The 60,948-nt window shown below is 39.2% G+C and overlaps 4 protein-coding genes across 4 annotated transcripts; 3 read left to right on the forward strand and 1 right to left on the reverse strand.

Moving 5' to 3' along the window:
* Positions 1-15,413: 15,413 nt before the first annotated feature.
* On the forward strand, positions 15,414-23,399 carry LOC124254476. Its single transcript, XM_046688285.1, has 9 exons — positions 15,414-15,571; positions 16,676-17,157; positions 18,880-18,998; positions 19,362-19,434; positions 19,730-19,846; positions 20,097-20,294; positions 20,527-20,573; positions 21,723-21,944; positions 22,555-23,399. The coding sequence occupies exons 2-9, from the start codon at positions 16,683-16,685 to the stop codon at positions 22,609-22,611; spliced, it is 1,308 nt and encodes a 435-aa protein (XP_046544241.1). The 5' UTR covers positions 15,414-15,571; positions 16,676-16,682; the 3' UTR covers positions 22,612-23,399.
* Positions 23,400-23,751: 352 nt separating this feature from the next.
* LOC124254493 (outer mitochondrial transmembrane helix translocase-like) lies at positions 23,752-38,244 on the reverse strand. Its single transcript, XM_046688304.1, has 10 exons — positions 37,939-38,244; positions 37,246-37,290; positions 36,592-36,769; positions 35,552-35,620; positions 34,429-34,517; positions 30,433-30,475; positions 29,235-29,431; positions 28,572-28,622; positions 28,132-28,274; positions 23,752-27,658 (listed from the first exon to the last, which is right to left on the reverse strand). Exons 1-10 carry the CDS (start codon positions 38,224-38,226, stop codon positions 27,538-27,540), a joined length of 1,224 nt encoding a protein of 407 aa, XP_046544260.1. The 5' UTR covers positions 38,227-38,244; the 3' UTR covers positions 23,752-27,537.
* A 211-nt stretch (positions 38,245-38,455) lies between these two features.
* On the forward strand, positions 38,456-55,225 carry LOC124254477 (DNA-directed primase/polymerase protein-like). Its single transcript, XM_046688286.1, has 14 exons — positions 38,456-38,561; positions 41,787-41,870; positions 42,231-42,309; positions 43,574-43,677; positions 44,846-44,892; positions 45,980-46,071; positions 46,953-47,026; positions 47,630-47,703; positions 49,280-49,301; positions 49,501-49,680; positions 52,356-52,453; positions 52,891-53,086; positions 53,378-53,460; positions 54,409-55,225. Exons 1-14 carry the CDS (start codon positions 38,509-38,511, stop codon positions 54,615-54,617), a joined length of 1,395 nt encoding a protein of 464 aa, XP_046544242.1. The 5' UTR covers positions 38,456-38,508; the 3' UTR covers positions 54,618-55,225.
* Positions 55,226-57,618: 2,393 nt separating this feature from the next.
* On the forward strand, positions 57,619-58,233 carry LOC124254479. The gene has a single exon (XM_046688287.1). It carries the CDS (start codon positions 57,619-57,621, stop codon positions 58,231-58,233), a length of 615 nt encoding a protein of 204 aa, XP_046544243.1.
* The last annotated feature ends 2,715 nt before the right edge of the window (positions 58,234-60,948 follow it).

Consider the following 60,948-nt stretch of genomic DNA (forward strand, 5'->3'; position numbering starts at 1 on the left):
TTATCTGCCTGTGCAAGATACTTTATTAAAGGACCAAAAAGTAAGCTGAAGGAAGGAAATGAATTTTGATTTGAGTTGATACAATAATGAAATAAGAGTACTTTAGAGCAATGTGTGAGACAAATACAAAAAGAGTGAAAAACTTACTTTTGGCCATTACAAAATGTATGTTTTTCACTCTTTTGTACATTGGGTTTGGTGAAAATGTTTTACTTTGTTTGTAATGACAAATTACTATTTTCAGATGAACAATAAGGTGGTAATTTGCGGCATTTTCATTCCTGTGAATATATCAACATACCTGTGGGATATTATTCAGTACAGTAATCATGTACGATTCTATTTATAGCCTAAATTGCTATGACACATTGTATTTCGGAGAAAGTAGATCTTAAGATAAAATTAATTTTGTCGTTACCACAGTTAACCACATACAAATCCCAATGTTCGCATCCACGATTTTTTAATTAAGATGACCATGCTTTGCATTACCAAAATTTAAAGTCCCACAGCGTATATTCAAATCAATACAAAAACTGTCCATGCAGAATACATACATTTAACAAACACGATATAGGGCTTATATGGGTTGTAAATGGACTCAAAACAGAAAGTGTCATGTGAAATGTCAACAAACAGTGTTTCGAGCATTGCTACTTCCCTTGACTTAGCTGTTGCAAGAGTCTTAAGATATCAAAAAAACTGACGTTGACACTCTACCACCATGATCTTTCTTATTCCTGACAACCGGTTGTCCGACCTCAATTTTTGTGGAAGCCGCTATGGCTGAATGGGATAGATTGCTGACTTTGTGTGCTGGCGATTGGTGCCTGACTCTGAGGGTATGGATTTTGATCCCGGATAGGACACAATCTAACGAAAAATCCCACTTCACTGAGAAGGTGTAATCGCGAATATAGCATACATATTTGGTATATGCCGATGTCTTTACATGAAATGTACATATATACTAACGTTTAAACACAACGTGTGGATATTTCCAGGATTGAAGATCTTGTTGGTGCATTGAGTAGACAGAAGTCTGATCTAGAGAAAACAATAGCTGCACAAGTTGGTAAAGAGATGAGACTGTTCCGGGAACATTATGGACCTGGCAGTGCCGGGACGTCCACAACAGCCGTGTCCGACAGTCGTGTTCTAACACTGGATCATTATGGCGGTGAAGAGGAAAATGCAAAGGTGTAAGAGGATATTCTGACATTTAGATCTACGCTTGGTTGGCTGGCTGGTTGGTTGTTTACCGCCGCAGCAGTATTTCAACTATATGGATAACAACTGTAAATAATCGAATCCGGACCAAGCAATCCAGTGATCAACCGCGTAAGCGTCGATCTACACAATGAGGACACGATGACACGTGTCAACCAAATCAGCGGGCCTGACCACCCCATACCGTTAGTAACCTCTCACGTAAAGCATGGGCTACTGAAGACCCGGATCTTCATGGCAATATTGACTGTGAATTTGAAGTATATTGCTTAATACTCTTTCAAATTGACATCGAAGTTTCATTTACTTAAGAAATATTTTTCATCATTTCCGCGTCCTCATATCATACTATTTTATGACGGAAAATCTATAACAATCCTAAAGAAACGTCAGAATTATGTTTAGATTATCCTCAACATCGATTAGGAAACCATTACATTTGTGTTTTAACCATTATACTAAATTAGTTACTCAAAGTATTGGTTACGTCTTTTTAGTGCCTACAATATTGTCATTACTTTCATGTGACACTTGCAACGAAGTATACATAAAAGATGCTTTGTTTGTATAGGAATATCATAATCTATATTCATATCATATTTCACTGAGTGAGTGGATAAGGGTAATAGGAGTCAATCAGATATACTCTAGCTGTATCACATCAAATAAAACCGGTAACTGAATGTCTGATCGATACCGTAGTATGGAGGCTCTGGAAGAAGGAAGTCGCTGAGCCGCCTGATAAATATCAAGCACCTGCTTTTACCGGAAATACCGATATGTCATTAATATAGCTGGCGATTTTAAGACAACTTATCCAATTATATATAGTCATTTCCACATTGATGTAATCCAATCCAGGTAGCCAACTGGGAGCGTGGTGATGTTTAAACCAACAGTCAGAGATACTCGAGATTGTTTATATTTTAAGAAATATTCAGTTTACTATATTTTTATTCATGTGGTTCAGCAGTGTTTCATTGTGTTTAAAATGTATCCTGATCGATACTCTCGAAGGTTTCTATGTATTTAGGTCTCTCAGTTGAGAACATTGTGAATTATTCTTCCTTACCTATTTTCATGTTTTGGATTTTGACTTTCTTTTATGATAGAAAAAGCGTTGAAGCTAGATACTGTATCGAAATAGAAACTATTATGTACGAAATGTTTTATGTTGTTGGCGTATGCCTAGTATACCGTTATGTACCACCAATACCCGCTGCCTATTTGTTTGATTATCAGTCTGTGGATTTTGATGTCAGTTGAAATATCACAATAAAGACAGGCAGTGGGTACATTTGCTGCAGCTCTTTATTACAAGCAGTCAGGCATATTTGCACTTTATCTACATTTATTCAAATTTCGATGTCGGTATAGTGCTCGTATTTCCTTAGTGTTTTTGTCATTGATATTGTGTGGTGAATATATTCATCTTCATCCAGGACCTAATTGCCTGAAAGATTTAAAGATTGTCCAATGTTCGTAGTCTGAAGGACAAATTAGATATTTTAAGAATTGTAACTCGGATTCTATGATGTAATATGTCTAACAGAAACTTGGTTAGATTCCGATTCACACAACATCGATGTAAGAATCCCTGGCTTCCATCTTACATTTCGTAAAGACAAACTCGTGGCGGCGGTGTAGCAGCCTATGTGGAAGACACTATTTGTGCGTCCTTAATGAATGATTTGGAAATAGTCGGGCTTGAGACGATACAAATTAAATGTAAAGCATGAACATTGGAGCATTTTATCGCGTTCCGAATATTGGAATTTGATCGATGAATCGATAAGCAACGTAGTCAATCTTAATATGCCAACGATTGTAACTGGTGGTTTCAATATTGATATTCTTCATGGACATAATAAAAAGATGAACTGTATACAATGTGTTTACGGTCTTCGACAAATAATCACGGATGCTACTAGAATAAACCCAAGTAGCAAAACTTGATCGATTTAATATTTGTATCGCGAGTCGACGATGTTAGAGATTCTGGTGTATTAGATCCTACATACAGAGATCACTGCCCGGTGTTTCTTAATACAACAGGAACTGTACAGAACAATAAGTCATTCAAAAGGAAAATCTAATGTTATTCATCAGCAGGTGTTAATGGTGCAAATGAAAATATCAAAGGGATATACACAGATATACATTTTTATCATCCAAAACTGTGTTCCACAGGAGATATCGCTTGTGTGAGATCAAACGATTTGATCGTTTTGACAGTAGATTTTGTACAATACCCTGACAATGCTATGACGTCATGTACTTGATGACATCACAATGCTATGACATCGCTGCACTACAAGTCTAATGGCAGTACCATGTTCAGAGATGTACATTTTTCATTGAAAATTAATGAAGAGTGATTTTGGATGATAAACAGAATCTCACCCTCGTGTCTTCTGATATCAAATATATCAACACTCGTTGATAAAGTAAAAATATCCTCGGCAAGCCTCGGATATTTGAAACTTTATCAACTCGTGTTGTTATAATTGATATCAGAAGACACTTGGGTGAGATTCTCTATATCTTCGGAGAACGTTGATAATATCACTGAAAATCTTACATCCTTAATATTGAATATCATCAATGATAATATCCCAAATAAACATGTAACAATAAGAACCAAAGATCCGGCATGGATGAATAACGAAATCTGATCCTTAATAAGGAAACGTAATCGTGTACAGAAGATTGCTACAAAAAGACGAAACCGTCGCAATGATTGGTTTAAGTTCAGAACGCTTCGAAGTAGTAGCACGTGTTAGAAATGGAAAACGTGCCTATGATGCCAAAGTTGATGAAACTATAAATAATACTGATACTCGTGGTACTAAAATATGATGGCGATTAGTTAAGAGTTACATAATTACATGTTCTGTTAAATCGTCTTTTCCGTCAATTGTCTCCAATAGCATAGTTTAAGACAATGAACAAGATATTGGAGATGTATTGATGTTTTTTCTCAGAACAATCCCAAGTTGTTGATCCTAACGCTGCTCTGCCGGATATCAATCATCCTATGTCATCAAGTATTGAAGATGTTCGAGATGTTCTTTTGAGTTTAGATACATCTAAAGCCACGGGGCCTGTTGCCATTGGAAACATTTTATTGAAATGACCCAACGCTGTTGTCAGCTAAGTTGTTTAACATCTCGCTTTGTAACAAAACCTTCTCTTCATGGTGATGAAAGATGATGAACACGATTGACCAAATTATAGACCAGTTGCGCCAACAAACTGTGCCACTAAAGCTTTTGAAATATGCGTTTTTAAATCAGAGATAACAGTATTCAATGAAGCTTACAATCTGGCTTTATGTCTGGCGATTCTACAGTAAACAATTAAGTTATCTTTATAATTTCATCGCAGGTGTTGTAGGCCAAGGAAAGGAAATTAGAGCCGTATTCTGCGATGAAGCAAAGTCTTTGACTGAGTTTAGAATAGGGTCATTATTCATAAACTTCATGCTTACGGTATATGGAGTGAACTCTTGGAATGGTTTAAACGTTATCTAGATAGTAGAATGCAGAGAGTGGTAATAAATAGAGAATCTCACTCAATTGTCTTTTGATATCAAATATATCAACAAGAGTTAAAGTTACAAATATCCGGGACTTGTAAACGATATTTTTACATTAATCAACCGAGTGTTGATACATTTGATATCAGAAGACACGAGGATGAGATTGTATTTATCATTGAAAATCATTCATCAGTTATCAGTAAAAGAATGAATTTTAACTCAACACATAACGGTCATTAGGCTTCTTGAGCAGTGATCCCAGTGATGTCATGTCATTGTGACGTCAACAACATTGTGACGCCATAGCATTGTCAGCTGTGTTCTTCGTGATGTCAAAGCTTTAGGAGGTCATTAACCGACGATGTAATAGCATTATGACAATTCAGTTGTTGCGATATCTACAGATATGTAGATAATGTAGATATCTACAAAGTAGATATCGCTTGATCTCGCACAAGCGATATCCACTGTGGGAGTCAGTTTTGGATGATAAATGGCTATAGTTCTGATATTAAATCTGTGGAAGCTGGCGTGCCCCAAGGTTCAGTTTTAGGACCGCTTCTGTTCATCATTTATATTAATGACATTGTAGGTGGTATAGATAGCGACATCCGCCTTTTTGCGGACGATACATCGATATACGTTACAATAGAGGATCATATTACAGCAGACGCAATTATAAATAATGATGTGTCCAAAATTAGTTTTAATCCTAGTAAGACTGAGAGTATAACGTTCACTCGAAAACCGCAAAACTATGTCAGACCGAGCTTAATAATGAACGGTGAAACTATTAAAGCAGTTGAAAACCATAAAAGCTTTGGTATAACACTTCAAAGTGATTGATCTTGGAAAGTACATACTAGTGACATGATACAGAAACTTAGTGCAATGATCAAGTGTCTGAGAAGGTAAAATACCGTTTATCTCTAAAAACGTAATATACTTTATATAAATCCTTTATCTTACCACTCTTTTATCACTATTGTCATATATGGGATAACTGTACGATTGAACAGGCGATTTTACTGTAAAATTTGCATTTGGAAATATGCAGGGAAACCACTTACAGAACATTGAAAGATAGAAGAAATCTATTTAAACTTACTACAATCCATCAATGTATCATCGTCTGATCCCTGACTGTCTGATCGATCTTGTACCAGGTGGAGTATTTGAGCAAAGTAATTATAATCTAGGAAACAGTTCTTCCATACAAACAATTATTTGTTGATCGAAAAGATATTCTCAATCATTTTTATCGAGCGCGATAATATCGCGAAATTCCTTGAACAATAAAGCTGTTAATGATATTTCCCTGGATCAATTGAGAACTATGTTAAGCCAAACAGAAACCCATAGCTACTTTGGTTTAGATTTTGTAACTAGATTTTGTCATATTATCCATGGTCGCCTCGTGCTCGGCTGTAGTGATCTTATAATAATCGACACATATCGGAAAAATCCAGATGCTTATGTTGTAACGATAACGAAGACGCTGTTCACTATCTTTTCTCATGTCGGAAATTATCAAAACTTAAGAACAAATATGTATTTTTATATTCAAAGATACGATATTAAAACAGGACAATACGGTAATAACTCACTGAATAAATCAATTAACAGTAAAATCCAAAACTCATTGCACCCGTTTATTACTAAAAGTAAGCCCTTCCAATGTACTTCAAGTTTTATATTTTGATATGCAGCTGCAGGGATTAATAGGCGTTTTCTAGGATTAATCCTTGCGTTAAAGTATATATTATGTGATCATAGTTATGACATTGTGTATAGGTTAGATTTCCCCAGTATTCTTTTACTTTCTAGCTTTTGTGTTTTTTATTTCCTTTTCCTGCTTATGTAAATCATGTGTACTGGAGCGGGGTTAACATAAGCCTTAAGGCTTGCTCGCCATTTCAGGTTTCTGTTTTGCGAAATAAAAATATGTTTAAACCATATCCATATTAAGTAGAATGTGATGTTTCGTCTACTGGGGTTTCTGACTGTAGTGAGTGAGTGAGTGAGTGAGCATGATTTTAAGCCTCTCTTAGCAATATTCAAGCAATATCACGGCGGGGGACACCAGAAATGGGCTTCACACATTGTACCCATGTGGGGAATCGAACCCGGGTCTTCGGCGTGACGAGCGAACGCTTTATCCACTAGACTACCCCACCGCCCCGTTTCTGACTGTAACACCAGTGCATCACACAGACATCTTAGGACACACGAACTGATTCCAGGTTGTCTGTATTCCTGAATACTTGCATACACAATGATTGAGGTAGTTATATGAAGTCTGTGTATATATGTATACCATTACAAAAAAGTAGGGGATATTCCATCTTCATCATCTGTTTCCTCTTCGGCTTCATCATTTGCATTTTATCAATCTTGTGCATCCAATATCCCCTACTTTTTTTAATGGTATATAAGGCTACAACCAATCACTCTGTTTGCATACCGTCGAGTGACGAAGGCACCTGGAAAATATGACATGAACGTCCGAATTGCATGAATAATATTTAGGTAGATTGTACGCGTGCATCATAAACGTTGCACATACTTTCTAGTGTATATGATACGTGAACTTTAACTGGTCTTCAACAAAATATACGTGAACACATAAGTGGACATTAAAACACTTCCTAACGATTGATGGGAGTATTGTCTATGGCTTCCTAATGCAGTCCCTCAGCCGACACAGTCCATTGTCCGTCTTGAACACGACAGATAAAGCGTCACTAAATTCATATCAGCAATCAATAAACACCTCAATCTACAATACATGATACATGACAGATAGCAGTCATCATGTTGGTCTCTATTTCTGTATTCACTATAACATATAATGTGTTTTCCGTTCCTCGGCCGAACATTCAGCAACAGATACAGTCAAACTAGAAACTTCACAATCATATATTAGATGATATATGAAAGAAGGACATGTGAAGTATGTGGTATGGAGGTTATCATTTAAGGTCGATAGGATGAACAGAGAATCATCACAATGCCAAAAATCAGCTCCATGTGGTTACAGAATTTATCAATAAAAGGAGTAAACAAAGTGTTGAGTCACAAGAAATTATATCTGATGTTTCAAACATCATCAGCGTGAATGGCCACCGCGTGCGTTCACAACTGCCAAGCAACGCCTCCTCATGGACTGTCTAATGCGTGTAAACACAATATTGGGGAGTCAGCGCCATTGTTCCTGCAAAGCAGCACCAAGATCCTCCAAATTCTGTGTTAGTTCCTGAGAGTGCGCAGACCTCTACCAAGAGCATCCCAGATGTGCTCGATTGGATTGAGATCAGGTGACCTTGACGCCCAGTCAAGAACGTTGATTCCTGCGTTCTGAAGGTAATTCCTGGTCAAGATGGCTGTATGGGCTCTGGCATTGTCATGTTGAAAGTGCAGACCTGGACCATGTGCTGGCATGAATGGAATAGTTCGGGGGCTAACACCTGGTCGCTGTAGCATGCAGCATTAAGGTTCCCATGGTCAGCCAGAAGCCGGGAATGGGCAATCCCATAGAAAGCACCCAAAAACATGACACTTCCGGTCCGGTTCTGTCAACTTCCTGTACACAACACTGAACATAACACTCTCATTCTACCATCAGCGAATCTGAGGGTAAATCTTGATTCATCACTGAAGACTGTCTCTCTGAGTCCATTGGAAGTGCCGTTGGGCCCACAGCAAACGCTGACGTCAATGTAATGGCGTCAAAATCGCCCCACGTCGTCGACCACGAAGGTGAGCAGCTCGCAGCTGGTTTCGGGTGTGTCGACAACCGACCCCCATACAGGTCATTTCTGGTTCCTGTAACCGTCAAAAAAACGGTTACGGAGGTGACGTAACACAACCTGACGGTCATCCGCCTGTGACGTCACACGTGGTTGACCTGGCCTTGGGAGATCAGCAGTGGTGAAAGTTTGTTACAGTCGAGTCTGTAAATCATAAACAGTCCGATGGCTGTACCCCATTGTCCTTGCCACGTCGGTTAATGACGTTCCCGCTTCCAGCATGCCAACGGCACGTTCACGCTACACATTTGGCTGACAATGACAATAATATTGGCTGTTTTGATCAATAGTGCCTTAAAGTGTGTGTTTTTTCACTTTGTACAGTTGATGGGAACACGTGCGATCGAATGCACGCGCAATAATAAGATCACGTGACCAGTGGCACGTGAAAAACACGTTTTAGCACTATTGACTTCAATGTGCTGTGGTGACTTGAGTCGATACGTGGGGATTAATATTGTGATACCCCAAAACTGTCTACTATAATAATTCATATTTTTATTTACAAATATAAATTGTGCCTCTCGATCCCTATTCTGTTCATCACTTGCTTGATAACGGTGTTAGAACCTACATCGCGCGCTCCCATTGTAACAAAGAAGTTGTTTATCCACGTATTCTTATCCTTCAATTAAGCAGCAAAGTTGGTTACGTTCTTGTCCAATTAGCTGGAGGTCCACCAAATAACCTTTGTTGTACACAACACAAATTCTGTACCATATATCAATTTGACACTTATATTTGTATGTACTAACAACTTTCACAACTCAGATGTACGCGATGATGATGATAATAATAATTATAGTCCAAGGGCCTGATGATGTACGCCTCTCCGTGGTTGGCCTAGATAGGAGAATTTTATTCCCTGAACTAAACGTACATCACCCAACTTTCCTATTCCTTTGGAGTAGTTGATTGGACAAAACAAAACATCCAGAGTCTTGACCGTCTGACCAGAAGGATCATGTCTGATAACAGGGCCCACCACCCTCGTTCCTCTCTTAACCGTTTATACATGCCAATCAATTCTGGAGGTCGGGGTTTGATTAATGTGGAGCCTCTTCATGATAGAATTCTATTGTGTACTTTTGCACATATTTATTTATCGGATGATCCTCTGGTGATGCATGTGAAGACTCATGATGAAAGCAAGGAATTCCACAGCTATTTTAAGCATGCCAAGGTTGTTGGACAGAATCTGAGATTTGAGTTGATTTTGTTGATGGCGATGTACTGCTGGACGGTACAGTGATGGGAGTAAACCAGGTGAAGTCCTTCACCAAGTCTGCCCAGAGTCGGTCTTTTGTGGAGAAGCTTTCTGAGAAGCCATTGCATCGTGTGTACATGCAGTGTGTTGAACAGAATAGCAATCCCATCGACTCCTTCGCCTGGATGAAGTCGGCTGGTCTTAAATGTGAAACTGAGGTCTTCCTTTTTGCTGCTCAGGACCAGTCACTTCCCACTCGCAATCGCCTAAATGTGATTCTTAAAGCAAATATCAATATACAATGTCGACTTTGCAATGAATTCACGGAGACTGTCCAACACCTTGTCAGTGGATGCCCTTCCTTGGGCACAAACACCATATCTTAAACGACATGATGGCATCGCTCGTTGCTTTTACTACCGTCTCCGACTTGCCTGTGGCTTTGACTCCGAGGTCCATCCTTGGTACGACCCTGAACATGTCCAGGGCGTCATGGAAAATGATGCTTTCAAACTTCTGTGGAATAGGCCCATATACAGCCTCAAAAGAATTCTAGCCAACAAACCTGATCTTGTCCTATTTGATAAAGCCAATGAATTTATTTATATCATTGAATTTTCTGTCCCTTTTGACACCAATGTGATTGGCAAGATTCAGGAAAAGCATGATAAATATGCGGACCTCGCCTTTGAAACGTCTCGCTTGCATCCCAAGTACACAGTCGTCAGGCTCCCCATTGTTCTCGGTGCCCTAGGTTTGGTACCTCCCGATCTCTTGGCGCAGATCAGGAGAGTGCCCGGATTCTCCACCGGGAGTACAGCCCTTCTAACACTCTGGGTAATGCAGAAGGCTGCAGTGTTGGGGAGCCTTCATATTCTCCGGAAAGTTCTTGGTGGGTTCGACTAGGCAGCATTTCCTGGGAGAAGTCCCATTCGCTGTCTGGGCTGCGTGTAGAGGGGGCGAGGGCCCTGAGATGATGATGTGCCTTACCAGCCTGACTGTGCCAGGATCATCCGAACCCTCTCTGCTGCATTTTCATCTTTAATCTGTAAAACATTATGCATTTCTATAGCACCTGATATCCAACTGAAAGCTGTTCAGCGGTGCTTTACATGAATACAAACATGGAACAACACAAAAGTTAAAAGTTCTTGTAGAATGTTTTCAAGGATTGGCGGAAAGAGTCAACTGAGTTTGCAGATCTGACTTCAAGAGGGATACTATTCCACAGTGCTGGGGCTGCCACAGAGAAGGCATGAGTTCTAGTGAATAGGACAGTGATCTGTGACTGTTCTGAGGACCGGAGGTTTCGTGGCGGAATATAAGGAGTGAGGAGCTCCTTCAAGTAGGTCGGGGCTGTCTCACAGTGAAGAGCAGAGTAGGTGAGGGTCTGAATTTTGAAGGATACACGTTTCTGGATTGGGAGCCAGTGAAGCTGTTTCCGGATAGGTGTGATCTGCTCATGCTGTCTGGTACGGGTAATGACTCTGGCTGTTTTATTCTGGACTCTTTGTAGATCCAGATCATGACAGTAGAGAATTGCAGTAATCCAGATGCAAAGTGACATATGCATGCACAAGCGTTTTGGTGGCATCAACATCCAGGTATCGTCTGATATTTCCGATGGTACAAAGTTTGAAGTTTACGGTTCTGGCTGTCTGTAGGGTTTGAGTCTTGCTTGACATACACCTGTCCATTTGAACACCCAGATTCCTGACAAATGTGAAAGGTGCTACGGAAGATGACCAACTGAGAGCGTGTGGTTTTCATTTTCTTCTGAGTTGGTGGGAGGTGCCGATCATCATGAATTCAGTTTTGTCACTATTGAGTTTAAGGAAGTTTGATGACATCCAATTCTGAACTTTGCAAACACATTCATCTAGCTGTGAGATTCCATTCCTGATATTACGAGGTTTAATGCCAATGTACAGTTGTTGGTCATCAGCATAGCTATGGAATTGGAGTGAGTACCGGCGTATAATGCCACCTAGAGGTTTGGTGTAGATTGAGAAGATGACGGATCGAAGAACCGACCCCTGTGGAACCCCACACTTCAACGCCTTGCTGTCTGATGTGACACCATCAACTAGAACGGATCTGGACCTCTCATCAAGATATGACTCAAGCTATGTCAGAACTGTTCCTGTAATCCCAAATGTGTACCGGAGACATGATGTCAGGATGCTGTGGTCTACTGAGTCAATAGCCGCCGAGAGATCAAGTAGCACAAGAAGAACAACTTCTTGACGGTCCATAGAGCGAAGAATGTCGTTGTGAACTCGGAGCAGCGCTGTTTCCATTGAGTGCGATTTCTTGAATGCAGACTGGAAAGGTTCGACAGTTCATGGTCAGATATGTGCCTGCTTAGTTGAGCGAGGACCACTTTCTCCATTACTTTCGAGAGAAAGGGCAGGTTCGAGACCGGCCTGTAATTCTTATAGGCCTAAGGATCCAAGGAAGCCTTTTTAAGTAACGGGGTAACCAGTGCCTGCTTGAAGCATTGTGGCACTGTGCCAGAGTCCAGGGAGCAGTTGATGACTGAACAAGCTGGTGCTGCCAGTGAAGACATGCAATGACGCAATAGCCACTTTGGAACTGGGTCAAGAGAGCATGATTTACAAGGTGCCGCTCGAACTATTCTGGCCACATCCTGTTTTACTCACAGGGATGAACTCCTTAAGGATGGTGCCACTGAACTCTGTGTCGTCTGACAGGGGGTCCTGATGAGACCGTTCGTTTGAAATGTCCTCTACAATTGTCCGTGAAGAAATCAACTAAGCGATTAGCGTGCAGTTTGGAATCTGATGGACACCTTCCAGAACTGGCTTCCTTCACTTCTGTTAGCTTCTTCACGATCGGGAATAGCTGTTTGGAGTTGTGTCTGTTCTCACTGATGCTATCCATTATGTGGAAAAGTTTGGCTTTCTCGATGAGTACATTAACATTATTGCGAGCATGTAGGAAGATTTGTCTGTGGACCACAAGTTTGGTATTCCGCCAGGTCTTCTCGGCTCGCCGTCGTACATACTTTGCTTTCAGTATGTCTTTGTTAATCCAGGCTGATTTAGGCTGTATGATATTAGCAGTTCTTACAGGAGCATGTAAGTCCAGAACTTCACTCATTGCTTCGTGGTATGCTGCTGCTCTCTCATCAGCACTACCATTACATGAGGATGTTACACAAAGCATTGGTTTACTCTCCAGATTCCTTCTCACATCACTGTGGAATTTGACAACATCAATATCGCGGGTCTTTCTGTACGTAACTGATTTACGTACAGGACGTGGTTTGCACACGCTCAGAGTGCAGAACACACTTGAATGGTCGGAGATACAATGGTCAACGACGTCAACTGATGACGCCAAGGTGTCAATGGCCTTATTGGTGACTAGATCTAAAATATGTCCACTACAGTGTGTTGGGGGAGTAACATGTTGTGTAAGTCCAGCTGTGTAGAGAATTTCAAGGAACTTCTCAGCCAAAGGACAGCATTTATCATTAACATGTATGTTGAAATCCCCAAACATGAGAAGATAATGGCTTGTACTTGTCACTACCTCTACCAGATCCGCGAGATCTGAGAGTATCTTGGAGTGAGTCAGTTTGTTCCTATGTGAGACGGGTGGTCTGTACACAGGTACCAGTCTGATGTGTGTTGTTCCTATTTTGATATTCATGTCCAGGAATTCAAGACTTTGATATTTGTTTCCAGATGTATTCATGGGACAAACACTGATAGAGAGTTGGAACAGCACAATTATACCACCGCCTCGTCTTGTGTCTCTGTTGTATTGCCTAAACGAATAACCTTCAGGTGTCATTTGTCGTAAAACAACAGAATCACTAGATTTCAACCATGATTCAGTTTTTATGCACACGTCAATATCGTGTTCAAGAATATAGTGATTGATTTCACTGGCTTTGTTTCGAACTGATCGAGCATTAAGCACACAAACTTTGGGGTTGGATGTTTCCGTGACCTCATTTGTTGCTATGGGAACAACTATAAGGTTACTCCGATTCACACCTCTGTGGGTCATTGTGGTTGTTGCCCTAGATAAGTGAGATAAAATAATCACTTTGGTTGATCTCTGAACTTTTCTACCACCCCTGCAACCTCTTTTCTTGAACATTTTCCGTCTATTGTTCACCCGAGTGTCAATCAGTGAGTACTGATTACAGAAGCTGATGTTCTTTACTGTTTCCCGAGTGGTAATTACTTCGATTTAAAACCCAGTGCTTGTTTAGATGATAGAGATATAAATAAACTTAACATTTCTATTTTCCTTAAAGGTTTCATTTGCCTCCTGTACTTCTAGTTCAGATGGAAAATCCAATGAAAGGCATTGCCTACTTTACTGTTATTACAGTTTGGAAATCTCTATGTTTAGACATGCAATCGTTTTTAAGGATATCAGACCATCGAAATACCTGGAATCTTATACCTCTTTGCTAAATTCATGTTTTATTGTAAAAACACATATATAAGCTGTTGAGAACAAAACAATTAAAACCTCATGAATTTCGAAAATCAGCACAGATTGAATTGATGACATAGGTTGACGACTTGCAAAGTGCTATATCATAACAACGTATAGTATGGATTTGCAACTTTTTTATTATAAAGGGGGAGGGGGGAGGGGAGAGACTTATTTGTGTAGGTCGAGTTTGCTAAGGTGGATCTTGCCTTGGCGTGCTTTTGCGATGGGGCCACAGGTATGAGGTGATGGTTAATTTTTCAGCAACAGCTTATATCAACAATATTTCATATATCAGTGATTCACAAACATATACGTATGACATAGTTGGACTCCTTAGACGGATACTGCCCTTAGCAAATACATAGGTTCTAAAGATTATGTGTTCGGCCGGGTATTTCAATTATACCGCGGAGTTTAGAAAACCAGGACAATCAGCATTGCCATTATATGACACAATATGAGTTTTATCATGCTTTCATCCTTGTGTAATCAAATGTAACCAATTATGCACATTTAATTGAATACAGTGATGGTGAGCCTAAGTGTTACCTTTTTTAGCAGAGTGCAAACAAATCTGCCTTCATGATTAAATATGAAGAGGTTGGTCATCTTTTGGGTGACGTAAAGACCTTTATAAAAGGACTTTCCTATTTGGGAAGATTCGTAAGCAATCATGTCAGATGTGTGTAACCTCCAAATATATCATATATTCCCTCTCGTGCAAAACCTGACAATTATGTCATTAATGAATCGATTTTAATACTTGTAATTCGTTGCAAAAAAATATCTAATAAACCGTTTAATAACAATGTTTCGTTTCACAATAACTAGCTGTTACATATTCCTCAATAAATAACGTGACTATAATCGATGCAATGAGAAAATAATCTAAATTTTGAGAGAAAAAAATGAAATAACGAAAAATTTAGGTTTGAAAAAATCATTTAAACTGCACCATTAAGTTTTCGTAATTAACAAACAGCTTATCAATCAGTTGTTAAATGATTTTAGGTCCTGAGCTGACTGGTGGGCGGATCATGGCAGTAGTTGATAATATAAGTACGCTAAAATAGAAATCACGGGTAATTCCATAATTTATAAATAGTATACCTGTCGCTTGACACACGTCATTCTAACATCTGTAATGATCAGTGTAAGCTTTACACCGGGTCTGATTTCAGTTGTTTACAGTGAATAAGGTGTGGAGTAATTGTGTAAACAAGCTTGGCTTCTGTCACTGGCTGAGGTCATCGAATGTATTGTCACCGAACGTTCGGATTATTTGTAGTTTGTGGAGAAAAGGTGAGCAAAGAAATTGTGTATGTCTCATATACCAACAAAAGGACGTTAAAGGATACCGGCCCATGTTATAAGACTGTAGCTGACCTGTATGACACTTTAGTATAACCAGAAAATAATCGGACGTTCTTTTACTTCTGAGTAGTATGCTTGACATATGCTACAAATCGTTAAACAATTGATTGGTGGCTGTGAATATCGATATACTACCTACCTGCAACTGGCTACGTTTCTGTCAAGCAAGACAATCTTTATATGAAGTTAAGAACTATTGCTATTCAATAAACGGATATATCTATGGTAGGGGGTGGGGGATGGGGGTTAGGGTAGGTAAAACAATCATCACATCGTTGTTATAGTTGATGACAGAATGTAACAATTGATGTTTATTAGATTATGGTGTTAGATAATGTTAGACTTTTCCAGTTATAAGGAGTGTTCACACAGTAAGGGGGATGTTGACAGTAATTAGTATATTATTGATAAGGTTGGCACATATAATCTGTGAATGTGTTGTATAGCAATTAACGCCCATGTATATATTGATTCTGTTTCAATACAATGTCACATTCCAGGAAGTGGTAGTCGGTATCGCTTCGTGGAAAAGAAATATATGGGTCACACCATTGATTAAGGTCATCGTGACACAGGGACAGCTGTATGCGGTAAGGTGGTTAAAGGATCACCCCGTCCTCTCTCGCCATATTACGCAATCGCTCCCTTTCTTTCCGACACTCACCCTCTATGTCTGATTGTTACTCTCTCTCTCTCTTTCTCGCTCTCATTGTAACTCATCCTATTACACTCACTCTCTCACACTCTTACTCATTCTCTCTCTGTGTTACTTTTACTCACTCTCCCACACTCATTGTTACTTTCTTGCTTAGTAACTCTCTCTCTCGGAGCGGTGGGGTAGCGTAGTGGTTATGTACAGCGTTCGCTCGTCACGCCGAAGACCCGGCATCGATTTCCCACATGGGTACAATGTGTGAAGCCCATTTCTTTCTGGTATCACCCGCCGTGAAATAACTGGAATATCGCTTAAAGCGGCGTAAAACCTTACTCATCTTATGGAAACAACCTATAAATGTGCATATTTTATTGTAGACACAGGATGGAGTTTGATGCACACAGGAACACAACCGACTCAGACGAATCTGTGTATGGCAGTGCGGATGAGCTTCCGTCTGATATCGACGTGTCTGATGCTGAAGATAATGACCATCAAAGTTCAGATAACACAAGCGTGCCAAACGGAAACAGGAAGGTGCCAGCAGGAGAAAGATCTCTGGAAGACGTGAACAGGCAAATCTTTGAATTATTTGCCAAGCCATACTTGGATCGTCAAACGGATTCACAGGACGCTTTACTGGATATAATGGAAAACATAATTACATTTAGTGTACAAATGCTTGGAGAAAGAGTGAAAATATATGCCGAAAAAGCGTATCATCTGAGTAAAGATGGTTCAGTCCATGGGACGGACATAAAAAACATGCTCCGGTTTCATGAAGACTTTCTTATGCAGGGATTCAGACAAATGGATGTTCAGGTTCCTCGTCAGCTTGAAGCCCCGTCACTCTATTATGGTATGTTTACAACACCCTGTCCAACTTCCATGACACACTATCGTCAAAAAACATCAAAATACTTCACTTGAATATCAATAATACAACAGTAAATTATCATTTGTCGTGGCAACCAACCAATTTTAGAGAAAATTATTTCGAAGTATCACTGGCATTCCGTGTAAAACAGTTCTTATACCTTCATGATGACTTGCTAAATAACATGGTTCTTCAGTGGCACATGTACATCCTGTACATACGTATTGTAGCCATTGTCCCCCATTGGCATTTCGCTAGCTGGAATCATTGCACGAGACCTATCAGTCAAGTGGCTGTACGGATGAAGATTATCCTTACAAAAGATCCTATGTCTGATGTTGTAACATATTGGTTGCAACCATACTTCAGCCCCTGCTTTATGTGCTACTTAATATGAGTGAGTGAGTGAGTGAGTTTGGTTTTACGCCGCTTTTAGCAATATTACAGCATTATCACGGCGGGGGATACCAGAAATGGGCTTCACACATTGTACCCATGTGGGCAATCGAACCCGGGTCTTCTGCATGACGAACGAACGCTGTAACCTCTAGGCTACACCACCGCTCTACTTAATATGAATATCTTTAAATGCAATTGTTTGAGTGTGTAACTCACCAGTAACTAAAACATCACATTATTTGGGATATTAAATTTATTCTAAAATATTCAATCAATTCCAATTTACCAGGGCTATATTTCAATGCAAGTCTTGAAGAACAAAGTTTTGGCCATCAAGATAAGAAGTGCACTTGCTCGTGTCATATATCCAAAGGTTATTCCAATATGTTCTTTGTCTAATACTAGGTTCACACAACACACGGCTCCAGCATGTTATCCACGACTGCTACCACGTTATTCGCAGGGATCTAATGCTGGACCGTACAACACTGCTGGACCAAATGGTCCAAGATGACCTCATATCTACCACAGATGCATCGAGTATACGAAATGACAGAAGGCGGAACGAACGTTTCCTTCATTACTTGCATGGAAGGATGTCGTCTGTGGCATTTGAACAGAAATTTCTTCCAATCCTGAAAAAAGAGCATCCGAATTTAGAGGAAACTCTCAGAAGAAGTCTCTCAAGTTTTAAAGGCATTGACGTCCCTCGTAAATGTTCTGTGTGTTTCATGAAAGACACAGTTGAACTTCGTTGCATTGCAGAGGACATGCTAAGCAACAATGTCATTACAGTTTCAGAGACAGATGACATGAGGAACGATGCACTCAGCCACGAAGACAAATGGAAACGGTTGCAAGGACACGTTAAAGACTTCAGAGCTTTTGTAAACAGCTTAAAGAAGAAATATGAAAACGTTTACCAGCGGTTAATGGCCGATGAAGCCAACTCATTTCAGTGCTTGTGTCAGAGGTCAGATGTTGATTGGACACATCTTGATTCTGGAGACGTTACAGATAAAGCATCAGTTTTACAGCTGATGATGCAGCACGTGGTACAAACTGTCATTTTCTGTTTCATTCACAATATATATTTTTGAAGATATTATGAAATGCCAGCACTCCAGAACCCGGAGTAATAAGTATCGATAACCTGTCGAAACAAATTAACGTTGACGTAAAAGTAAACTGTGGTAAAAAATTGTATGAATGACATCTAATGAATCTAACAAGATGTTCGTAATGCATTAGTCAGTGATGTGGAGCAACTGATGTACATAATATCTTGTCATAATATTGTTTCAGGTGGGCTTGGTAACTCGTTGTACGATCGTGTGGCCAATCGTATTTTCCCCTTACTTGCTCAACGGTTTCAAGAATATTTCTACAATTTCAAGGAAAGCCCAGACTTCAAAAATGCTGTTGTAAGCTACATCATATTTGTGTTACTGAAAATAAAATCTGATCATCTTATCAAATACGTAATTTATGGGCATATCTGATTCATTGACAACAGCAATATATACACAAGAAAATACCTTCGTAACCATTGGCAACAGCAATATATATACATAAAGATACCTTCGTACTCGTAGGAGTACAATTGACAGGTAAACACCTGGTAGCAACAGTATCTGATAATGATTCATAGTCACATGTATATCACACGTCATGACCCTTAAGTTTGTGGAAATGGTTCTACTGCTTTCTATAAAGAATAATGCATCGTACCAGCAGAAGCGTTCCATCTGCTTTACCATATTTTTAATTTCGAAAGTGAAACACAGTATGTGTCATTCTCTTCAGAATCAAGAAATGAGTTCTCTCTCAGGCAACTCGGTCTCCAACCTTCTTTCACAAGTAAGTTGATGACAAGTCTTACGCCAATACGGTGTATATAATCTGCCTAGCGTAATAGTAATACCTAGGGGTGGTGAGGTAGCCTAGTGGTTAAAGTGTTCGCTCGTGACGCCGAAGACCCGGTTCGATTTCCCACATGGGTACAATGAGTGAAGCCCATTTCTGGTGCCCCCCACCGTGATATTGCTGGAATATTACTTAAAGCAACATAAAACTAAACTCACTCACTGTACTTATGCCCACAAGTCATTGATGCACGTTGCTCTTTCATCATTTTCTTGTTTCGCCTCTCCAGGGTTCAACATATCCCGCTTCACTGTTCCTCCACCCCCGCCAGGAACAACCTTACCGATACCAAGGGAAATGTCAACAGTTGGTTATCGTCAACCATACATGTTTGGAACGTTTATGGGTATGTAAACGATCAATGATGACAATTTTGAAAGGATAATATTAGTCACATGTCATGTGGTATGTTCATCTTTACAAGAACACCAAAAAGTAAGACATGATTCTGACACTTTGGTAACGTAGTTCCAATAGATGACTGAATCATTATATAGCTGCTGGGAGGCGAATATAACTAACGACTAAAATATTAACACATATTATGTTAGCAGCATAAGTGCCCATAATAGATGTCAGTACCATACGTGTTCAAGGTACCTCACAGCAAGGGATGCCACCTGTTGGATCACTACAGTATCCAATGGCACTTCCTGGTCCACCACCACTAATAAGGTCACAGCTGCATGCACCATCTACCTTCAGTTATTCAGTGCCACCACCACCACAACCACCAGTGCAGTATCTACCGATTCCTGGACCAAACTGGAACACCGCGGTTTCACGAACAAATGGTAACTAACCTTTCAGAACCAACATCACGATGATTCTTCTGACAAGTTTAGCAAATGATTGATAACGCCTGATTTTAACAATGTATGATTAAATAACACTATGGAGACTCTGGGATTGTAAATAATGTATGATTAAATAACACTATGGGGACTCTGGGGCGGTATGTCATGCGTTATATACCCAAAATGTCTCTAATAACGATGTGTTTCATCAAGTATTTTCCCATTGCAGATCCTGTTTTTGAACAACCTGCACAAACAGCGGAGGAAAAAGCTAAGGTAACACAGTATATATGTATTTTATTAATGATATGAATCAGAATTTGTTTTGAGTAGGTGAGTGAATCCTATTTTATGGTGCAGTTAGAAATGGTCAGGTTATGTCATAACAGCATGTAATGACTTGAGCCAGACCAGAGGTGTGAGGACCAACAGGGTGTGATGAAACATAAAACTGGAAACCACAAGCACAAAACCATCTCCACAGACACAAGAAAACTTACAAGCACAGTCAATTGTACCATTCTGTATCGGACCAAGACCCAGTACCTTATATTCTACCATATGCATATTGTAAATGTACTACAGGCCTGTGGCCTCTTTAGTACTGACTATTGATGATACCAAGTGCTTGCTACTTCAACATTGCCACCCATAATGAACACATGCAAAGACAAGTCAACTATTTAAAGAAAAACCTGGAAACGTGTACAAATCAAGAAAGGGAATTCCATCACCATATCCTCATTTACCCCCTCATACCACAAACATGAGTCCCTATGTTTCTGTGAGGTATGTGGACACCTGGTCTAATAGGTCAGTACTGTAACTATCATACATGACCATAGATCAGCCAATGTCATAGATAAGCTGAGGTCCGAACTTGACCCTTAAAATCAAGATGATATGCTTAGTACATAAGTTGAAACACCAACCATCATTCATCTTCTCATCATGATCAGACTATCCATTTCTGTCGTTTCAATAGGGGTACATGTGATTAGATGTCACGTGACCGGAAACAAACGACATGTGCATGTCATAAACGGTTATTCAATTTCATACTTATTTTTATCATGCACATATGAGAAGTATTTTTTATAACACCCTTTTAGTACATTATTTAAACCAAATGAAACTTTGACAACATTATTAAGGCAACAATACCTCAAATCAATCACACATCAATGTACTCTTAAGACAAACAGTTAGGGATCTTTAACATGTTTGAGAATATGTTTAAGATTTTCTTATTCTGGCTACACTAGAAAGAAATAACTATCTTCATGATCCAAAACCTCACTTTGTTTGGCCCAGTATCATATTTCAAGATATAAAACAGACTGTTGATACTTGGATTCTTAGCCCTTTCTGAATGAATATTTTTATATCATGGCCAATGTTCTTAACATTTTCTGCAAACAACAGCCAACATTCGAAACCATAAAAGAAGAGCCAAATGAGGACTTGAGTGTTGATCTTCAAGCTGAGTCAGCTGAAATGAGATTCCAGAATTTAGGAAACAGACTCTACCCAAAGGTGAAGGACATGACATCTGCAAACCCAGGGAAAATAACAGGAATGCTTTTAGAACTTGAAACCAAGATGATTGAAAAACTGATAACATCACCAGACGAACTCAAGCTAAAAGTGAGTCTTAACAGGAAGCTACTTTGTATTTCACCACCAAGTGTAAATGTATCAATTTCAACATGAAATTTGTTATTTGTATATAATGCGATAGTATTCTGTCAACAGTATTTTAAAGTCACTTTTGAGAATCTGTTGTGGGAATGGAGCTGAAAAAAGATTATTTATTTGCTTAGTCCATAAAACAAATCCCATGTATGATTCTTAAACCCAATTCAGAAATATACATTTGGAAATATAAGGTGAACCGTTGTTATTAATAATAGTTTTCTCCTTCTTTTAGCTGTATCAAAGAGGTATACTTCATAAAAAGAAATGAAAAAAAACCACACAAAAGATACGATATACAAGTGCTTCGGTGATATTTAAGTACCATTGGAATCAAACCATTCACAACTACTCCTGTCATTCCGACAAGGATTGCTTGTAGGTCATGGACAGCGGCGAGTAGTTACGAATGGAAACAAACATGGATTAAGTAGTTCTGATGTTCATACGCCAATATGAAATCCTTCCAGAGGGCCACGAGTCGCTATTCGGTTTGTCCCGGAATTGCACGAGTTGGTCACAAATGTACGTCACTAGTAATACCTTTGATCATTTGTTTCAGGTTGAGGAAGCTGAAGACATTTTACAGAAACATCTTGACAAGGACAAGACCCAGTGATATCAACCTATATCTTCTATACATCATATTACATCCTGTGTTTTAGAATGCACTGCAGACAGTCAAAGCATTTGAAATCTTACCATCTAGGATGAAGAAATGGCATGTGTGCTTCTTGAAAGGACTGGCGATTGACCAAAACAAATCAGGCCACTGATCTTAGAAAGACTTGAAAGTCCATGCTAACACGTAACTTTCTTCAAATGCTGAGATGGTACCATCATCATGGTATATAAAATAACTACCAAAGATCTGGATGGATCTGATGGAACACCTGGACTAGTCATTGAACAATGATACTGCAATCACTTCCACTAGAGATGGTTTGTCAGAAGGTCTCAGGTCTGCTTAGTTATGTCCAACCCTGTACCAGTGTCTCGGACAGATCACAGCAGGTCAGCATAATGGAGGAAAGGCTAAGTGACCAGGTGCTGATCAACCCAGTACGACAAACCACAAGCTACAGAGACTGCATAAAGTTGATTTGACTTCATCCTGATCAAAACATTATTCTCAACCGAACTCATTTGAAACATTCCTGGCAAAATTCAATTCCACACCATACAAACCCCACTGTGTTGAACTGTGTTGAACTCCGTCGGGACCAAGGTGAAAGTTCGACTTATCCGAGTGTTCAACACATCCGTTAGCATAGAAATGACCAAGTACCAACATAACCAAAGTGCTTACAGCATCATTGTTCTACACTAGGCTATACATATGAACAATACATCTTTGCAATAAACGTTTACTGCAGTACTGATCATTAAATTAAAATATAACATGAGCATGACTTTTGATTGTGCAAATGAAGTTATCAGTTAGAAAGAACCAATTAGTTCGAGACAAAAGGGTTAATTTGTACTTATTTGAGTTTTTGGGGACCCTAAAATGAGTTCGACACAACCGGGAATTTGACACATCTAATTCAAGACATCAGGGTAAAAATAATGATAAATATAAGGAAATCAGCAGGGACCTAGAGATGAGTTCGACACAACCGAGATGAATTCGTCTCAACTGAGTTCAAGACATTGGGGTTCAACTGTAGATATAAAGAAAATCCCGGTCAGAAAGCCACATCCACATATATGCATTGATCCTGCTGGCCAGTTTCAAAAGAAAACAAGTAACACAACAACATTTGCATGTATTTACTTCCATGTTTCTGGGTTATACAGATGAGATCTCATGCAACATAAGATATTTACTGAAATAACTTATCACACAGTTTGTATGTACACAACAAACTACAGAGTCCTGTCTGACACATCCAGTCTCCTCATACAAGTCCCAAACAAATCAGGAAATCTAACATACTAATGACATGATAATACAAATGAAATACATATATATACTTCAAAAACAAATATGTTGAAAGTTTCCGAAAATGCAATTTGTCCATTATAAGACTTATGTTATTGTGGTGTTTCTTGGAGGTGTTCTGAGATGGAGTTCATGAAAATATATTTTATCATGTCACTGACGTACAGAGTTACCTGCCCTTATATATTGAAATACAGTGAGTGAGTGAGTTTGGTTTTACGCCGATTTTAGCAATATTCCAGCAATATCACGGCGGGGGACACCAGAAATGAGCTTCACACATTGTACCCATGTGGGGAATCGAACCCAGGTCTTCCCAGGTGGGAATCGAACCCACGCTTTAACCATCAGGCTACCCCACTGCCCCTTGAAAGACAGACACAATAAGACATGATTTAGCAGACAAAACACATTAAATATCATTGATTGGCTGGTGAATGTAGAGTAAGACAATATGACAAAATCTCTTCAAGCCATCTGGATGCATTAGTTTTTAACTCACATGGAGGAAAGATGTGAGACAATGTTACAATAAAAATATAATATGTGTGTATTAATACTGCATTGACAGACATACACAAGGGTATGGTCAAAGCTCTGACATTATAACCCCAGTCATTCTCAACTCCCTGGGGAGTACCCAGTATACAACCCAACCTGCCTGTGAGGCAATGGAAGGTAACAGTCACATTACCATCTCATCCCACCAGGCACCCATTCACAGCTGGGTGAAGAGAGGAATATAATGATCAAAGTAACCAGCCTACATGAGTGAATGAGTTGGATTTTAAGCCCCTTTTAGCAATTTTCTAGCAATATCATGGCAGGGACACCAGAAATTGGTTTTACACATTGTAACCATGTGGGGAATCGAACCCAGGCATGACGAGCAAACACTTTAATCACTAGGCTATTCAGCAGCCCCCTCTGCCTACATGACCAATAATGGGAACTATTCTCCAAATATGCTGTTGATTTGGAATTGTTTTCTGTTTGAATGCTAAGGAACACCTCAGCCACAATATCACAACAGCCTGTGAATAACTCAACATTGTCCTATAAATCTGTTACAACAGGTGCAGCAACCTAGATCATACTGTGACAAACAAAAAAGCCTGACATCCTTATGTATATATAACTATACTATAACAATATTAACATCAACCATTGTTAATTATTTTCTGACAAAAACAATATATAATCATATCTAGTGGAACCTCACTAATCCAAACACTGTTCTCTGTGATATTGTCCAGATTAACAAATTTCCAGATAAATCAATCATCCATACAGAGCAACAACCCTTCTTACAATTGTAAATGTATATTTGTCTCGGATGAAGGGAATCAGAGATTAGCAGGTGCTTGACAAACAACGTTTCACTGTACACAGCAATCTGGGTCCTCAATACAGTTGTCAGGGGCGGATACAACTTTTGTGAAGGTCGTGTGTGTGAACAGTTCTTTTCACCTGTTTTCACAAGAGTTTAAATGGTCATTTAATAAACTTTCAGGACAAAGGAGGGAGTGCACACCCCTGCAACCCCCTCTGGATCTGCCTATGAGTTGTGTCTGTTGTTCTGCTTAGTTGCACATATAATAGTAACAAAACTTCACTATTACATTTGGTTATAAGTTAATGAAACAGTGAAATGGTTTATCTACAGCAAATAAGACATGAGCAGAGATCTTACAATAGTGAAGCTTTATTTTGACATGAAATAAATCTAATTACAAAATACAAACATTTCACAATTTAAAAACAATACAGAGGGGACACTATCAAACAAAACATGAATTACTGATAAATAACATCTCCATCATAGTACAGATTCCGGACCTGAGGCTAGAAAAAGCATATGTACAAAGATAAATATGCACCAAGGTTTATCATAGGATGACACAAACGCCATGATACATAACACATGTCAAGTCCTGGTACTCAGCTACTCACATCCTCACTAGAAATGACTAAAGAAGGTCATTTTACTTCAGACATTTCTACTTTTAGCAACATATCTTGGTCAGTAGGTGGGAAATTTTGTTTTCAAGATGATATTAATCTTTATTTGCTATTTGTGATGTGCCAGATGCGTGTGTCTTGTTGAGCTTTCTTAAACTATTTTCTTGTTGTCTCCTGTTACTTGGGCAACTCATTTCCATATCATGTGATGGGATTCGAACCATGGACCATCAGATCTGAGGTCAGGAGCCTTATCCATATGGCCACAGAGGTGAAACAGACATGGTAAGGATGTCATTATTGGGAAGACTTCATGCCTTGCACAATGTTAATTGGCACAAGTCATGGAATTTGATGAAACAGTGATATTCAGATATATAAGCAGGGCTCCAGATAACGTTTGGGTGTGTGGGTGTACTTACACCTCATATTTCAAAAGGAGGTGTACTGAGAATTTTGAAGGAGTACTGACATGTTTTTGAGTGAGCAAGTTGGTGATGTGGTTTTGTTATTTATAATATTAAACAACTTTTCAGCTACTAAACTTTACATATGTTAGATTACAAAGGTACTTGTGTGAGTACATGATACGCTTGAAATCTTATATTATATCGTACTTCATTTATTTTCAGGAGTACATTACGCCTGTACGCCCCTTATCTGTAGCCCTGTATAAATAAAATAACTACATTTTAGGTGTGTGGTAGATAAAATAGAATTTCTTACAAGAGGCCTAACAGGCAATACTTTGGCCATAAACTGGCACTGCGACAACACAACGTGTATTATGACTCCGCCCACCCCCCAACCTCAAGTGTCCCCACTGATAACTGTGCAGCATCAAGTGTTCAATCAATTGCTCCTACCAAGCTTGAATGTGTTGAAACCACATTGAGAACAGCCAAAGTGGCCCTCTCCATGTATGTCCAGCATCTATCTCTTCAAAGAATTATCTGATACCATCAAAGAATTATCTGATACTATCAAAGAATTATCTGATGCTATCAAAGAATTATCGGATACCATCAAAGAATTATCTGATACTATCAAAGAATTATCGAATACCATCAAAGATAAAATATCGGATACTATCAAAGAATTGTATGATAACATCAAAGAATTATCTGATACCATCAAAGAATTATCTGATACTATCAAAGAATTATCTGATACCATCAAAGAATTATCTGATACTATCAAAGAATTATCGAATACCATCAAAGATACAATATCTGATACCATCAAAGAATTATCTGATAACATCAAAGAATTATCTGATACCATCAAAGAATTATCGGCTACCCTCAAAGAATTATCGGATACCATCAAGGAATTATTGGATACCATCAAAGAATTATCAGATATTATCTATTAAACATAGCATGTCCATAATTTCATACAACACAGATTTACAATTCCATTTATTCAATTTATACTTCTGACTTGCCATATACCTCCTCTCATGGATATATGACACTCAAACATCATGAGTGATAACATGATTTTATACTGGTGGTGACAACTGTACAAACACACATATACAGCTTTCTTCTACACACTCTCACACACAGAGTAGAACCTGTGCTACAACTTGTCTCTCACACAGGCACAGTGCTACATGGTCTAGAATTACTTGGCTCAGTCTACAGGGAATATAGTCTGACTGAATGATGGCATGCTCTTCGTCTGTCTCACTTTGCGTATTGCATTGTCCAAGTCGCTGAAAGTTATCCGTCTTCTGTTGACAAGATCTTCCTCACTGGAGGAAAAAAACAGGAAACAGGAACTTAAATTGTCAAGAATCTTAACATCCACAAAATTATCATCTTATCTTGCTCACAGTTGCTTATCATTGTAAATCAACATATTTTTGTCAGCATAAGACAAAATCGAGGGGAGGATATGGTGTTCTTTGTAGTCCAGTATACTGGTTTTATAGTGCTGGTACACTGAGATACCTTACTGCTAATTAACATAGATATCACATTCAGACTCAGACTACTGGCTCCATGGCGACCAATCCTTGTTTGATTCCTTTAATAATGAGTGCAAGACAGGGCAACAACAAGCACCATTAATGGACATCCTTTTGTATAGCGCGCAGGTAGGGATCTAACGGTTGACAGTCTGCTCTCAGGGCAAACACTTTCTCCACTAAACCACAGAGAAGGTTCTGGGGAGAGTTTATTGACTAGACCATGAAGAAAGTTGAGAATCTGAAGTAAGTCTCACCCAGTGTGTACAGTGTTGTTGTTTCTCTGTATAACCAGCTCCTGGACTGTTGTGATGGCTGCAGACCGACACACCTCACGCAGATCACTCCCAGAGAATTCACTGGTCATGTCAGCCAGGCGATCATAGTCAATATCGCTGGCCTGCAGGGATTAAATTAGCACATGACTAAAATAAACTATAACTTTCACATTTTTCATCAACAGGTAACAAAAAGAAGATTCCCCTAAGAGAGATAAACAACCAACAGCATCTCTCACAAATTTCAAACAAGGGGACTGACTGGTGAGTCAAACCCTACACAGTATTTCATCAATCACAAACAATGAAGGGCTGAAGTTGTTAAAATCTTAGATCGCCGGGTGCAACACAAAGTTTAGGTCTCAAAAAGATAAAAAAGCCAGCATGAATACAGTAAAATGGACATCTTGTGTACTTACATGTTCCTTTTCTAGTATCAGCTTGAGAATCTGCTTTCTTGCACTCTTTATCTAAGGAAATAATACAAAACCATTTAAAACGCTATAAATAAAAAACGTGACTTTGAAACATGTCAAAGGACAATGATAAATATGAAGTAAGCTGATCCATGAAATGTTTAAAATTTAAATTTCTGCCTCAAACAAGACAATCTTAATAAAAGTAATTCTTTTATCTGGCAGCAAATTATTAACGGACCTGTGGTTATTCCCATGATACACTGTTTAATAACAATAACTATAAAGTTCCAAGGTTAACATTCACTAAAGTTTCCTTCTGAGAACGCACTTTTGACTTTCAGATGTTTGAGGAAAGTCAGTTTCATTGTGTGCATGATCAGATTGTTTTACATGAATTTATAAATAGTTTTTGCAAGGACTCTGCTAAAACAATTCTCAATCAGACATTTTGTCCCAACCCTGGAGACATGCAGTGGGTTCACAGGAAGTGCCAGTAATAACAAGTTGGGTACATATCAATTAAATTTGGACCCATTAATAATTTAAACCCTAGTCCCTAAAAAGGAGCACAGTGTAAAATTGTCTTGGTTACCTGTGGTGTACATAATCTATATAAAACACAAAGATGCTAGCTTATGAATGAATAACAGATTGTTGACTGACCGGCAAACCAATCTTAAACATGCTGGGCATCCGTCTCAAGATGGCCGCATCCACGTCCTGGGGCCTGTTTGTGGCTCCCATCACCATCACATGACAGTTTGGGTCTGTGATCAGACCATCCCAGAAACTCATGAACTGGGTCTTTATCATCACTGTTGCCTCATGGTCTGTGGACGATCTAGATCGTAGGAAGGAATCTATAACAGAGATACTTAGTGCCAATATAACAAGAAGACAAAGTCATCAATATCCCGCGCAATGGCAAAATACTCTTCAGGATTATGTCTACGAATTATGATTATGTCAAATGTTTTGGTGTGTATATACAAAAGTGGAAGGAGCGTATTGAAAGGTTTTTAAAGTTCTGGGCCTAGATTTTCGAAGCTCGCTTAGCGCTATGATAGTCGTAAGTTAATGTTAATGTATGGCACTTATGACTATCTTAGCGTTAAGAGAGCTTCGAGAATCACACATCAAATTACAACATGGCAGTGGCCATAAATAGGGTGAATGATGTACATGTATAACCCATTCAGTAATCTAGCCTTATCACCATGATCACAGTCATTCGTCAAGTCTGGCTCAGACAAACCAATGACTGAAAGCATGATGGGGTGTGATCAAATCAGCTGAAATTTTGTATATGGCAATGTAGTTTTAGACACTTATATTATACAATAAAAAGACATTGTACTTATTTTTACTGATTTTTCTGTAAAGTGAATTATGAGGTTGGGTGAGGTTTAAAAATCGCATGTCAAGATTATTGAACTTAGACCGCAAATCACATGTTCATGTGTATGTGTGTGCTTGTACAAGTCCCAGCTGATGATGGGGTTTTTCTACAGTGCTAGCGCACTGACTGACTGAGTTTGGATTTATGCCGCTTTTCGCAATATTCCAGCAACATCACGGCAGGGGACACTAGAAATGGGCTTCAGAGCTAGCTCAGTGAGATACCATGACACTGTATAGCATGAAGAGGCACAGTATACTGACTCCACACTGTCCTGTGAAGTTATAAACCCTGATTCGGAATGCCAGGCAGGTTAAAAACAAGTACCATACACCTCTCTGGGCTGACACTCTGTCAAATGGACTATGGAGACAGTAAAATGTGCACAGATATTTTGTATCATATACTATCAATTACCCATGTATATTTAGTGACAATCTAATTTTGATAGTAAAAACATACCAATTTCATCTATGAAAATGATTGTTGGCTGCAACTTTATTGCCTGCAAAGAAACATTTATGATAAATTTTAATGTAATATATACTTAACATCAATCATACAATGTATGTACATACAACACTGAGTCTTTCATTAGGGGTGAAACTGTACGCTTTTACCATATTGCGGTACAAGGCCTTCGGTTCGGTTTGGTATATGAGATACGATCATAATGCAGATAAATTGACAACAAGAGCCAAACATTGGTAATTTTGACAAACTGATTTGATTCCTAGACATTTTAGAAAAGGTTTAAAAAGGTCAATAAAATGATGGCATGAAAACCGAAAATACTGAATTTTTGGATTACATTATGGCATACCAAACCAAAGGCAAAATACCATGGTTCTACTAACACCACAGAGTATGATCTCAGACAGTGCAATCCAAATATAGTACACTGTACGTTCGTGCTTTGGTTGATAGAAATGTTGTAACAGGCTCGTTTTTTCTCGTTTTTGATTACTGTGAGTATAGTTCAAGCGCTAAAATGAGCGAAATACTTCTTCTTACTCTTATAAACTATAATTCATTGCCAATTTGAATAATGACCCTCTAAATTCTTTCAAATGTTGAAAGCACATCGCCGATTTTGCTCTTTCGCAGAAAACATCAAAAATAAAGCCACACTATTCCTTCATTTCGCAATTTCTTGGTATAATTTGACAACATATGACATATTTGATAAATAAGCTTTCAAATGGTGTATAATATTCCTAACATAGAGTATTTGTTTCTTTACAGTTAAACGTAACCCCCTTATGCATCATCACTGTACATGTTGATAGCCGTTAATACAGTTGGTTGATAGAGCTTTCAAAATAAACCACTGTGTGGTTTCTAGTTAGTTCATGCTATCATGTCTAAGTAATTGAAGTTCATAATTTAATATTTGGCTTCGTTTTCTTAAGGTACTGCTGAATTCAACACAGACCGACAAAATGAACATTTCTGTTTGCTATTTTTGTGATTTTCGGACACATTCTTTCAACATTATCAATTATTGACCACTGTATTATCAGTCACCCATCCAGTGAATTAAAATACAAATTCGAAGATCATGACGACACACCCAAAAATCTTATCTAGAAACAAAAAGTATTAAGTAAAATTAAGTCCCCAAAATAGAAATTAAGCATTCGAACATTGAAAAAGTCTAAGAAAAAATGTGATATGAAGGAGGATATGTTTGGCCAAATGCATGCCTTGTCAATGAATGATTTAACAGAGGAACTAAATATTTTCATCGCATGAAGATGGCACTCCAATCTCACCGACAATTGTTATTCCTGCATGTGAGAGTTTTGATCGAGGTTCTATGAAAGGAATGACAGAATGGCTTCAGCTTGTCTAACTAACTTATAGGAAGTTGGGAATGATGATATGTTTCTTAACTTCAAAAATCATTTCCCTTGGATAATACTGCATTCATGCTGTTTCCCATTCGCTCGATAACACTGTACTGATGAGTGAGTGAGTGAGTATGATTTTACTCCGCCTTTAGCAATATATCAGCACTATCACGGCAGGGGACACCTGAAATGGGCTTCACACCCGTACTGATGAGATGCAGCAAGGTTCCAAAATGTTTTTGGAGGATTGGGCTAAAATTGTTCAAAGGGAAATTTTGAAATTCATGTCAGGCACAGTGACAGAGGGAAAAGTCCCTAGAGGTGTGCATGTTCCAGAGGATTCCAAAATAATAGAACTGATAGAACTGTTCTGGGCAGAATGAAAGGTCCTCTTAAGGGCAACCAACTTGTACCTGCTTGCATTATGCAAATGCTGGACATGAATGCTAAAACTGACCCAGAACAAGTTAACACTTACAAAATGTTTATTAATATAATCAAAATCAATGCCTGTACGGGTGGAAAGTTAGGTGATGTTGATTTATGGGGGGTTGAGGAACATCTGATTAAAACAGGTTACCGAATGTTCAGATGAACCAAAAAGAGTAGTTCTAGTCGTTGATTAATGGTGTCATTAGGATTTGCAGTGGTCACGTGAGAACTCAAAGTTGGAAAACCTCTTGCACTTGACAAATTTCTGAAAGCTGTAACTGGTGATTGGAGACAGGCCAAATATGCTTTCGTAATCAGTTCTCTCAAAACCAGCATGTACCAGATAAGCTGTACCATCGAAAACCTCCTGGCATAGATAAACTCAGGCTTCTTGTTGCAAAATGAAACATATCACACTTTATATTGCAACATTTATATTGTTTTTGTTATGAATAATAACGGAAACAAACACATTTGTATCACATGATAATGACAAGTGTGTGCATGAAGTATAAACTCAACCAAAGTTAGAATTATCCAATATTGAGTTTGTTGACATGTGTCTGAGACAACAATCTATGAACAGATGACTTAAGATTCTGTAAAATTGCAGTAAATAAATTCTTCGAAGTTTTAAGCAATTTCATGTATTCCTTCACAGTTCGCGATAACATACTTCGAAGATATACTAGAAATATATATACATACGTTGAATGTGTCCAAAATGACAATAAAGCGCACCTTTAAATAAGCTCTCAGTCAGAGAAACAAACGGTTTCGGCTATAATCCAGTACAGTGATGCTGCATTGTTGCGAGTGAACTCATTGACAACGTCATAACTAAACAACTTTGACACATGAATATTCACACACACATTGTACGATCCATTACGAATATGATACTGGTAGCTCTTTAGGCTAACATGATGGTATATGTGAGTAAAAGCGAAAGTGCACAAGCTGGTCGAATTTGGTTTGATGCGCAAGAGGTGAAAACAATTGTGTTTTCATTAACATACAGACATCTCGCTAATAATTAATGTAAATGCTATATCCAAGTTACCTAATGTTGTAGAGTAGCCTATCTGCATGTGAAATTATACTGTACTGTGCCTTTGAATCAACTTTTTGATCGAGCATACCTGTTCAGACAACATTTCTATCAACCAAAGCACGAACGTGCAGCGCACTATATCCGGTTTGCACTGTATGAGACTGACTGACTGAGTTTAGTTTTACGCCACTTTTAGCAATATTCCAGCAATATCACGGCAGGGGAAACCAGAAATAGACTTCACACATTGTGCCCATGTGGAGAATCGAACCCGGGTATTCGGCTTGACGAGACAACGCTTCAACCACTAGGCTACCCCCCGGCCCTGTATGAGATCATACACTGTGAACACTGCAGTATACCGTTTCACCCCTAGTGCATATTTTAACATAAAGTAACACACACAAAAAGACAACAATGCACAGTCTGTTCCCCATCCAGCACAATAATGCTTTCAAGGTTAAAACAACCCGACAGGCTTGAGATAAATGGGATGAATTCAGAAAACTGCAATGACATACATGGCAGATCATTGTGTGGTTTCATTTTTTCACAGTTTTTATTAACACTGTTTCATTCATTATGTAGTGCTTTGCTCAGCAATATTCCAGCTATATGATGACGACCTGTAAATAATCGAGTATTGCGATCGGCAATCCATGCAAGCTGGACATGATGACATGCATCCAAGCCACTGAACAACCAATTCCATTAAGATGAATCTGATGACAGCACCAGTTTAAGGGGACATAGATTAATCTGGAATCCAGGGCAGTGGTTTAAGCCTTCGCTCGTCACGCTGTAGACCTGGTTTTCGATACCCCACATGAGTACAATGTGTGAAGCCGATTTCTGGTGTCCCCTGCCGTGATATTGCTGGAATATTGCTAAAAGCCGCGTAACACTATACTCACTCACTAATCTGGATTCCCTACATGGTTGATAATTTAGATTCCATATGGATTATATACTGGAGTTCATGATGTACAGTTACATTATACCACTCACATCAGGATTTGACAAGGATGTCACATGCAACATTTCAACACTGAGACAGTATGAAAAACTGACTTTCAAATAACTATTTCCAATGTTCGTGTAAGCAAACTGTTAACTCACCAATGAGAAAACGGCCTCTGCTCTTTTCTGGGACTCTCCGTACCACTTGTCTACCAGGGAAGAAATTTGTAGATTCAAAAAGCGAGCTCCTACAAAAAATGAAAATTGATGTTTACCATATACAGTATTAAACATGTCAGAGACATCCTATCAACAGGATGAAATTGACATAAGCTGTTATAACCATGAGTGAACCAATGATTTGTGTTTTTTGGTGCGTTGAACTGCACACTCAAGATATCTGGGCTATATCAGGGTGTGACATCTCAAGGTGGGAGGAGAGCTCGGATTTTATGCAGGTCTTAGACATTTTTCACTTTAGAGAAAGCCATGAGTTTGGGTATGGTACTGACAAACCTAGAAACATAATCAGGCTGAACTGGGACTAGAACCCAAAATCACAGGGTTCTGGTACTCCCAAGGGATGCAACTCTGGGACAATTGTGCCTCAGTTACTCTAAGACTGGAGCAAGACAGATGTTAGTTACAGTTAATGAGACTTCTTGGTAGTTATTAGAAAGCATTAGTTCCCCTCAATGACACATACATCTATGACCAAATGCATTACATGCATATCCACTGATGCGGATGATTACATGAGCATAAAGTGTTAAAATTTGTGAGTCTATGACACAAAGACCTAAATTTGGTATGATTTGTTTGTACATTGGAACTTCCTGTAGGAACTTGTGTGTTGGGCTTGTAACTAATACAGACAATATAAGCAGTAAATGAGACCAGTTTGTTATAACATTGTTATAATATAACAACATGTATATTTGAATATTGACCCGTGAAGATCCGGGTTAGAATTGATCTTCAGTAACCTATGCTTGTCGTAAGAGGAGAGCAATGGGATCGGGTGAGCAGGCTCGCTGACTTGGTTGACAAATGTCATCGGTTCCCAGTTGCGTAGATTGATGCTCATGCTATTGATAGCTGGATTGTCTGATTCAGACTCGATAATTTACAGACCGCCGCCTTGTAGCTGGAATATTGCTGAGTGCAGCGTAAAACTGAATTCACTCACTCACTCAGATTTCAATATTGGATATTTGTTGATACTTAAGTTCATTGAAATTATACAAACATAATCAAATTCAAGTTTTTGAAGACACCATACCTGCAGCCTTTGCTGTAGCCTTTGCAAGCATCGTCTTTCCACATCCGGGGGGCCCATACAGCAGCACACCTGGTTACAGTAATGCTCTTCATCATGGACATCAGTCATAGTTAGTTACATGAATAACATGGGACTTCATCATTTATTACTGTCGTATCAATAACACGTCAAACTGCTTTGAATATACACCTACCTTCCACTCTCTGAAAGATGCTCAAAGAGCTAAACCATGAACATTTGATGGAGTCAGTCTTTATTATCATATGATATTATGAGTCATATATAATACAATGGAAGTTAACTGATATGTTTGTGGTTAATAATATACAAATTAAATCAAAGTAATGCATATATTTCTTATGCTTGATATACAGTCATGGCCCCGTTTATCCAGACCTCAAATATCCGAAAACTTGCCTTCCAAATGAAAATTCCTTAAAAAGAATTCCAAACGTTGTAAAATTACTCTTATCCGGAAATCTGTTTTCTGTAACTGGACGGATATTTTCACATACAAAACGTATATGTGCATTATATGCATTTTTTTTCGTAATATCCGGATGGCTGAGCACCTGTCAGTATGTTTACACACACATTTTACCGAGTGGCCTTGTGTGCCCTAACATAAAGGAAGTCGGCAGTCTTTGAAGCCTCAGAGGATTAACTACCTGCAAACAGCAAGGTGACACTGTATGCATTGCTATTTGTTGATGTCTCATCAATAAAGATTATGTCTATTATGTTCGTTTCTTTGTATGTCTTTTTACATATGGTTCTTGGTTCAAATATCCTGAAATTTGTTTATCGGACAATTTCAAGAAAAACACAAGTGTCCGGATAAACTGGGCACAACTGTATATGGATGACATAACAAACAAAGGACTTACTTCAAATGATCTTAAGATTACATTATGGACACCAACGATTTATCACTACAGGACAAAATAATGAGAGACCAAACATAATTCAGACTGTATAATGGAACACTAAATATTAATACAAGTATTTAGTAGAACACACAACAAAATATTTGTTCACACCTTTAGGTGGTTGCAGTAGTTGTGAATTTCTGAACAGGTCACTGTGAGTGAATGGCAGGATGACGGTTTCCTTGATGTCTTTGACGAGGCTGTCCAATCCTCCGATGTCCTCCCATGAGATGTCGATGCTCAGAGGGTCAACCAGGTTGGATGCAATGCACAGCTCATACTCAGACAACTAAACACAACAAAGTCAGTGAGTTAGGTGTAATGTGGCTTTGACCAGTACTGCAATATCACAGGATCATTGGGATGTCAGCTTGATGTAGAGGGTAGCCTTAAGTTTAGCATGTCTTTCATCATGTTCATATTTGGCATCTTGATGAATCTCATGAGTACCACTATGGTACTGGGAAACAAATGGGTTTATAACTCATGATAAAACATTTCTGGTGTTACCTAAGGAATGCAATTCAGCCATAAACAGAGAGCATAGAGTCAACAATCTCACTGATATTAGCATTACTGCTATGACCACATAAGCATTAATATCTTCAAGACTGACAAATAAGAATTAATCATATTTTCAAAACTTGCATGTATTTTCATAATTGTTATTATCTATCTGTCCAAAATGCATCTACAAGTGACCAACATGACAGAAGAAATATAGAACAATACAATGTTGAGAAAATGAGTGCTTGAAATACATACTTTTTGCACATTTTCAACTCCAAGACGCTTTAACATTTTCTGAGCCTGCAACAAAAAAGTTTTGACACCTTTATGATGTGGAAGTGTAAGTCAATTATTGTCACTACATTATTACCGCCATCCATTGTTGTTGTTGTTAGTCCCCTCGATTCATACCTACATGTTGTTATTACTTAATCCCTGTTGATGTTTATACCTATAAGTCTGTTCTGTGCTGCAGTACTTCACAATGCCATGTACATTGTATACCTAAATGTCACATCATCTATAATAAAGAAGTTACTATCCATAAAGTATCTTACTTTCCCATTACTCACCAACTGCTAAAAATACCAATCAAACAGATCAAGTTTTGAAATGTATGAACAAAAGAAATGATGAATAACATTTTATCCTTTCAAATTTAGTGCTCAACAATGAATTACATTGCAGTTAGATATGGAAAGCAAAAGTAGATCAACATAGTCGCTAGGGTGTCTTTTTATTATCTATCGGATGTTATGCAATTTGTAAAGCTTGTTAAAGAACCTTTTACACTTTCAAAGAGATTCATCATTGACCTCAACGAACAGGCTGATGCGGAAATCGTCCGCACAGTTACATCATTCGCAACTGAACACCGAACAGTTTGGAGAAGATCAATATAATCACAACTCATGTCAACAACCAAACATGTCAATAACAAAATCTTACCCTGTCCTGGGCCTCCTTTTTGTCCTTTCGCGTTGGATCCATTGCGTTGACCAAATATTTGACCCCGAAGTAAGTAATGGTGAAAGAAGCTGCTAGACCAACGAGTGTTGATATTATTTTTGATAAGAGTTCTTGTCGGGTAATAGTTCTACTAGCTTCGTGCAGTGGCCCCGGCATTGTCTGGCTTTGTTGTTCTTTCACAATGTCATCAAAAGTCAAACCAGATGTGTACTTCTGTACTATTCCTGAGAAATCACGTTTCAGTTCTTTGATCCAGGAAGTGTCCATGTTGGTTTCTACGAGAGCTGAAATGCGCCCGGAAACGGAATATGACTAAATTCATTATTATGCTTTGAAGTTTGTAATATGAAAATATGATACAGCAACAGAAACATTACATGTCCATAATCATTCTAAATTTGGAATGCCATTTTACGACTTAGTTACATTCAGAAATTATATATATAATTTCGGATCACGAGTTAAGTTTTGAGAGCTTGACTGTTTGTATTTCCAACACAGAAGAATAAAAATATGGCGGCAAAATTCTGAATTTCGAAATTGTTAGTTATGACATCGCAAGAACTGCCCGTGTTCCGATTTTATGACAGGAAGTCTAAGCGGTAAATAACTTTAAACCAAGCAATAGTTTATTGAAAGCAGGGAAGCAGTACCTGCTTGATCAATATTTACTGTTGTGACGATTTATCTTGCTTTGATCTCTCGTAGCGTTAATTAATGATTAACCTTGTCACGATAGTCGGCTACTATTATTCAGTTATTGGAAAGATTTCCGCCCGTAACCCCTGTATTTATTTCTAATCATTATATGCCTGAGAATATCTGCATATGTTTTTTTTTATAAACAGCCTATACCTAACCCTAAACCTAAAATCTAACCCCAAACCTTACCCTAAACCCCCGAAATAATCCTAATAAATAGAATACATTTCAAGTGGGGGTTACGGGCGGATCTCTTACCCAGTTATTTATACACGTCTACGAAATCACCGTCTCTACGAACCAGTCTGGACTACGAATCCACCGCGTCTACGAAATGGTTCAGCCTACGAAAACACCGTCTCCCGCCCTAAGATCCCTTTTCCGATCAAGCAATCAATCATTTGGGTTTGGTACCCCCTTTCGATGAAATTCCTTCCTTTATTACGATAGCATGATTACATATGACATGTACCTCAAATTGCTGTTACGTCGCCGAAAACAGTTGAAACTGGGATATTATGTAACATACACCTAGTCCTTTACAATATTAACTTCTCACTGTAAATGTTGCCACTTTAAAGGGGCACTGATCCAGAGCAATTTCTGTGGACTGGTTGTTGCTTTTGTTATTGTTTTTCTCGCATGAGTACCCGGATGATATCCCAGAATTCTTGATGGTTCGTGACCTCTGTGCGCCACCCGCATGCGCAATTGATAGTATAAGTATAGATTGATCAACAAAGAGAGAAATCTTTTTTACTCGATAATATTTGCATCTTCATTGTTTTGATAACAAATGAAAACAAGTTTAACCACCTGTCAGCGGGACAAAATGTTAGGACTGAAATATGACGAAGTCAATGTATGCTTATATATTTTGTCTTATAATCCTAATTAGTTTATTATCATATTTGTATGCATTTTAAAAATTTATACAATGCACATGATCTGCTTATACTTATAGTGAATTTATAACATGACTGTAATGTCTAGACATATTGCAAACTGGCAACATGAATCATTTCATACACACGCCCAAAGTGCGACCTAGTGTATGTTGTCTGTCTCATTACACTTCACAACGAAAAAAACTGATTCTGTGTAATGCTACAACAAATGAATAAAAACAAAATGCAAATATTAAAATTAAAACAGCAACAATGTCAGGCTATTATATTGTTCGAGGAATGTATCCATCAATATCACCATAAAGGAACGATATGCCATTCATTTGCAGCTGACAAAGAATCCTGTTCCATGTCATGTGTCTTTTAACAGTCTAATATGTGAAAAAGTGATATATCATTTCAGGTTTTTCACATTGGTGTATAGTCTCATTGGTCACCCAAGATAGCACACCTGGCAACTAATTGCATGATGTCCGCCATTCTTTAAAAAAGTTATTTTGTTAGCCAATAATGAACAATCAATCAATGTATTGGCGGTTAATCCTTTGAAAGAAAGGACGTTGTTTTTACAGAGCACCTTACGACAGGGTGTATTCAGTATAGATTAGTAAATCTACATACATAAAAACTACCTTTTGACAAATCCACTGTGCAAGATAAAAGCAATTAATCAATCAGCGTGTTATCGGTTAATCCTTTGATCAATGCTTGTTTCTGTAACTCAACTGATAATTTCTTTTGCTGCACTTCCATGCGCATATTACTTATCATGTAATACATTTGCCACATCAGACCTTAATTTGTAGTGTTGAGTGTTTACTCAGACACGAGAAATGCCAAATGGGAACCTTTGTCGGGTAATCTGAGTGGTATTACTGCTAATAATAACTGTTATAACTTGATTAACTGACCATCAAGTGAATGATGACAAATAACGTGTAGGTTTACCACCAAACACGGGTTACAGCAAGGGAGTAGTAATCGCTGTAATGCGTGCAATTTTGATTGCCTGAAAAAAAATTATTGGCCGACACTGTTTTGAGGATACGAACGGAACTTCATTGTTGCATAAGAAATACATATAAGCATTTGCTGTGTACTTTGTTAAAAACTGTATATACCTATTTACCTAAGTAAACTTTCAGATTTTTTTAGCAATTGAAATGTGGGGTTGTTTAGTTTGCGTATTCAAATACATCAAATGTGTGTTTTTAATATCATGGCATAGGTAATAAACATCATATTTTTACAGGACATGATTGAATATCAAGGTGAAAAACACTGAAATAGGATCAAATTGGATCAGTCACTATATCACCCAGGCATTAAAAAATCTGAAAACGTTACACTGCTGGGATACTTTATTACAATCAGACAAGAACTACCGGGGAAATTTTCAAATAACGGACATCAACCCTTCCTAATGTCCCACTGTTTAGGTTGAAGAAATTCTGCCAAGGTGGACAGTAGCCCAGTCCCCGTGTCCGTCAGGGTCGAGGGAGCATGTGCTGACCAGCCTGCAGCTTGGCTTCGTAATTAGACTTTTTGTGAGAAACATTAACATACATTTCTGTGCTCCGATTTGTGTTGAGGTACATCTGTGTGTACAGAAGGTACCTGGAGTACATTATTCTAGTATACAGGTTCTGATGACCCCTCAAACAATAACATTAGCATCTGCTACGGAATAAACTCTTTTGCCAAAAGTATTCTCCTCTTATTGATTTTTGGCCACACAACTGGACCGGATATTGCTCCAATAATCATCAACTGATTTTTGATATAAGGTGTCGATGGCGCGTGGCTTAACCCGATTATGTATAGGCCATATTACATAACCATACATGGACATGATACAAGAAAACATTTTCAAACAAAAGAAATTTCTCAATGTTCACATGTTTCTCTTCACTAATCCCTTTCTATGCTTCTGAATATAAATACAATCTTTTCATTCATTTTTGTTTCCTTAATGTAAGGGTTTCATTTTCTCTGTTGCTCCATGATCTGATAAATAATTTAAGGGACCCCCCCCCCCAAAAAAAAATATGTCCGGTAACCCGACCGACCCTATTGATGTTCAATAAACCAGCCTGATGCAGCATGCACTTCTTTTTGTCTTAATGTTTTCACCCAGTAACGTCTTTGTGATCATTGAAGTTACTCTGTTGATATGTCATGTACATTGTACTCTTAAGGATCATTATCCTCCTTCAGAAGAAGACGTGAACTGGAACAAACTGTTGAAAACAGAGTGAAAAGATTCAGAGATGAAAAGCTTCCACATACATTCAAGCACAGGTATACATCAGAACATATCGACACAGGTTATTTCTTGCCTGTTTTGCGAAAATATCCTAAAATCTTTATGTGTAATATGTATCAAAGATGAAGTAATACATTATACTCCTCACTACTGTCATCATATTAATAATATTTACAATACTTATCACTATTTATGTTTTGGTTTTGTATCCAGGGGTCCATCATGCCACATACTTCCATGTATGGATATGTGCTTGGGCTTGTGGCCTTTTACTGAAATATACAAATGATTTAGATATAAGTAAAACATCCGCATTCAATGATCTTTCAAATAGAAAAATAATAATCTTTCCATGTTGTCTTCATAGTTAACCTTCAATCGTTTGTTTGTTTCAGCATAACTGGACCAAGCACTGAGTGGAAAACGTTTTTTCGACAACAAGATGCCTTTGACTACACACGGAGTAAAATTGATGTATGTTTATACAGTTACTTCTTCTTCCCATAAACCACCTTCATGTCCACTGGAGAAATTTGGTAAAAATGTAGCAGGACTTCTTTCAGAATTGTATCCTTGTGTTTGTCTTCCACAATCACCTCCAATGTTTCTATTACAGGATGACCTCCATGTATATGGGTTCCAAGATGACCTCCATGTATTTGTATTACAGGGTGACCTCCAATGTTTCTATTACAGGATGACCTCCACATGTTTGAGTTCCAAGATGACCTCCATGTATTTGTATTACAGGATGACCTCCACATGTTTGGGTTCCAAGATGACCTCCATGTATTTGTATTACAGGGTGACCTCCAATGTTTCTATTACAGGATGACCTCCACATGTTTGGGTTCCAAGATGACCTCCAATGTTTCTATTACAGGATGACCTCCACATGTTTGGGTTCCAAGATGACCTCCATGTATTTGAGTTGCAGGGTGACCTCCAATGTTTCTATTACAGGATGACCTCCACATGTTTGGGTTCCAAGATGACCTCCATGTATTTGTATTACAGGGTGACCTCCAATGTTTCTATTACAGGATGACCTCCACATGTTTGGGTTCCAAGATGACCTCCATGTATTTGTATTACAGGATGACCTCCACATGTTTGTGTTCCAAGATGACCTCCATGTATTTGTATTACAGGGTGACCTCCAATGTTTCTATTACAGGATGACCTCCACATGTTTGGGTTCCAAGATGACCTCCATGTATTTGTATTACAGGGTGACCTCCATATGTTTCTGTTCTGGTGTGTTTCAGCACCCTTGTGTTTTGCTGTTTTTGACAATGTTTCATTTCACCCAATCTCAGGTGAAGCAGTTATTGCATCAGTTGCTTCCCTGCAATGTTCCAACATGTCGTTTAAAGTGCCCATTAAGCACACAAAAGTTGCATATAGTAGTATAAATGACCTTCACTTTAGGTTTTAAATTTATATATGACTATCAAATTTTAGGGTGTTCCCATACTTTTTGTTTGTAGTATATTTGTGTTTCAGGATGACCTCCATTGTGTTTGTTTTCCAGGATCACCTCTGTTCATCCTTCACGATGACCTCCATTGTGTTTGTTTTCCAGGATCACCTCTGTTCATCTTCCACAATGACCTCCATTGTGTTTGTTTTCCAGGATCAGCTCTGTTCATCTTCCACAATGACCTCCATTGTGTTTGTTTTCCAGGATCAGCTCTGTTCATCTTCCACAATGACCTCCATTGTGTTTGTTTTCCAGGATCACCTCCATGTGTTTGCATATGAGAGTGACACCCTTGGGGGTGAGTCAGGACAGAGGATGTACCTAGTGGCCAGCTACCCTACATTCTGGCATTACTACAGGTATATATATATATATACATGTACACAGTTGATGGCGGGTCATACTTAGCATGAGACCGTGGGAGCTGCACAGAGAAACATGTGACACATTGAGAACCTCACCCTTGTGTCTTCTATGACTGAACATGAAACGAGTCATTAACAGTTACAAGTGTCTCAGGTTTGCCAGGGATATTTTAACACTTATCAGTGAGTCAGTGGGTGAGATTCTATCTTTCATCCAGTAATAACCTGTGCCTAGAGTGTACATGGTGGGCATGGTGGGCGAGCTGGCTAAGGCGCCAGGCTAGTGATCCAGCGAACATGAGGTGCCGGGATCGAGCCCACCTGTGACCAGGTGTAAAAAACCTTGGAGTAAACTTTGTGTGCAGACACTATCAGTGTTGTCACAACTCCTAGTGTACAGTATACAACCCTGTGCACTTAAAAGAACTACGAATCCATTGCTATATGACTAGATGGTGGCCACAGGAATACGTGCAAACACCTAGTTGCGCGTGCAGCAACGTGCAGTAAACTTGAATAAAGTACTGTGACTATGTGTCCTAGTCCACCCAGCTGTAAATGGGTACCTCGTAAGAATGAGAAAGCCGCAATAACTTGGTGCGGCTAGTGGCTGCAAGAGTTGTATACTCCCCAGGGAGTTGAGATTGATAATGCGATGTGCCGTTGAGACTGACATCCAATGATCGAGGAAAAAAAATACCAGCACCTTGAGCATGCACTAGTGCGTGGATATGTGCGCTATATAAGTATCCAATAATAATAAAATAAAATGTACAACTTCAGAGCCAACAAGATTAGTGATGTCATTTGATTGTGATGTCATGGTAAGCCATGATTTTGCAATGGTCTGTGAAGTTACATTTAATTCTGAAAGTTCATAGACTGTTTTTGAATAACTGTTCAACAAAACAATAATGGTTCATTTGAATATACTCATAATGCAGTCTATGATAAAGTCTAAATTGAGTCAATTGTGATCAAAACCTTTAGCAAGTATTTTCGGGACATTTTTGCTTCAAATACCTTTACATTTTAATCATATTGAACAATAGATAAAAATACTCTCCTGAATATTGAACAGGCTTCTTTCTAATCACAACTAGTGAACTATTTCCTTTTTCATATGGAGTTTAATATTTTACATATGTAAATACTGTTTCAGTCAACTGAAGGATTGTGAGAGACACCACTATGAAGTAATACCTGAAGGTATGTATCATTGATGTGGTTGTTTGGTAGATGAGAGTGAGTGCATCACACAATATAACATTGAAGTCAACCTTCTTTATGACCTGGAGTATTACCACCCATGACTTGTCAGACAAGAGAAGTTGTAGCCATATCACAAGGGGGAATATGGTTTTGCAGTGTACCCTAAGCCGTTGTTGGCATTGTTGAATCGCCCCTCCTCGATCATATCAAAGTGTCTACAATATGGTGGAGATTTCAAGTATCAGTTGTGACTAAGCCTAATACTCTCCAAAGTTAATGTCTTGTATAGGTCACTGCTTTGAGTTCTGATATCCATGTAGAAATGACTGGGTACACAGATTTTTGTAAAACCTGCATTGTTAAGTGTTTTACATGTAAGGTAAGATAAGATTAAGAGAAGTTCAATTTGTAAAGAAGCTAACAATTGGACTGTCTATCAGTATATGATACATCCCAGGGAGTTGAGATTGATAACACGATGTGCCGTTGAGATTAACATCCAATGATCGAGGGGAAAAGTACCAGCGCGCCTTGAGCATGCACTAGTTGTGTGGATATGTGCGCTATATAAATATCCTATTAATTAATTAATTAATCTTGAAATTCTAAGTGTACAGTGTGGATGTGAACATTTGCTGTTTTGCTAGTGAGTTCAAATTTAGAGCTACTCACATTAATTTCATGGTGTCTATTTGGCTTATGTTCACTCATTAAATTGCTGACATTATAATTTGGGACTGTATGATGCAGGGGAAAGAAGATCCAATGTCCAGTGCTTTTGATAAGATGAGAAATATGTCTGTATTGCTATTTTTACTGGAGATGAGTACTGATTGAGTTGAACAGTTTGCATGAAACATTGCTCCTCTAACTCAGGATTAGGAGTATTTCTAATCAAAATGTCAGTACATGTGCAATATTCTTGCATTATAATTCTTCTTGAAGCCATAATATGGTATGGGTATGTTGAATGTAGCTGAATGAAAGGCTACATATTTGAAGCTTGACTTTACTACTCTTCCACTGAGGTAGTTTATTTCTCAGATGACGAGTTTTAAAAACAAACACCAACCTGTTGTTGCAGGTGGAGTGTGTAAGCTGTATTTCGATCTGGAGTTTGCCAAAGAAGTAAATCCCAACAGCAATGGATTACAGATGGTTGATACATTTATAAAGGTAATAAAACAATTAGTCCATCTCATTTAAGTGTATGTTGAACTTAATGTATATTGTTACCTCACTACTCTCCATTAAGATGGGAATGATATCATATCTAATGCACCTCTTAGATAAAGCACTTGTGAATCAGTATTTGACTTAATACCATGAAAAGGACCTTTTCAGTGTTGCAGTAATCATGAAATTTTGAAAGAAAACACTTACAGTTAGGTATTGTCGGATGTGATGTCGCACCCGTGAAGATCCGGGGTAGAATAGGTCTTCAGCAACCCATGCTTGCCACAAAAGGCAACTATGCTTGTCGTAAGAGGCGACTAACGGGATCAGGTGGTCAGACTCGCTGACTTGGTTGACACATGTCATCGTATCCCAAATGTGCAGTATGATGCTCATGCTGTTGATCACTGGATTGTCTGGTCCAGACTCGATTATTTACAGACCGCCTCCACATAGCTGGAATATTGCTGAGTGTGGCATAAAACTAAACTCACTCACTCACTCACTCACTCACTCACCCCTAAGTGATCTCCCATTACAGTGGAAACTATCAAAACTGGCAGCTGTCCAATCCGGCAAGTTGTCAACACTGGCATAAAATCTCAGTCCTGTCCGTGGCTAATACATTTATCATTTAAAAGTTCTGCAATCTGGCAACTGTCAATCAGCGCTCTCTAATCTGACTCGTGGCAAGGAGTTGGCCGGATGTGTATTGTCACCAGTTAATCCAGTTAAGTGAATATGAGCATGCAACCTGGCATGCAACCTGGCATGTTGTCTAAACCGGATCAATTCGTCAGTCCTGACTAGTGCTGGTTTAGACAGCTTCCACTGTAGTCTGTAGATCCTCCTGGCAATAACATGTTCTCCTCTAACCTCAGTACGTGTGTACCTGGATGCAGCATCACTACAAGGTGTGCTGCGAGCGGCAGGATGTGCTTGACCTGGATGCAAGGTAGGTGTTCTGTTTTGGCAATGACTCAAATTGCTGATAATTCATGATGAGATTTTCTTTAAATTATAACATTATGCTACATGAGACACTATTTTGGAGGAGAATTATTTTAACATCCAAACAAAGCTGATTATTTGATTTATCATTTCTTGTATCATCAGCTGTGTTTGTTACAACCATATGTGAAAAATATTCATAATGTGCATGTGATAAGAATGATTTATTGATGATACTTATTTATACAGAATTAATGATGTCCATCAATAAATTTCACCTTTCTTTCACCATGGGATCGGGTGGTTAGACTCTCTGACTTGGTCGACTTGTCATCGGTTCCCAATTGCGTAGATCAATGCTCATGCTGTTGATCACTGGATTGCCTGGTCCAGACTTGATTATTTACAGACTGCCGCCATATAGCTGGAATATTGCTGAGTGCGGCATAAAACTAAACTCACTCACTCACTCACTCACTCAGTTCAGTGATAGTGTTCGTAAAGAAAGTGATAGAATCATTCAAATACAAAGAACAGTTCCTTTGCTCTGTCAGTTTTTACCAGACATTTATCCATGGTGCTGACAGTCATCTGATTTGTTAATCAGCACAGAGAAGAAGTTCAGTCGGCACCTGATCTTTCAGCTGCAAGATGTGGTCTTCAAGGACAATGTTACTGCAGGTGAGTCTTGTCTTTCAGTTTTGCTCCCAGCAATGTACATGTAGGTCCCATACACAAAAGAGCATCGGCTTCCCATGTGTCAGCTTGCAGTAGTCTGAACTAAAGCTAGAGCTATAATGCTAAAGTAAGGCCAGAAATGCTTGGAAAATGCTTTTTGATAATGGTTGATATTTCAGATTGAAAACTCATATATAATCATTCATACCACCTCGACCTAACATGGCATATGAGTAATCACGATGTACCATTCCCTAATCATAACGATTACTCATAAAATATTGAAAAACCTTAGAAAAAATCCCATGGTAGTAACACTTCTAAGAAACAAACTATACTGTGACCCACCTGGCAGGCAGACAGGGTGACAGCGTTATGTAACGCACGGGCAGTACATGTCAGGGACCGTCTCAAAATATCAAGTGTCAGTATCACTGCTGGTGGAGGACTCTAGCGGAATTACAACAGGACATTTATTGTATCTTTGATCTCATCTTGTATTTTAGCACACCTCTGTGGGATTTTGCGTTCATACAGTTTATAAACTGCACCCCGTATGACACCCTTATCAAAGCTATCCAGTTTATGTTTCCTATCTGGTTTTGATTTTGACACAACCCCTGAGGTAACTGATTTGTGTACAACTTTGTAAACCTGACTATATGTCAAATTAAGGGCTTTACACATTCTATAGTAAACCCTGTCATAGCTGACGAGAGGTTTCCCCCTTTGTTTCTCCAGTATGAAATACTGGTATAAATTTGAAATTAATTGTTCTGCAGAGATATCAAGTCGCATGTTGCCAGTTCAATGCTCATACACGAAGTGAAACTTCTATGGGTGAACAAGATTATCAATCCAATTTGAATTAAGGCTTTTTAACGTAATTATTTTGAATATAGCTACTACAAGAGTTCCATCTTTTGCACATATAGATGTTAAAAAAACAAACAACTTTTTACAATCGTTTATGTGATTTAATTAGTTGAGGCTATATGAATAATTATAGTCTGTATTTCAAAACTACAGTTTGTACTTAGAATATTTAAGAATGTTGTTGAAACGTCAAAATTTCCTCCTGTGAAGTCACCCCTCAAATGCATTTTTTCATCTGAGCTTTCATATCCAACTAGGTAGAGTCATATATGTATCATATATGTGCTTTTATCTTGTGTCAAATTCATCATATTGATATTGAAGCCAAAAAGCATTTTCCAAGCATTTCTGGCCTTACTTTAGGCCGCTAGCTCACTGAGATACCATTGCATGATGAGGGCTTTTTCCCCATTAGAACTCAAATTTCAAATTATAAAAAAATCGTTTCATATAATTTATTCTGTCCCCGAGGGACCTTATCATACCAGGTTGTATATCGTTAAAAAAAGTTAAACAAACATAATCTTTGTTTGTAATATTTTCGTAATAGTGTCTCGTCGTTGTCATTTACAGGGTACTCATCACATCTTTAACGGCCTATCCATATATATTTTGACACTGATTTTGAGGCAAGCGGCATCCACAGGGGAGGCGGTCATAACGGTCTTCAGTTAAACAGTATATATTTGTTTGATATTTTCTCGTCATTTTGTCCATCATCTTTAACAAACTACTTGACAGAGTGCATCAGCCAACAGGGGAGTCAACTCTGTTGAAACGAAACCCTCAGATCATCAAGCCTGTCAGTGCATCACCGAAGTCAGCCTAAGAAACCGCAGATGCTTCAGTGAGTGAGGAGAAGCAAGAAGCAGCCATGTCAGCGGAGGTTAAGAGTGAAGACAGAAATGATTCTGGCTTTGAAAGTCCCCTGAAGGGTATGGAAGGTAGTGCCAATTTCTCTGAGAAGTCGGAAGGGGACATTTCTAACATTGGCGTCAGTGATGACAGCTGTGCGATGTTGGATCAGTTTAGTGATGAGGAGCTGAGGTCACTGGTGGTGATGTCCAAGGACCTGAAACCTGTGCTGTTTTGTGATATGGGTAGGTATGGTAGATATTGTAGGAGAAAATGTTTCATTTTTGTAAATTGAATTAATATTGCCAGGATCAGCCTAGTAATGTATCACTTTGTGCTATTGCAATAAATAGTTATGTGAAGTACATTATAATGAAGTGAGTGAGTACAATTTTACGCCACTTTTAGCAATATTCCAGCAATATCATGGAGGGGGACCAGAAATGGGCTTCACACACTGTACCCATGTAGGGAAGCGAACCTGGGTCTTCAGCATGACGAGCAAACGCTTTACCACTAGGCTACCCCACTGTCTCCCGGGGAAGATGAAACCCCTAGAATTGTATAACGAAGAGTTATAATGAACACAGCAATACAGCAATACAGTAGTGTATTGTGATGTGAGGCGATATAATACACCAACTCATAATCCCTACATCGCAATACATACAATACATTACAAGCAATCCAGGTGTGAAAAATGTGAATAATAATAGAAACTGTACATGAACCAGATTATGCAGATTTCACGGTTTTTCACCATAAATGGGGTTGGCTGGGTAAACCGGAGCAGAATCTCGAAACAACGCCCAAACCATTATGTTTCCATTCTGCAATGTCCTATCTTTGAAACTGTACTTGAAATAGATTATAAATTTCCTAGTTTTCCTGGTTTGATTGGTAATAGCAGAATCACTGCAATGCCCAAAGAAACTTGTGAAATATATACATGTCTATCTTTGACCTTGAAAAATTACTGTATGAGGGTTGGGATCACCTGCAAAGGGAAAGAACTTGTGAAATATATTGCATCATGAGTATATTATGTATCGATGATAAATGGATTATTGCATCTGATCTGCTGTACATCATTATACCACTTTATGCTAATATTAATCTAATTACAGAATATTCCTTTGTTTTGTGTTTACACACAGGAATTTTAGATTGCTGAAGTAGAGGAAAAGTGACCCATGACGTTTATGCCAATATCTTAATGAGAAAACTGGTATCACACATATGTGTGAGTATCACACATATGTGTGAGATCGATTTCTAATCCCGTGATTGGCTACTCCATGGTGATGACCTAGGGTCAGGTTATGACGGACTACTTTCCTGATTAAAATTCATTGATAAGTTACTCGTGCTTCAATCGAACAGAAACCTGTTACTCTTGCAAAAAATACCCTTTACACCTACCTGTTATTTTCGCGATTGCAACATAAATAGGTATCTATACAATGAGTCACAAGTAGAATAAATATAACACGAATCTATTTATTTTCTAATTCTTTTTATTAAAACTTTTGATTTCTAGTCATGAATTCAAAATGGCTCGAACAATCAGTGATACCTGTGTAAACAATTATGTGAAAATCACCGTTAGAGATAAAGCCCGGGATTCCCTTCGAATATTCAAAATGTACAACATTGGTACTTTTACTGGAGAGATGCGACAAGTGTCATGTGTCGTCTTGCAAAAATACCTGACACGATAACGTCAGTGCCTGTCCATTGTGAGATCGATTTGCCTCGTTGTTTCTTTGATGCATTGATGAAGATGACATTTTTCACTGATAAACATGATGAAGACCCACTTCCAGCTCCGAGATACTATGTGATTCCAATGTTATCAAATTCACTCATGACAATCAGAACCAAAACACACTCGTTGAAACAATGTACAACATGGAACGTTTTGCAAGGCTTCATGAGTGCAAATGGCGGCACACGTCTTTTCTATTCAATCGAACATGTACAGGAACGGTTGATCTACACAAAAGTCATTGCTCAAGACATTCCTCCGACGCATGATAATGAAAAGTTTATGTCTTGATAACATACAGGATGTAATCAACTCACATTTCATACTGAAAACTCCGTAAATTCCATTACATTCCAAGTGGCAGTTTCTGGCTCGGGAAAACGAGAAGGCTGTGGCGAAGAAGAGTAGTCCCCCCATTGATAGTGAACGTAACTTCAGCAATGTCACATTCAAGCACACTGGGTGCACCTAATTACACACACTCAAACGTTTTGGCTCCAGTCGATGGAAGAACATTGAACGTAAACTAGTATACACAAGTACAGATCCCCAATGTGCAGAGATAATCAAAACAATCTTTCGATGACGACAACCACCAAGCGATAACGATGACGTCACACGCTCAAATATTTTACGCTTGCAAGAATTAAAATCATCCACATTTGCATGGTAACATCATCGTTTTAGAGGGTTTAATTAATTTTCTGTGATCTTATCTAGTTATCATTATCACTATTGCCTTGATGTTGCGAAGAGGTGGCAGAAACTTTTTTGTGGAGGGTCACCATGGGGATGAGTAGTGATTAGGAAACCAAGTGACGTCACTCATTCATAAACGTTGTGTTGTGTATTATTGCGCACCTACGATGAGAAAAAATGAAATTTGAATCTATTCGACCATAAAATGGTGCGATTTTATGGTGTGTAAGAAACAGATTAACATCTTGTGTGATAGGGCCAGGGATCAAAACACTGACCTTTCACTCTCCACACAGGTGCTTGTCTGAACAAAACATTGGTTGCTTGCTTTGAAACCCCAGAATCATTAACTTTCCTATTATTACATGGACCCCCCTGAGTTTCGGGGTTGACTTCCCACACTTGGAAGTAAGTAGCTTGCAGCCATGATTTCAGTATACTGGCATACATGTTTCAGATATACACCAAGACTGCGTGTCTTGACGTTTGGCTCTGACAGCCGTGGTGGCAGATTCAGACATCAGGCAGTAAAACACAGATCTCATGCTGAGACAGGCAAGTAGTCCACGTGGCACAGTGTGTATTGTGTAGCTGTAGCAAATCCTAGACTTCTGGCAGGGATTTATCTTGGATTCAAAACTAACTGACTTTGCCAGGCAGATTGGTAAATAGTCATGCACTTTTATAATGCTCTTATTTTCGTAACTTCTTATGAATTTGAATTTTTAAATTCATATTGGGAATTTTAACTACATTTGCTGCTTGGCCTCTGAGAAGGTTTAGATAGATCCCTGTCCTGGTTGTCCAGTTGGCCGGTGTTGAAGTGTCAGAGGTGTTTGGGTTATCCTTTTGGAGAATGTCTTGACTGTCGTATGGTCATTTAAAGGTCTGATTTGGATGAAGCTTTCAATTATGAGCATGCAATTGAATACAATGGATGAAGCGATTGTTTTCTTACAATGCCAACTGACTATTTCTGCTATGCCTGACAGAAACACTGGGCGGCTACACAACGTCTCCATACCCCGAGCTGGATGACTTCATCAGCAGGACAGTGGGGGATGGTGGAAAGAATGGCTTCATCCGACACTGGACATACTTCCCCCAGGGGGAGTTGTTGCTGTACGACATCGCACGACATCGCTGGTGTGCCAACATACAGAGACAGCATCGCAGCAACAACATCATGTGCGTTTCTCTATCTTTACATTTTAGGACTTTTTGCTGTCAGTGATTTTTTTCTTTTATGTCAGTTTTGACATGGGTTTATGCCAGCTTTTGTAATAATGGAGATTAATAATGGAGTTGGAAAAGTTCAAGACATCAAAATCCGACATTCAGTACGGTCACCTTGCAGACGTTTATTGTTTATATATATCTCTTCACTAAATCAAAGTGCCCTAAGGGCTCTACACATGTACCTCTTACTTTTGTTTTTATTTTGATAGAATGTAAGGGTTTTTTTCTGTACTTACCCAGGCTGTGCGTGGACATGAAGAAAGGAGTGTATTATCAAAAGTGCCATGACCCAGACTGCAAGGCTGAAAACTTCAAGTCTGAAGGTAACATCAGCTGCTTGGTGTATATGTATATGTAGTAATATGCTTCTTTTTGCCACTATATCTGCTTCTTGTGTGACCTCCAAATCTGCTTCTTGTGTGACCTCCAAATCTGCTTCTTGTGTGACCTCCAAATCTGCTTCTCATGTGACCTCCAAATCTGCTTCTTGTGTGACCTCCAAATCTGCTTCTTGTGTGACCTCCAAATCTGCTTCTTGTGTGACCTCTTCATCTGCTTCTCATGTGACCTCCAAATCTGCTTCTTGTGTGACCTCCAAATCTGCTTCTTGTGTGACCTCCAAATCTGCTTCTTGTGTGACCTCCAAATCTGCTTCTCATGTGACCTCCAAATCTGCTTCTTGTGTGACCTCCAAATCTGCTTCTTCATGTGACCTCCAAATCTGCATCTTGTGTGACCTCCAAATCTGCTTCTTCTGTGACCTCCAAGAATAATTCAAATCTGCTTCTTGTGTGTGACCTCTTCACCTCTACTTGTGTGACCTTAAATCTGCTTCTTCTGAGACCTCAAAGAATAAATTCTTGTGTGACCTCTTCATCTACTTGTGTGACCTTAAATCTGCTTCCTCTGAGACCTCCAAGACTACTTCTTATGTGACCTCAAATCTGGTTCTAATGTGACATCTCACTAACAGGCAGGTTGTTACAGGCAATTGGTTTAAAGGTTTAAAAAACAGACATACAGTACATAGTTAAAGTCTTAATTACTCATCTCTGATATTGTCTTCTGTTCACTATATTTTAAGTTACAGATCAGTCACCTGAACACATTTTGTCTATATGATAGATATTATTGAGAATTACAAATTTATCCCACTGATGGATCAACTATACAAACACATTATCAGCCTTAAACTGAAGGTGTGCCATTGTGTGGAAAGTTACAGGAATATCTCAGCAATTTGAAAACCAAGGCAACTGTTATTTTTCCAGATCTGCCCCTCCCAGCAGAAGTCCTTCCTGGCCACTACTTCAACACTAGTAGTGATGGTCTCGATTCCGACTTTGACGACGATGACATTGTGCGGGCAGCGGAGGAGGCGGAGAAGACGTACCAGTCGAAGCAGGAGGAGAGTGATGACGACCTCCTCAACGCCACGGTGGAGATGGAGAGGAATATGTCAGAACACATGAAGTCCTGAAAATGGAAGGAGATTTTACCATGGCCATGGTACCATGTGTCTTACTGATTGACCTTGTGATCTCTTTTTCACATTTTAATAATATATATGCTGAATTATATTTGTATGAACACTTTAAAAGCGGTATATATTTCAGATTATAGTCTTGAATTAATAATGTGTTCATATTTATTTAAGCTTCTGAAGTATTTTATTCATGTTATTGATCAATATCCATCTTAAGCAGTACATCATGTATAACGTGACTGTGAATGTTTGTATACTACAGATCATGAAATTATTCTGACATTAATATGTAGAACATTATTTTTAAGCACAAACCAAATCTTTCATGAAATATGATTTGCTGTACATAGCATAGATCATGTAGGTCAAGATGCCATGTGCATGTCTTCGGGGTGATGAGTCAACACTTTAACCACTAGGCTACCCGACCACCCCATCCATGGAACCATGAAGGTCCATTGTTCCTGGTCACATCCTTTACACCTGTTGATTTAAGCTGTATAACCTATTATAAGTGCTAATGTTGCAGTCAATTCTATATTTATATTAAATGTTCTGTTTGTGTGACATAAATAAAAACTAAATAAAAAATTCCATCTCCATCTTCCTTTTATTATATTTTGTATACAAATTTTGAATTGGGTTGTAGCATGAATGTCTTGTGATATTAACCATTACAGGTGAATGGTGGACTGTGCTATGAAACAATCATATGTTTACTAGTATTTTGGACAGTGTTATCAATATGACAAACCTATCTGACATACTGGCTGTCACAATCCCATAAATATCATACAGCACTGTGGTTACCTCGTAGGAACACACTGTAATCTCCTTGCATTGAAGCGTTGGCTCCTCACACAAGACCCCCGGTTCGATTTCCATCATGGGTAAAATGTGTGAAGACCAATTCTGGTGTTCAATGTGTGAAGACCAATTCTGGTGTTCAATGTGTGAAGACCAATTCTGGTGTTCCCGGTCGTGATATTGCTGGAATATTGCTAAAAGCAGCGTGAAACTAAATTCACTCTCACTCACATTGATTCAGTGTCGGCTTTGTGCAATAAACTATGACTAGTGTTCCCATCAGTTCAGATGTGGGCTTCTGACGCATGGATGACAATGTAGACAAACATGTCTGCAAGAGATATGGCACTAGAGGTAAATGACACTACTTAACCGAGTGACATTATATAATAAACATCATGTATTGTAATGATGTGGTAATGTGAAAAACGGATTATCACCATTGTCTGTTTCCATATGCTCCCCAGGGATTGAAAAATACGATGTGCTATTGAGATTGACATGATGGAGGGAAAAACAAAGAGCCTTTGAGCAGCTGAGATGAGCTGGATATTGGTGCTGTACAAATATATGGTATTTCGGATAATGACACCTACTCAGTGTATTATCTCTATGTATAGTGCAAGTTCATTTACAAGGTATGCGGTTCCGTAGATATCTGGGTTCGAACTGGCCCTCCGCAACCCATGCATGTGAGAGCCGACTGACGGGATCGGGTGGCCAGGCTCCTTGACTTGATTGATGTATGTCATGATATCACTCACTGGGTTGTCTGGCCCAGACTTGATTACTTACAGACCACACTCACATAGCTGAAATATTGTTCAATGCAGCTAACAAACAAACCATGGTACGGAGAGTGGCGGCAATGGTAGCTCACTTATTTTAGGCGCCTCAGTTAGTCCCTTGGCCAAAAAACCCTGTAATTGTGGGTTGGAAACCCTGTTCATCACCTTGAGCGAAATGCACAATATGTCGGAAAGCGCTCAATAAATCTCCAAATCATCGTCATCATCACCTGTTCATCCCCAAATAGTCTCACAGTCCCTGAACAACTCTATTTTCATTACTGCCATCCCTATCTGCAATGCTAAAGCCCTAAATGATGCTACTCAAGATTTCCGAATCTCCCATCTCACTGCAGGGGCTATTTTTCAATTATAATGGGATTTTTTGTTACTATCAAAATTATTTATATTCAGAAACGAAAATATTGGTCTTATCCCCAATAAGATTCAAGGGTAGTCAACACCATACTGTATTCGTGGGTTATATCTAAACTATAATGATCTGAGACCTACCTCCGTCTCCACCGACGTTATGCTGACACGTGATTAAACTGAGATCCTGTACCAAACGGCGTTTATCCATACCACTCTCACTCCAGAAGGGCGGTAGGGTAGCTTAGTGGTAATGGTGCGGTCGAAGTCAAATCGAATCAGGTCTACCAAGTTTTTGAACATTTTTTGACATGTCAAAAATTTTCCTCGACCTTCGGTCCGAGATGGGGTCAAGACCAGGTCGAAAAAAGGTCGACATTAGGTCGAGTTGAAGGTCGAGCTGGCCTGACATGCCGATCTGTGTTCGTCTTAGAGTCGTTCTGTACTCGGCCTCAACTTGGCCTCGACTCGGCCTTGAGTCTACCTACTCAAACTGGACTCAACATGGACTCAACCTGGAGTCGGCCGATTCGACCTGAAGTCAACCTATCTCGACCTCAACTCGACCCTAATCGAGTCCGCGCCGACCACATAAATGGTCGCCATCTTCCCAGTTGCTTCATAAAAGCCAAACGGCAGCCAGTGGTAGCACAACATCTCCACACCAACCTGCTGCCACCCAGAGATCCACCCTGAGCACACCACCCTCTCGAACATGCCGCAAAGCAGCGGAACAGGCTGGTATCTTCCCTAGCTTTGACTCCAGTGCTGCAGCTGGTATATCTCTGTACCTGCCAAGCGGTCTCTTGGACACTACACACACCTCAGAGGATCAGTCACATGTTCAGGACTCTCAGCAAGGACAGTGAAACTAGTAGAACTTGATACTCATATATTGTCATGAGCACTTTATACTGATGTGAAATGTTACCTTCAGATTATTTAAATCAGTTTCCAATAAAAGATTTAAAAGCTTTTTTTATCTGATATTTTTTTGTATTGCTAAGATATACATCACTGAGATATACATGACGGAACTAGAAGACAAGGGCCTGCTGACATCAACCATCGCACTAATATGCTGGTACAGAAAAGTAGACGACACCTTTGTAGTTCTCAACCCCAACGACAACCCTGAACACCGCCTCAACCACCTGAATTTCCAACATCCCCGTATGCAGTTTACAATGGAAGAAGAATCTAACAACAAGCTCCCTTTCCTCGACGTCCTATTAAAGAAAGAAGACAAGATCTCCACTACTGTCTACAGGAAACTTACCCATACCGACCAATACCTTCACTTTACCTCCAACCACCCTCTACAGGTTAAGAAAGGCATCATATCCACTCTCACCCGAAGAGCCAAGAACATCTGCTCGACAACAGAAACCCTAGAAACCGAACTAAACCACCTCCGCCATGTCTTCGTCCATTATAGCCAGTACCCCCAGAAGTTAGTCAACAATGTCATCACAACCACCCTCAACCCAAGAGATAAACCACCCCGCCGGCAATCAGCACCCTTTGTAATAAGTATCCCGTATGTCCCAGCAGTCAGCCACCAGATAAGACGACTCCTTCAGCAGCAAGCAGGCATAGACGTTCTGTTCCAGAAAGGCAAGTCCATCCACAACCTCCTCTAAGCCACAGGTAAACCACCGTCAGCAACAAAAGATGACCCCTCGGGAATAGTCTGCCAGATTCGTTGTGAATGTGGAGACTTCTATATTGGTGAAACATCCCGCCCGCTCCCACTACGAATCAAAGAACATAAAGCGTCAGTCCAGAAAAACGACTCCAAATCCGCCATTGCCGACCACACCAAAGCCAACCCTGACCATGCCATCCTATGGAACAACATCGATACCCTGGAAATCAACGAATTAGGAAACTCCTTGAAGCCATAAACATCCAACGCCAGAACCCCACCATGAATCGTGATCAAGGATATTTCATCTCCTCAGCCTATCACCACCTAATCAAAGACCACCACCAGTAATCCTTCCATACCTCCCCTGTCCATCTGGCTTCCACGCTCCCCTTTGTGCTTGCAATCACAACTAGTGTACTTCAACCTACTTACTTATCATGATCCCATTGTACGTCAAACTCATCAATTGTATAAACTCAACTCTAATCACAATCAATCACTCTGTACATCAACCTCCTCTGCTCAAATCACTTATCAAATATCCAATGTACATCAACCTTGTTAATTTTATATACTCACTATGCAGCTATGTATATATTCTCCTTGTTTCAAATTGTTGTATCACTTGCTTGATAACGGTGTTAGTACCTACACCGAAACGTCGCACTCATTGCAAAAAAGAAGTTGACTATCCATAGAACTTAGTTTCCCTTCATCTTCACAACTTCTAAAATGCCTCTCAAAGAACATTGCTAAGTGTAAATGTAAATACATCTTGTACGATTGTAATAAAGTTTGTTTTGTTCATCATGTATATAGTTAGTTTTCATTGTTTTTTTTTTTTCGCATTTACCAATTGTAAATAGTGTAAATAAAAAATCAACAAGAGTTCCTTTGTAAATGAAGTAGTCCTAAATAATAGAGTACACTTTAAAGTCATTTGGATATCATCTTCTCTTGGCAATGAACAGCTCCTGGGCCCATGAAGTAGTCCTTTAAATAGTTTCTTTGGATGGCGCCTTCTAGTGGGGTAACGTTTCTCGTACCCCGGTTATCGCCATCAAGCAGCTGTGTGCAGGAGCGCCACTCGCCTGGGGTGAGTGAACAGTCCTCATTCCCCTGGTCTGTGATGTTCATCTGACTGTTCCGGTTCCTCGTTCTCAGCATGTTGTGTAAAGTGACGCAGGCCAGAGTTATCTGTTCAGCTCTGTCTGCAGTGCTGTTTAGGGAGCCTAGGATGATCTGAAACCTCATAGCCAGAACCCCGAAGGTATTCTCCACCACTCGTCTGGCCCGAGACAGTCTGCAAAAGTTCCAAATTAAACATTTTTAAGTCAAATGCATTCAAAATTCAAAACCTTTCATATGATATTGTATGCACCCAAAGATACTAAGTTATAATTTGAGTAAGGTATTTGTGGAAAAGAATAATTACCTGCAGTTGAAGATCTGCTGATCGGGGTCCATCTGACGCATAGAAAAGGACTTCATCATCCAGGGGCGGAGTGGAAAGGCATCGTCGCCGATGATGAAGTATGGCACACCATACTGGGAATACAAGGTCATCGCCCTCCATCCGATCTCGTGAATGGTTGAAGACCATCAGCGTCTGATGCTGATCCCTTGGCCCCGACGTTGACCCACGGGAACTTGTAGTCGGCATCCGCGAGTGCCAGCAAGACGATAGAGAAGAAGTTATTGTAGTAGTAGAAGAGGGACCCGCTTTTGGGAGGCTTTTTCATGCGTATGTGCTTGCCATCAAACGCACCGGTGCAATATGGAAATTGCCACCTTTCCTTGAAAGCACGGGCTACAGTATTCCATCTGCTCTGATCCCACTCATCTGCCAGATGCTCAGCTTTGAAGGCGTCAAGGATGGGATTGATGTGCTTACGGCTGAGGCTTTAACTTTGGAGGAGGGTTGGCATTCTCCAGGTCATCCACCAGTTCAAGCAGGTGCCAGGCTATCTGCACTCAAATTGTAAGCAGTCTTCGCTTCTCGGGGCTCACCAGGTTTACGTCAAGGTTCCTGATGGTGATGTTACTACTTTGCAGTCCTCTAATTGAATGGGTACCTAGTGAAAATGCACCCTGTAATTTTTACAGTTTGGAAACCAAGGGTCTACTCGGCTAAAAAATGGAATTTCCGTCGAGAACCAGTCGCTCCGGTTGAACACAGGTCGCGAAGAGGTCGGGCCGGTCGACTTAGGACAAAATTAATTCGAAATTAGGTCGATAGACAGGTCTAGCTGGTCGAGTATAGGTCTTCTCAACTTGGCCGACCTGAGTCGAGATAGGTCGACTGAAGTCGAACTAAAATCGTATTTAGGTCGTAAAGGTCCTTACGAGGTCGTTTTGAGGTCGAGTAGTTTGCGAGGTCGAGTCGGTCGAGCTCCCGAGGTCGCCACGGGGACCGCACCATTAAAGCGTTCGCTCGTCACGCTGAAGACCAGGGTTCGATTTCCCACCTGGGTATAATGTGTGAAGCCCACTTCTGGTGTCACCCGTTGTGGTATTGCTGGAGTATTGCTAAATGCGGCGTAAAACTAATCTCACTCACTCACTCCAGAGCGTGACGTTGATCAGATTGCGACTCAGAAACTGAATGAAGCGTCCGGCAAATACTCAACTCGTGTCCAGTACAGCCAGTTGATGGACAGTGTCGCTGAACGTCTAGAGGTCGTTGCCGTGCAGTTGAATGCCTCGC

Source organism: Haliotis rubra, unplaced genomic scaffold, assembly GCF_003918875.1.
Source record: "Haliotis rubra isolate DU_JTF1 unplaced genomic scaffold, ASM391887v1 Scf572, whole genome shotgun sequence".
NCBI lineage: Eukaryota > Metazoa > Mollusca > Gastropoda > Lepetellida > Haliotidae > Haliotis > Haliotis rubra.

What these genes read in the sequence shown, in the direction of transcription:
- LOC124254477 (XM_046688286.1), top strand. Translation starts at nt 38,509, where the DNA reads ATGACATCGCAAGAACTGCCCGTGTTCCGATTTTATGACAGGAAGTCT. An exon ending in TATGACAGGAAGTCTAAGCG is followed by an intron (nt 38,562 to 41,786) that starts GTAAATAACTTT and finishes ATCCTCCTTCAG; the next exon opens with AAGAAGACGTGAACTGGAAC. An exon ending in CTATGAAGTAATACCTGAAG is followed by an intron (nt 44,893 to 45,979) that starts GTATGTATCATT and finishes CTGTTGTTGCAG; the next exon opens with GTGGAGTGTGTAAGCTGTAT.
- LOC124254476 (XM_046688285.1), top strand. Translation starts at nt 16,683, where the DNA reads ATGGAGTTTGATGCACACAGGAACACAACCGACTCAGACGAATCTGTG. An exon ending in AGCCCCGTCACTCTATTATG is followed by an intron (nt 17,158 to 18,879) that starts GTATGTTTACAA and finishes ATATTGTTTCAG; the next exon opens with GTGGGCTTGGTAACTCGTTG. An exon ending in CAGACTTCAAAAATGCTGTT is followed by an intron (nt 18,999 to 19,361) that starts GTAAGCTACATC and finishes AGTGAAACACAG; the next exon opens with TATGTGTCATTCTCTTCAGA.
- LOC124254493 (XM_046688304.1), bottom strand. Translation starts at nt 38,226, where the DNA reads ATGGACACTTCCTGGATCAAAGAACTGAAACGTGATTTCTCAGGAATA. An exon ending in ACTACTGCAACCACCTAAAG is followed by an intron (nt 35,621 to 36,591) that starts GTGTGAACAAAT and finishes TACTGTAACCAG; the next exon opens with GTGTGCTGCTGTATGGGCCC. An exon ending in AACAACACTGTACACACTGG is followed by an intron (nt 27,659 to 28,131) that starts GTGAGACTTACT and finishes TTTTTCCTCCAG; the next exon opens with TGAGGAAGATCTTGTCAACA.
- LOC124254479 (XM_046688287.1), top strand. Translation starts at nt 57,619, where the DNA reads ATGACGGAACTAGAAGACAAGGGCCTGCTGACATCAACCATCGCACTA.